At 40.0% G+C, this 60,948-nt stretch overlaps 6 protein-coding genes across 7 annotated transcripts; 1 reads left to right on the forward strand and 5 right to left on the reverse strand.

The window, feature by feature from the left end:
• Window positions 1–7,907: 7,907 nt before the first annotated feature.
• Window positions 7,908–8,813, reverse strand: LOC129720376 (uncharacterized protein K02A2.6-like). Its single transcript, XM_055671839.1, has one exon. The coding sequence runs from the start codon at window positions 8,811–8,813 to the stop codon at window positions 7,908–7,910; it is 906 nt and encodes a 301-aa protein (XP_055527814.1).
• Window positions 8,814–12,172: 3,359 nt separating this feature from the next.
• Window positions 12,173–14,293, reverse strand: LOC129720377 (uncharacterized protein K02A2.6-like). Its single transcript, XM_055671840.1, has one exon. The coding sequence runs from the start codon at window positions 14,291–14,293 to the stop codon at window positions 12,173–12,175; it is 2,121 nt and encodes a 706-aa protein (XP_055527815.1).
• A 12-nt stretch (window positions 14,294–14,305) lies between these two features.
• LOC129720378 (uncharacterized protein K02A2.6-like) lies at window positions 14,306–16,448 on the reverse strand. Its single transcript, XM_055671841.1, has 3 exons — window positions 16,267–16,448; window positions 15,683–16,196; window positions 14,306–15,631 (listed from the first exon to the last, which is right to left on the reverse strand). The coding sequence occupies exons 1-3, from the start codon at window positions 16,446–16,448 to the stop codon at window positions 14,306–14,308; spliced, it is 2,022 nt and encodes a 673-aa protein (XP_055527816.1).
• A 1,020-nt stretch (window positions 16,449–17,468) lies between these two features.
• Window positions 17,469–20,380, reverse strand: LOC129721801 (sorting nexin-14-like). The gene is made up of 7 exons (XM_055674800.1): window positions 20,048–20,380; window positions 19,848–19,980; window positions 18,951–19,788; window positions 18,512–18,782; window positions 18,197–18,442; window positions 17,956–18,137; window positions 17,469–17,890 (listed from the first exon to the last, which is right to left on the reverse strand). Exons 1-7 carry the CDS (start codon window positions 20,158–20,160, stop codon window positions 17,502–17,504), a joined length of 2,172 nt encoding a protein of 723 aa, XP_055530775.1. The 5' UTR covers window positions 20,161–20,380; the 3' UTR covers window positions 17,469–17,501.
• An 8,942-nt stretch (window positions 20,381–29,322) lies between these two features.
• LOC129722839 (peptidyl-prolyl cis-trans isomerase-like 1) lies at window positions 29,323–30,158 on the reverse strand. Its single transcript, XM_055676624.1, has 2 exons — window positions 29,891–30,158; window positions 29,323–29,836 (listed from the first exon to the last, which is right to left on the reverse strand). Exons 1-2 carry the CDS (start codon window positions 29,968–29,970, stop codon window positions 29,389–29,391), a joined length of 528 nt encoding a protein of 175 aa, XP_055532599.1. The 5' UTR covers window positions 29,971–30,158; the 3' UTR covers window positions 29,323–29,388.
• Window positions 30,159–31,062: 904 nt separating this feature from the next.
• On the forward strand, window positions 31,063–60,566 carry LOC129722013 (heat shock 70 kDa protein 4). Of its 2 annotated transcripts, XM_055675184.1 has the most exons (6): window positions 31,063–31,545; window positions 55,682–56,353; window positions 56,419–57,241; window positions 57,588–57,692; window positions 58,628–58,729; window positions 58,795–60,566. In XM_055675184.1, exons 1-6 carry the CDS (start codon window positions 31,439–31,441, stop codon window positions 59,509–59,511), a joined length of 2,526 nt encoding a protein of 841 aa, XP_055531159.1. In that variant the 5' UTR covers window positions 31,063–31,438; the 3' UTR covers window positions 59,512–60,566. The 2 variants fall into 2 exon arrangements, with proteins under 2 accessions (XP_055531159.1, XP_055531160.1); XM_055675185.1 differs by lacking the exon at window positions 57,588–57,692 and having other exon boundaries at window positions 31,064–31,545.
• The last annotated feature ends 382 nt before the right edge of the window (window positions 60,567–60,948 follow it).

A 60,948-nucleotide genomic window follows, 5' to 3' on the forward strand; every position in this document is an offset into this window, starting at 1 on the left:
CCGTAAGCAGCATTCTCGCAGAATTTATTGAAACTTTGTGGGTGCGTGCTACCCTGAGCAACCGGACCGGACATCATCTGTGCAAAATCGACACGCACGATGAGAATTATAAGCAATAAACTTGAAAACACCATTAACAGTTGATAGACTCCAATTGCTTGAGGCCCGAGTTGGTACTTCTCATTAAGCATACAAACGCATTTCCGTTTTCGTCAAATTGCCCACTATAATTATCGAAATAAATTGTTAATATACTTTTTCGCCATTAATCCACTGTCAACCGGGATAAGCTGGTCGGTGACATTGCAAAATGCAAACTCCCCGTCGTTTTGAGTGTGCACCGACTGGTGCCTGGTTATTTACGCTCCTTCCGGCAGGTGTTCCCGCAATCAAACTCATTTCGTGTCTACATTGCGCAACATGCTTTCGCCAGAAACACGCGGTACATAAATACAAGTAAATTCTATTTTGATAAATCTAAACCTCACCTCCAGCTTTTACCCCTGTGGTGTGCATGTCCACACGCATTTGCTATAAATATGCGGTTAACGAATCAATGCGGAGAGCGCTTGTCAGCGACTCCCGGAAAAGCCTCTCCGGTGCACATGCAGCCAACGGCTTTTGGATACATACTTTTGTACAGTTATTGCCGAGTGCAAAAATAACACTTCTATTGCTGTAGGACTTCTCTGCGTTTGTGGACGCAAGAGGTTTTCCTTATTTTCATTCATAAAACTACGTCAACATTCGCACTTCGGTAACGTTTCATCCATCCAGCATTGGAAGATAGACGAGAGGAAACGTGGACCCACGACGGCACCAAACCGTAATCCAGTTCATTCATTAAAGCATCCGCCAAGCAGCTAAGCGCATCTAGCGGATTACCATTTGCATAGTACGTACGTGAATGCAACTGCAACTGCATTTCTTGGCACACGAAGGACTGTACGTTAGCAGAATCGCTGCATGAACCGATTAATTTCAGCAGTCGTTAAGCGGACCGTGCTGGGATTCATGAGCTAAGGAATTTTCCTGCTGAAGAACGGACAAAAACGTTTCAAATTTTTTTACACAGGCAGAGTTTCAACAATTTTTTCTAAAATTTAGAAAAATCAATCAGCACTTCTTCAATTCTTGACATTGATAATATTATTTCCAAAATTTTAAAATAATACAAAACGGAATAAAAAGTGTGAATAAACAGGGTGAAAATTTAATTTCTCTGTACTATTTAGCTTAGCAGAAAATTTGCTTTATTTCCCACACCATATTCATGCAGACCAACAAAGGTAGTTGAACACAATAATTTCTACAAATAAACTCAAACCAAAATGAATTTATGTCTATTGAATCGAATACCAATGATTTTTGTTTTTAAAATATTTACTCGAACAAGTTTATTTTTATATCCATATTAACGTTGTTGGGCTTAAAGTTTGTTAATATTTTGTCTCTAATTCAAAAATACCAGTACATACAGTATAATTAATACTTTTTATTTCAAAATTTGGATTACCTGAATAAAGATTTCTTATTAGTAGATGAAAAAGTAAGTGAATGAATCATGTTGAAAAGTGAACTGAAAAGAGAATTTGCTTATGAGTTATTAAATAGACAAAACATCTCCAAACAAATATATAAGACAATTTTGAAACACAAATGGCAGATATAGCAAATTATTTATGATTAATAATTATTACAAATTAAATTTTTTTTAAATATAATAAATCTAATTTGAAATGCAAACTTATCATCTGTTTTCAGGAGATCCTTAGGATTCCAATGGGACGCGAATGTTACGTAGTGAGGGATTAATATATCCTATGTTATCAGCCGATGTTATTATTAATGCAGGTAACTATCATACGCGGTTTTCTGTTTCTGCTTAATTCGACCCAGTTATTCTTTTCTAGGTGTTCCATTACAAGCTCAAACACACTCAATCATACTCCAGATCACCTGCTGTTTTTGACCCAATTCGCTACCAGATCGTTAGTCAGTTAATAAAATTTACTCTTATACCCACCAGATTTCCCTAGTGCACAGAAGATAGGTATGCAGCATCAAATCAAAACACATCAAAATCAAACTAGATTACTGCCTTCCTTATCGTTTCATTTTTAGATTGTAACGCGGTTGTAACCACACAATCTGGTAGGTATACGTTCCGCGGAAATGTTTACTCTTCGCCCCCGAGAGGGAACCACTGCGGTGCCAAAAAGCTTCCCAACGCGTTTGCGTTTTGATTGATTTGTCTTTTTCCGCTTACTGCCGGTGGCATTCGAAATTCTCGACAGCAAACAGAAAAAGACGCCTCAATCATTTGTTGGCAACACCAGTGGACAAAGGCGTTGATCACGACGACGCCACGAACGGTGATGGTCTTTGGGATAAAAGGTACAAAGAGCTTAAGCGACCAATTCACGCGGCACTGTTGGCTGAATCCATGGCTTATCTAGGAGAAAACATAATGCCTGAATATATTCAATGGTGATAAACTGCCTACATCTTCCGTAAAGATCCACTAAACGAAAAAAAAGTGTTACGAGTGTTTCGCTCTGTGGGTAACTGAAAAATTGTCAACATAAAAATAATTCTTCATGGGAAACAGCCTTCTGGGAGCAGGTATACTCCTAAAGTCTAAAGTTGTTCAATGTCGTTTTCGTTTTCGCGGTGTAGCTACACTTTTCCGGACTACTCTTTGCTGCTTCAAATAAATCATTTTTAGTGTAGCTGCATTGGTATGCGTAATAATGGGATAGCTGTCAATTTGTTTTGTTTTGGTCATTATCGCCAGCGTAATTTTATCTCGTTTCCATTTCATAGGTCTATCTCGCAAATGTGCCAAAAAAAATTCTGACACTTCACCACGTGGAACGAGAACCAAAACAAGCCAGTTTTGACACATACGTGTGAATGTGTTGGTAACTTCGCAGAGTACACTCTGCTTTTTTCGGATGTAGTCCGGGACAAAAAAGGGCAGTCAGAGACAGAAAAAGTGTAGTCCAGAAAGTGAAATAAAACATTTACGGTGTCAAAAGTGTAGTCCGAGTGTAGCTACACCGCGAAAACGAAAACGACATAAATTTCAAGAACTCGACCAGCTTGAAGGTGTTTGGTTAGGGAACATACTTAAATGACGTAGCATTTTTTTCATGATTTTCAAACCCCCCCCATCCCCCCTCGTAGCATTTGGTCACAAAACTTTAACCCCCTCCTGAAAAAAACATAGCGTTCGATTAACCCCCCCCCCCCCTCCACCTTCGGTTCTAAGAAAAACGTACAAAGTAGTAACTAAATACACAAAAAATACCTGAAAAAAACGTCCATGTCCAATTTAGTTTATTTATCACTCATACACTTGTGACAGCGTTTATTATGATGTTAACTTCGCTCTGGATTAATGTCTTTAGCTTCGAAAGGTTTGTGTTTTGGTACAAGAAGGAAAGATGTTCATACAACTTCGCGTGGTCTATGTCTGACACTAACACAAATTCGCAACAAAAACTAATCCCTGCACTTACCAGCTTTGAACGAGTATCTTGTAATTTTCACTACTAAAAGCCACAAAGAAACAACGATTGTTGCAATGTTTTAGTGTAGTAGTATGTGCAATGTTTTAGTGTAGTAGTATACATTTTTCCTGTAAAAAAAGCAATCTTTCAAAATAAATGCTACGTTCATTTTAATCCACCCCCCCCCCCCTCCCCCTTGGCACAGCTTGTCACAAAACGATGATATCCCCCCTCCCCCATGAATGCTACGTCATTTAAGTATGGTCCCTTATAGAAAGGATTGTTGCGCCAAGCCCCACGTTTGTCGCTTATATTTAGAATGAAATTTGTGATGAAATCTGTATCAAATAAACAGAAACCATTTTTTGAGTTTTCCTATGGGTTTATGTGGTTTCTGAAAATACGGCGCTCTTGAGTTAAATCTCGGAACCAAGGTAAAATATATATTTTTGCTGGTAATAAACAAAAGTTTTGTTTTTACGCAGGGGATACATAGCGCGTAAAAACGCATAAAAACTAGTGAATTCCGAGGTCCACATACAAAAATCCTTTGCTAAAGGTTTTTTAATCAATTCTGCTAATACGTTCGAAAAAGAATCAATAGCAGTGTTTTTTCCACCCGCGAATCGAGTTGAGAATTAAGAAAAAATATAAAAAGGTTAGGTCAAATCAGTGATTATTCAGTAATTGGATTAAGTAAACTCATCGGACCCTCTAAGCAAACGATTTGAAAATGGAAAACCACTAAAAACATGCCGCGTGAAAAAGTACTTTTTGGAAAATACGCGTAAGAAAATCGCGTAAATTTCGAAATCCGCGTAAATTTCGAAATCCACATAAAAAAAGCGCAGAAAACCTGCGTAAAAAAGACTTTAGTGTACTCGGAGAAAGATCGGATTACAGATGATAGATTTATTACTCTGTATCTTGAGGCACTTGAAAATTAACTAACGTGTTCTAAATAATGTCGAATTCGTTTTTACGGCAGGACTATCCCGTCCCGGACTACGCTTTGCAGCTGAAAAAAAAAACACTTTCCGAGCAGTTGCAATGGTGTGCGTAATACCAGAGGTAACTGTCACTTTTGTTTTGGTCATTATCGCCATTGTCTTTTATGGCATTTGTGCTACTGTACGAAAAATTTGCCAATTTACTGAAAAATGACAAAATAACAAAATAAAATAAATAAAATTCAACCTGATGTTTGACACGCGAAAAACGATAATCAAACCAAACCGATTTTGACACATCTTTTTTTTTATTTTGACACATACGTGTGAATGTGGTGGTGTCTTCAAAACTGCACTCTGTTTTTTGCGCGGACTGTCCGGGACAGAAAAAGGGTAGTCCGCCTGTCTGTCTGTCTGTCTGTCTGTCTGTCTGTCTGTCTGTCTGTCTGTCTGTCTGTCTGTCTGTCTGTCTGTCTGTCTGTCTGTCTGTCTGTCTGTCTGTCTGTCTGTCTGTCCTGTCTGTCTGTCCTGTCTGTCTGTCCTGTCTGTCTGTCCTGTCTGTCTGTCCTGTCTGTCTGTCCTGTCTGTCTGTCCTGTCTGTCTGTCCTGTCTGTCTGTCCTGTCTGTCTGTCCTGTCTGTCTGTCCTGTCTGTCTGTCTGTCTGTCTGTCTGTCTGTCTGTCTGTCTGTCTGTCTGTCTGTCTGTCTGTCTGTCTGTCTGTCTGTCTGTCTGTCTGTCTGTCTGTCTGTCTGTCTGTCTGTCTGTCTGTCTGTCTGTCTGTCTGTCTGTCTGTCTGTCTGTCTGTCTGTCTGTCTGTCTGTCTGTCTGTCTGTCTGTCTGTCTGTCTGTCTGTCTGTCTGTCTGTCTGTCTGTCTGTCTGTCTGTCTGTCTGTCTGTCTGTCTGTCTGTCTGTCTGTCTGTCTGTCTGTCTGTCTGTCTGTCTGTCTGTCTGTCTGTCTGTCTGTCTGTCTGTCTGTCTGTCTGTCTGTCTGTCTGTCTGTCTGTCTGTCTGTCTGTCTGTCTGTCTGTCTGTCTGTCTGTCTGTCTGTCTGTCTGTCTGTCTGTCTGTCTGTCTGTCTGTCTGTCTGTCTGTCTGTCTGTCTGTCTGTCTGTCTGTCTGTCTGTCTGTCTGTCTGTCTGTCTGTCTGTCTGTCTGTCTGTCTGTCTGTCTGTCTGTCTGTCTGTCTGTCTGTCTGTCTGTCTGTCTGTCTGTCTGTCTGTCTGTCTGTCTGTCTGTCTGTCTGTCTGTCTGTCTGTCTGTCTGTCTGTCTGTCTGTCTGTCTGTCTGTCTGTCTGTCTGTCTGTCTGTCTGTCTGTCTGTCTGTCTGTCTGTCTGTCTGTCTGTCTGTCTGTCTGTCTGTCTGTCTGTCTGTCTGTCTGTCTGTCTGTCTGTCTGTCTGTCTGTCTGTCTGTCTGTCTGTCTGTCTGTCTGTCTGTCTGTCTGTCTGTCTGTCTGTCTGTCTGTCTGTCTGTCTGTCTGTCTGTCTGTCTGTCTGTCTGTCTGTCTGTCTGTCTGTCTGTCTGTCTGTCTGTCTGTCTGTCTGTCTGTCTGTCTGTCTGTCTGTCTGTCTGTCTGTCTGTCTGTCTGTCTGTCTGTCTGTCTGTCTGTCTGTCTGTCTGTCTGCCACCGAAATGTTTACCTCTTGGGCAAGATGGACAGATGTTGTGTTAGCAAAATGGGCAGTCTGAGAAAACGACAATAGCATCATTTATTATTCTTTTTTCAGCATTCTTAGCATGCGATATGAGACCTGATGTCATTAACTCTCATATGAAACAAAAATAATCATTAAAAACATTGTTAAAAGCTGTAAATATACTACATGTAAATGATGTGAATGATTCCATCGGCTCAGCCGACGGTAAGCTTCAAACACGCGCTTTTTTGCGCAGCGCGTCGTCCCGTATAGAAAAGAAATTTGCTATAGTCTTTCATAGGTCTGTCTTACCAGCCCAGCCGGTCCGTTTCATATGCACGTTGTGAAATGGTGGTTTTTCGAGACTGTTTTTATTTTAGTGAAAACTAATATAAAATCACTCTAAAAAGGAAAAGTTCGCATTATTTTATGAAAAGCACTAGTCAGTGTCGAATGTTATGAATATCGTTTGTTGAAATGTTGTGTTTTGAGCAAAATAATGAATGATTTCCTTAGAATGACCGTCTTGTCCGTTGTTCCCCAATGTCATGCAGTATATCAGTGGGGCTTATTACGGGAGTCACTTCACGGTGAGAACGAAGTGAAAAAATCTCACGGTGGAAAAAGACGCGTGCAAATCAAATGGGCATCACTTTCACCGTGCCTATTACGGTTGTCACTTCACCGTGAAGTGACTCCCGTGATAAGCCCCAGTATCTTTAGAAAATATTTGTATTGGGGGAGGGGGGTGCAACCAGGCAATCCCCCACCGGGTACAGAAGACCCCAAGTATGATGACAGTTCTACAAGGTATGCTACATTTTTGTCTATCCACGCACACAAACAAATCTCGTTATGGAAAATTTCGCGTTTTGTATGGAATTCAGAACATTTTTGGAAATTTCTCGTTTTATGTTGTTTTATATCTGATTTTTTTGGTTGGAGAGTGAATCTCCAGTTGAAACACACTAGAAATTTATACTAATTTAGATTTAGTGTGAAAAATTGCGACAAAATGTCGAAATATATAAAAATGCTATATTTCTAATAGTTGGAGCATAATCTTAGTCATTGTCATAGCTCATGACTTTTGTTACTGTATGAAACATAAGCGACTCTATTTATAAGCGCTATTAGACTACAATAAAAAAACTAAAAGTGCAAAAAGGTTACCGGCAAATTGATGAAAAACAGCATATTTTACCTAAACCGCAGCATGTTTATGTATTCCTTACAAATAAAACATGTTTCAACATCATTTCTATAACTTTTCAGGGAAGTATGTTTTATAAGTTTAGTTTAAAATGCAAAATCATTTCAAATTTCATACAAAATTGGAAAAAGTTCATAACGATCACTAATACTAATGCATCGACGTGAATAGCATACCTTTTAGAACTGTCATCTATATATATATGGACTGAAGACCCACTCAATGCCACTGTGTAACTGAAACGTAATTTTATTTCTGACCTCTTCTTTTTTTGGAAAGATTCTTCAGACATGATGAGGACATGTTGCGAATATTCCAAAAATTTCGGGTATATTAGCGTTTTTAATGCGTTTTCTCTTGTTAGCAAAGGTACTTTTAAGTTTTTATAGGATAACTAGCTGTTATATCCAGCGTGATACACAAAGAAAACACGTGTTTACTCTTGGAACTTTCGTTTACTTCTGAGATCTTGTTCGGTGTATATATATCGGGGTGAATCCGAATATCACGGTTTATAAAGGCGAGGTGAATTGATACACTGAATCATAACAACTCTCCCCCTTTTTAATTAAAATTTACATTGCAAAAAAAATTAGAGATTCAGTCTACATGGTGGCTTCACTACCCTGTTCGAACGACGTACTGGTTGAACTGGCTCAACGTTCCCCATTCGTGCACCTTCCGATACTACAGCTTGCTGACCGCCGTTCGCCACGGGTTGAACAGGCGGGGGTGCTTGAGATTCTGATGTGAAGGATGTACCAACTACCGGTTGAACCTCGCAACTGCGGTTGTCGCCACTGGATGCTGTTGTTACAATAGGAGTCGCAAACTCTGGAGCCATCTCCTTCGAACCTGCTCTTGATGACGAATCCAAATTCGATCCAACGCCACACATGTGATCCACATGCCTTTCCCACAGCCTTCTGTCATCCAAGCGAATCGAATATCGCATTTTGCCCAGCTTTGAAACGACCTGTCCGAACTGCCACTTGTTTGCCGACAGAAAATCGCGGACACGCACTTTATCACCATCGAAGAACACTCGGTTAACGGGGTTAGCTGGTCTGCTCACTGAATTTGTAGGTAGCATTAGGTCCAATCGGGACTTAATCTGTCTCCCGAGCACCATAGAGGGTGATCGTCCGGTTGACGGATGAATCATCTTTCGGTATGTCATTAGAATATTGGCAATTTCGACATCTAGTTTCGATTTCGGACAACGTATTGCTTTGAGCTTCTGCTTAAACGTTTGTACGTACCTTTCGGCTTGACCGTTAGTCGCGGGGTGGTAAGGTGCACCCATCTTGTGTGTTATTCCGTTGAACTTCAAGAATCTTTGAAACGATTCCGCCGTAAACTGGGTTCCGTGATCACTCACGAACACGGCCGGAATTCCGAATCGGCCAAAAATCTCCCGACACATTCTCTCCGTATGCTCAGCTATGATTGATTTGCACACTCGAATCTCGGGCCATTTTGTATAAGCATCGACCATTATGAAGAAATAAGTATCCTGAAATGGTCCGGCAAAATCTGCATGCACCCTCTGGAACGGTTCAGTTGCTGGCTCCCAAGGGTGAGGTAAAACTTTCGTCGGCTCTGATCGAATGGATTGACACTCCGCACAGTTTGAGATCAGTTCCTCGATCTCCCGATCTATCCCCATCCACCAGCAGACACCTCGGGCAAGAGATTTGGTACGCGTTATACCGAAATGGGTAGAATGGAGCTCTGCAAGAACACGCTAACGAAGCTTAACCGGAACGTACACGCGAATTCCTCTCAACAAGCATCCATTTTGAATCGTAAATTCCGTTTGATCGATGCCAAACCGATCTTTCCCATCAACTGCTTGTCCATACCGCAGCCCTTGGAGCAACGTTTGAATATTTTTGTCCTCACTAGTAGCTTGCGACAACTGCTCTGCTGTCACTGGAAGGGTATCGATTTGGTTCATCTCTACCACGTCCGATTCCTCGATAATGTTTTCTGAACCACATAGCTTCACTGGGATTCTTGACATCGCATCGGCATTCGCGTGATCGGTAGACTTCCGGAACCGTATCTTGTAATCAAAAGATTGTAAATAAGTAGCATAATGCTGCATCCTCAATGCAGACATCACGGGAAGGCCCTTGTGTTCGCTAAAGATCTTCGTAACCGCATGATTGTCCGTAACCAGTATAAATCTCCGTCCGTACAAATATTGGAAGTACTTTTCGACACTGAATATAATTGCGTAAGCCTCCTTGTCTACTTGCATGTACTTTTGTTGTGTAGCATTAAGCGTCTGTGACGCGAATTGTATTGGGCGTTCGGAACCATCCGGATAGACATGACTTAGAACAGCCCCTACGCCGTAAGGTGAAGCATCTGTAGCCAGGAGTAGGGGTAACTCTGGCGAATAATGCACCAAGCATCTGTCCGACTGCATTTGTTGTTTGACCGTGTAAAACGAATGCTCACATTCTTTTGTCCATTTGAACTCGACCGTATCTTTGAGCAAATTGTTCAGCGGGTAAAGCATGGTACTCAAATTTTCGAAAAAGCGACCGTAGCAATTGATGAAGCCGACAAACGACCGCACCTAATCTTTTTTCTTTGGTCGCGGCATAAACTGAATGGCATCCATCTTTTTCTGTACCTTATTAATACCTTCTCGATCGATCAGATATCCGCAATATTCAATTTCGTTCGTCAAAAATTCGCACTTCGCTCTATTAACCCGAATGTTGTACAGATCCAGCCTACGCAAGCTTCTTCAAGCCGACTCAAATGAACCGCGTCATTGGGGCCCGTTATTTTAATATCATCCAAAAACACACTTACACCGTCAATTCCTTGTAAAATGATTTCAATCTGGCGTTGCCAAATCGCAGGAGCGGATGCGATACTGTACATAAGACGATTCGGTCGGTACAACCCACGGTGTGTATTTAACGTCAGTATCTCTCTATCTTCTGGGGCCACTTCAAGTTGGAGATACGCTTGTACCAGATCAATTTTAGAGAACTTATCACCTCCTGCCAACGACGCGAACAACTCATCTACTGTTGGCAGTGGATGCTGATCCTCTTTTAAGTTGGGAATGACCGTTTGTTAGTACCCCTTCAGTAACTAACTTATCTAACTCATTGTCAATCGCATTTTTAAAATTGAACGGAACTTTTCGAGCTCGCAAGAAAACCGGAGTTGCATTTGGTTTCAATGTAAGGCGCGCTTGCACTGAAGAAATCTTTCCAATCGAATCGTCGAGCACTCTTGTATACGTTGCGAAAAGCTCATTCAAGGCGTTGGAAATGTTGAGTGGATTAATCGCGTGAACTGTCCCTGAAGTTTGCAAAATAGAACTCCAGTCCACCGCTAATACTTTAAGCCACTCTCGGCCAAGCAGGGGATGTTTTCCCGAATTAACTACATACAAAGGCAAACGCTCTTTCGTTCCGTTACATTCCACGTCAGCATCCAACACTCCCTTGATTTGTATATCTGTGTTGCAGTAACTAACCAGATTCAAGTCACTGTTTCGCAATTTAATATTCCGGAAGTGTTTATCGTAGTATTGGGTATTAATTATGCTAACGGGACTACCTGTGTCGACTTCGAAGCGAAGACTCACACCGCAAACATTTACTGGCAACCACATTTTTGCATCTGATGGTCAAGAGTCAACCGTACATATTTCTCCCACTATAACGTCACCGCTACTGGCCTTTTTGGCATCACGACCTTCGCGTACGTCAATGTGACTGGCTTTCACCGTACTTAGTTTTGAACCCTGTCGGCTAGATTCACCTCTATTCGCAGCAGTTTTTTTCATGCACACTCGTTCTAGATGGCCTTTAATTTTTCAATAAGAACACACTGTGTTCAAATGCCGGCACTTTTTAGCTACGTGCGATTTGTCACCGCAACGGTAGCATTGTAAATCAGAAGCGGGTTTGCCACTAGACTGGCTTGATCCACCCACTTTCTTATTTTTAGCCTTACCTTGTTGGTTATGTAAAGCATGTACTTCCTGTTTGGCATAGGCTCCTTCTATTTCAGCTCCACCTTTGAGTGACAATTCCATACCTACTGCGACATCCCTTGCATCAGCCAGTGTCAACTGTCGTCGCTCTAGCAGTCGTGCTCGTATGTCGTTACTCTTCATTCCAAAAACGAGCTGATTTCTCAAAGCGATCTCTAAATAATTACCAAAATTGCATGTCACTGCAATTCTCCTCAGTGCAGTGAGGTATTCGTCGATGGTCTCATCCGGCGAGCTGGCTTCCTCTCGTTAGAATAATCTACTTTATTAATTGGAACCAAATTTAAGATCATTTTGATTATTGGTTTCAACTGGTTTTTAAAAGTAATTCTCTTTTATTTGATCTAAACTTAGAACTTTTTTTTTGTTCAGAAATGGTTTTAACCGGTTCGAGGAAAATTTATAATTCCTTTCATTTTAAATTTTTCTTGCCTTCGATGCATTTTTGGAATTTCAGATTTCTTTTTTCTTGACGTGTCACTTAAAGATCACTTTTTACTTTTCGACCTCTGCCGGATTTTAGGTAAGTTTTTATGCATAAGCTTCTGTTATCTTTTGTTACATCCGAATTACATTCAGGATAATTGAAAAGACTAACAAACTATTCCTAGGAGCTTCATTAAATATGAACTTGTTAGATTGGAAGGTAATTCAGGAATGAAATAGATTTTTCACATCCGCCCACTTGTCACCGCAGACGCGGTTACTTTGATGCTACCATTGGTTTGCTAGTGGTAACATCTCTCTCCTCTTATTTCCAGAACACCAGGTACGGCTCAAACCTTGAAGGCATTCTAATTAAGCGTTGTGGGCGGTTTTGGATTTCATTCCGATGTTGGGAGAACAGGTGTTACTGGTTGTTCTGGGTTTTTTGCTTCTACTTGTTGTTCATGACAATCATCTGGTTCATTTTCATGTCCAGCTGGTAACTCCGGGATGTCTTGTAGTATTGGGGTTTCGACTGGTGCCTCAACTGGATCTTTTTGAACGTCCGGAAGAACAGGTGGTGGTGCTGTCGTCTCATGTATGGTTGATGTTGGTACAGGATGGAGTCCAAACATGTCAACTAGAATGCTCAGTTCACTAGTTGAATCGGGCAGATTGCCATCTGCTTCACGGTGCTTGAGCTGGTTTGCATGCGATCGAATAAGCTTACGCCTTGTATGCTGAACTTCCAGCAACACGTTGTAGTTGACGTTACCAATAGCTTCGATAACTTCTCCTGCTGACCAGATCCACTTATTGGCAGTGTATACCTTGGCATAGACTTTGTCTCCAGTTTGAAACGAACGGGAAACTGTGCCATGTTTTCTGTTGAATTGCTCATTCTGTTTCTGGTTCACGGTGGCTGGCTGACGTTGTGTGGGTTTAAGTAGGCTGAGGATTGTCCGCATCTTCCGACCCAGCATCAGTTCTGTTGGCGATTTTCCTTGTAGTGTACGGCTTGGTGTTGAACGGTACGTCTGAAGGAATACTTGTAGCGTCTTGGCAATCTTCTCCCCCTCATTAATTTTCATCAGCGAACGTTTCAGCGTATCGACGAATCTTTCTGCTTGGCCGTTCGTTTGTGGGTGATACGGCGCTGTTCGTAAATGCTGGATTTCATGCTCCTTGCAGAATGCTGCAAAGTGATCCGAGGTAAACTGCGAACCGTTGTCTGATACTACAGTTTCTGGATCTCCAAATCGTGAAAACAGTTCATCCAGGAATTCAGTAACTGCTGGTGTGGTTGGAGATTGTACGATCTTTACTTCCGGCCATTTTGAATGCGCATCGACAACTACCAAGAAATATTGGTCGAAAAACGGCCCAGCGAAATCAATATGAATTCGTTCCCATGGTTTGGTTGGTTGCGGCCATGATTGCAGTGGAACCTTTGTTGGTTTCTTCGAGTGGGTGGCACAGTTGTTGCATTTCTTGACAAAATTTTCGATGGCGTGGTCGATTTTTGGCCAGAAAACATAACTGCGAGCGATAGCTTCCATCCTCTCGATTCCGGGATGACCTCGATGGAGTTGCTTCAGAATTCGTTGGCGAAAGTTAGACGGAATTACTAACCGATCCGACATCATTAAACAGCCTTTCAAAACAGCAACAGATTCACGGTAAGGATAGAATTGATGTACTGAATCGTCTTCGATGCTGCTTGCGGAGGAAGGCCAACCTTTCTGGTTGTACTGAATCACTAGCTGTAGGACTGGGCACTTCAGTGTAGCTTTCCGAATCATGTTGAATGTGACTGGTAACGAACTGACAGCTTCATTCAGTGAAACTTCGACGTCTTCCTCTAACTGGATAGTAGCGATGATGAAATCTTCATCCGATTTCGTATGACTGTCGATCAAGCGTGATAGTACATCCGCATAACCAAACTGGGTGGTGGAGATGTATTCGATTTCGAAGTCGTAGCACAGGAGAGTTAGCGCCCACTGTTGCAAGCGGTTTGCTGTATGCGGCGGAATACCCTTTTTCGAACCAAAGATTCGCATCAAGGGTTGGTTGTCGGTTTGCAGCGTGAATTTCCGGCCGAGGATCATGCGGTGGAACTTTGTGACTCCAAACACCAGCGCCAAACCTTCCTTTTCCACTTGGCTATATCCAACTTCAGCTTGAGTCAACGAACGAGATGCATGTGCGATTGCTTTCATGGAACCATCAGGAAACCGATGTAATGCGACTGCACCAATACCAGTCTTTGATGCGTCTGCCGCGATGATGATTTCCAGATTTGGGTCATAGTGCGTGAGCAGCAAGTCTGATTGTAGCATTTGCTTGATTTTTTCAAACGACAGTTGACATGTTGAGGACCAATGGAAACGGACGTCCTTCTTTAAGAGTGCATCTAATGGATGTCGAAGCTGATGCATTTGCAAAACAAACTTCGAGTAAAAGTTTACAGCGCCCAGAAAAGAACGAAGGCTGGTGACATCGGTTGGTGCAGGCATCTTGGAAATTGCTTAACTTTTGCTGGATCTGGGCGCAAGCCATTGGCGTCGACGATGTGCCCCAGATATGTGATTTGCCGTTGAAGAATGCTGCATTTCTCTTCCCGAAGATGGAACCCGTCTCTTGAAAAGTGCCGTAAGACGTCGATGATGCTCCAACTCAGTTCTGCTGTATACAATAATATCATCCAGGAATGATTCAATGCCATCGAGGTCAGCTATCATGCCGTTCATCAGCTGTTGGAAAGCTCCAGGGGCAGACTTTACACCTGGTGCCAATCTGTTGAAGCGGTAAAGTCCTCGATGGGTGTTGATTGTTAGCAGCTGCTTCGACTCGTCATCTACTTCAACTTGAAGGTACGCATCCAACAAGTCGATGATGCTGAAAAACTTGCAACCGTTGAGCTTGGTGAAAATATCATCCGGAACCGGTAACGGGTAATTGTTTGGCTCCAGAGCAGCGTTCAGTCCAGTGGAGTAGTCGGCGCAGATGCGTACTTTTCCGTTTGGCTTTTTCACAGTAAAGATTGGAGCGGCCCACTGAGAAAAATTCACCGGTGTGATTATTCCTAGTCGCTCCAGACGATCGATCTCGGCATCAACTTTCACTACAGATGTGAATGGAACTGGACGCTTCGGCTTGAACACGGGGCGTGCGTCTTGTTTAAGAAACAGCTTGACTCTCGTTTTCTTGCAAAGTCCGAGCGATTCCTTGAATACGTTCGGAAACGCCGCCTTGTACTGTTCAATCGGAGGTTGAATGGAGATGGAACGTACATGATTGCAGATCGCCGAAAGAGGATGTGACCACAGCTCGAAAAGTTCAATCCAGTCGAGACCGAACAAATTGAGATTTGGATGTGTGGTTACATAGCAGGTGCCATTTTTGATGATTTTTCCCAGAGTGATGGGGCAGCTTAGTTCTCCAATGAGATGCAAGGGTTTGCCAGACGCCGTTTTTGCCTGATTGGTGGTTGGTTGCAGCTTCGGTGATCCGAGGTTTTCCCATGTCTGTCTTGAAATGACGGTTATGTCGGATGCTGTGTCGAACTGCAGCCGAATCATTACTCCGCCGATTATGACATTCAGAAACTTCCTGCGGTCACTGCTCACCTGATTTACTGCAAAAACGCCGTTCACTGTGGACTTCTTCTTTTTTTTTTTGGTTCCTCCAACGTTGGGCTTCACAGAGTTGCAGTTGCAGTAACCTTCCTTGTGCCCTATTTTGTTGCAGGATTTACATGTATGATTCGCAAAAGAACATTCACGAACGTAGTGCATGCCACCGCACTGCCAGCATGGTGTCTTCGGAACGCTTGACAGCTTGTTATCCTTTGACTGTGGAACAGTTGGATTCTAAACTTGCTTTTTCTGTTTGATTGCACAGACTGATGCATTTATCGATGATTTCTGTTCTACCAAGGCGGTGTCATGTTTTAAATTCTGAACACGTTGACATTCGTTGATGAGTGTTTCCAATTTGCATTCACCTTCTCCTTCGGATTCTAGCTTGGCCAGTAGTCTGGTTCGAACGTCAGCTTCTTTAGGTGAACGCAGCCCACAGATGAAGATGAGAGACTTGAATTGATCGGCTGTGGTACGGTTCAACTCGAAATCCTCACATCGCTTGTTCACTGCCGCTGCATACGTTACGTAGTCCTCCTCAGTGCGTTTTGAAAGTTGGAAGCACTGGTACCGTTTGCTGAACAAGGTAGTCCTCATTCCAAACAGCTGCTTCAATTTTTTCACGGTATCCTCGAAAGAAAAATCCCGGGGATGCGTCGGCAAAACGAAATTTACGTACTTATCGTGCACGGTCACACTGAGGCTTCGTAGTAGGAGACGGACCTTAGCTGCATCGTCCAGCTTTGCGCCATCCTTGATAAAAAAGGTCTTCATATTTCTGGAACCATCGGTCGAACACATTGCCATTCTCGGGGTCGTAACAAAACTCACGGATATTGGACGCCAACGATTCGATGATGAATTCGGGGCTGCTCGATGGCCGGGCCGGTGCTTCTTGAATGTTGAAACGTTCCATCATGGCCATGAGACGAGCATTTTGTTCCGCCAACTGTTTGTTCTGCTTGAGAATAAGCTTAAGAATGCCTTGATTTTCAGCACCGCTTGAAGTTTTGTCCTCGCCAGATGACATTATTTCGAACTTGCAGGTTCCAAGGAGGTATAGGTTGGGTTCTTATATTCTCGTCGCCAAATTGTTACATCCGAATTACATTCAGGATAATTGAAAAGACTAACAAACTATTTCTAGGAGCTTTATTAAATATGAACTTGTTAGATTGGAAGGTAATTCAGGAATGAAATAGATTTTTCACATCTGCCCACTTGTCACCGCAGACGCGGTTACTTTGATGCTACCATTGGTTTGCTAGTGGTAACATCTTTCTTGCTACCATTTAGAAACGTAATGTTTTTGGGGTTTATTTGGGATAAATTTGTTAAGGCAGTTTTGGCTTTTTCCTGATGCTGCTAATTTCTTGGATGTTCCAGTTTTCCTGAGAACTTGTTAAACAGAAATTGAAAATATTTTTTTTACTAGGTTGTTTATAATGATTTCAGGGATTTCAGTCAGTTTGCTTGTCGACACGTTTTCATGTATTTTGATTTCGTAATTAAGCTTAGAAAATTTCAATTTGTTTACTAAAATATGCCTTTTTGTGAGTAATTTTTGGTTCTCCAGCTGCAAAGATAGATTCATTGGAATAAACGATCAATATAACAAAATTCATTCTTCGACAGGAAGTGGGTGATTTGTGAAGCAAGAATCTCTATCACCCCGGTACGACACCCAAGAAATCTTCGAATTTGATATTGAAAGTTTTCGAGCTAGGGTGGTTTGTATATTTGAATTGAATGAGTTTCAAATTTAAGATGGAACTATCAAATCACACATAAGGTTTTTCTACAGATGAGATAAAACAAGGGCTCTCACTAGGTTCTCACAGTCTCCTGGCCTAGTAAAAGTTAATTTTGCGATTAACACTCTAGTCACTGGGTGATAATAAAAATAAAGTTAGTCGCCAAATGACTGTGAAAATCGCCCCGATGAGTTGTGTGACTTGAGAATATGACCCCGAGGCACTGATGATAGATAAAATTAATAATTGCGCACAAACGGAAGTGATAATCACCACTGTAATGTAATCTTCTCATCTCATTCTCAGCACATCTGCATCGTTATTCAACTTTATTCTTTCCAAACAGCAGGACTTTCGAATTCCGGATACATCTCCCCCAGGATGATATCAAACAAGCAGTACGCCAGATGCTTATTCAAGGCGGGCGATTGTAATACGTCGGCCACAATCCCCAGACCGGATCGCAGCTCATCGAGGCGTTTTCGTGCATCCTGTTGCCGCCGGAGTAGCTCAGCCGGTGTCGGCTCCGGTAGCTTCTTGAGAAAAACAACCTCCCGAAGAAGATTGATAAGAACGGCCAGTCTGGTTTCCTTTAGTCCAGCTCGCAACAATCGAGCAATCGCGTTATGAATAAGCGTGTCAACGGTCCGCCGAGAAACACAGCAGAATGCTAACGCAAGTCGTACAATCATGAAGGGCGCATTAAGGATTTTTACCACTGAAATGAAAATATTTGAAGATACTGCATTTTCTTAGGCCAATTAAAAGTCGTAAGATACTCACGTATGTAAATTAAGCACTGAGAGGGACCACGCACGCTGTGCGACAGCAGGGTTGTGGTATGAGTATTCTTCGAACCCTTCTTCAGTTCGAATAAATCTCCGAAAACAAGACTTTGACCGGGAGTTTTGTGTTTCTTTTTCACTATCTCTTTGAACTGAATCACATCTTCTCCAATATCAGGACTGTAAAAAGAAAACAGACTGAAAACAACGACAACACCTGATCAAAGCTCAAAGTAAACCTTTGCTCAATTGAGTGCATGAAGGTAACCATAAAAGCGTCCAAACTTTGGCCCTTCTCTTTGCGCAGTTTTTGTGTCATCGAACTGTAAATGTTGTTACTAGGGATTGCCTGGGCATCATTCAGCGCATCCCAAACGGTCGGCGCTTCGGTTGCCTCAATCGGGGCTCCATCCACTGCTCCCCTGATGACTTCTTTGAATTTGGAGCTTAGCTTCGTACCCCCGCCACCCGCAGTATCATTCGATCTGCATCGAAAAGAGAGAAGGAAAAGCTGAATAGTGATAATCAAACTTTTAGTTCTGCAAGTTGTTTACTTCTTGTCCGAATTGTCCCTAATTTCCCGCGTACCGTAAACAAGTTCAAAGTATTCCGAAGTTTTACTGAAATGTGTGCGCCACTTTGCTTCTAGTTTTTCCTTTACCCGCTCGTGGGCTTCGTTCAGCGTGGTGGCAACAGACGTCTCTCGTTCAGATTTCATCATGCTTTGGTACATCTGCAGAAGCTTCTCTGACTGCTGGTGCAGCGAGGACAGTTTGGTCGGATCGGTTGTGATGTGTGGATCCTCAAGTTCTTTGTTTAGAATGTCTAAATAAATTATGCAGTAGCGATTAGAGGAAATATTAATAACATTAATAAGTTAATTTTGTTCACGATATGTTTCGAAGATATTATTTATTTCAACTAATCAGAAAGTGGCCCATTTACATTTATATTCGAAGTCAGACAACAACGAATAATGAAAGAAATACTTACCGACATCTAAATAGAAACGCAGCCATTCTACAGCTCCCTCTTTAATTAAAAACTGCATGAAATAGTAGAGCTTATTTTGATCATTTAAAATATCCTCATCTCCGGGGATTTCTTCGACATCGCAGTTCACCTTTTCACGACTGCGTTCTATGAAATCTTTCAAAATTTCAACTTTCGCCGTATTCTGCTTGGTAACTTTCCGAAGCTCTTTTGATCGCTTATCGGTGGCTGCGATGATCAGCAAATTGAATAAATTCGGATCAGAAATCACATCCAGCAATGGCAACAGTACCCAGAACGTCAGCAGCTCTTTGATTAAATTAAAAAATATTTTACAGCCTGCATTTTCCGGTGTAAACAGGCGTGGTATCATAACTTTAGCGACTCCTCGCAGGTAGTTGAGCTCAGCTTGGCGGTTTAGTACTGCCGGATGAATTGGATACTCATCAATGAGAAAAGTTTTGGCTAATCGATCCATCGGAACGCCATCTACTATCAACATTTTAGCGATAATCTCATAGTGTATAAAAAATGTTGGCAACAGGCGGTTACTAATTACGGTTGGGGCATCCAACTGTTTTGCACGGAGTAGCAACCTGCAAAGGGCATCTCGCATGTTAGTCTTAATGTTGAGGACAAATTCTTCGTCCGGTGCTATCTGCGAGTACCAACTGCTAATGAAATTATCTATGATGTGTGAGAAAAAACGGTCAATGCTTTCGTCTAGCGTTGGATCGATGAGAAATCCTCTCCATGGCTCATGGACCAACGCATTGCGATTGTGACGAGGACATTTTTCATGCCCACACACGTCGCATGGCAAAGCGGCATGCTGATCCTACCAATAAAAACATGACATCAATGAATACCTCCTTTCATAAGAGAACCTATCCTCACGTAATCTTTGTAACCAAAGAAGTCCTTCACTTTCTGTAGATAGCGACTGACTCGGTCCTTGTGGTTCAACGTGAATACTGCCACAACACAGCCATTGATGAAGAACAGAAAGATTGTGAAGCCTAGCAGAGAGCTGCAAAGATAAAAATCAATAAATCCAAGATGACCGACCGATGTGGTCTGTTTCTATTTTATTTTACCTCACATAGCATCCGACGACAACGGACAGTGCCAAGATTACCAGGGCTACGATTCTGGCCACATCATCTCGATAGAATTTGAACAGAACTTCTTTTACTTGGTACAATAACATACTGAAAGTTAAATTTTCCTATATCTTATCTAATTTCTTAGCATTAATCACTTAATTTATTTCTCACTGTCCTTTAAACACGTTTAGATCATTTACATTTAATTTACAGTAGTAAACATTAGCACATTATGGAAAATATGTCACGATAGCAGAATGCATTTTATTTGTTTACCTTCTACCTGGCCCTGCGCTGCAGCTGCACTTTGTAGAGATGGGCGATACTTGTATCGATACCAGCGGTATCGATACCTGGAAACGAAGTATCGAGTATTTCGGCATCGATTCTCGTTGCTAGCGTTGAGTAGTGGTATCGATACTTTGCCAACGATACTTTGAAACGATACCGATACCACCGATGCCTTATATTGGGGATGGACAATACCAGTATCGATACCAGCGGTATCGATACTTCGGCCAAAAGCATCGAGTATTTTGGCATCGATACTTTGTATACCGATATTTCTATACCGTATTGCGCACTTCCCACCAAAATGGACTGCACAGTTTGAAAGTGCAACAACAAAGAAGTGTGCATCAAAGTGCTCATTGACACTTATGAATTCGTTTTCGCGCAGGTCTACACTGTTCCCGGAGTTACAGGGTAAAAAGTGTAACACGAGTGTAGCTACACCGCAAAAACGAATTTACCATCACTCACCATACTTTTTGATAACTTGCTTTCATTTGTGTGCGGCAGTGCTGCCAAAATACATTATTTAAAAAAAAATTACAAAAATATTGGAAATTTAAAAAAAATTGTTCGTGGTTGTAATAATTTATTCATGTACGGCCATCTAATAAATGTTACGCAATACATTCAATAAATTCCACTTTTGATTGAACACTTAAAAAATTAGTAAGAGTTTGATTCAATCAGATTCCGAAGGAAGTATATTAGTGTTACTCAATCTTTTCTGGCAACAACAATGCACGGATTCAACTGTGCTTGGAGAAGTGAGCTGAAAATCCAGTAGTCAAAGCAATAAGCAATATTTATACCGTATTTATTTCTATACCGTATCGTTTTGTGCAAAAGTATTCGAGTACTCAGGTATCGATACTTCAGACAGTATCGCCCATCCCTAGCACTTTGTGACGTTTGTGACAATCATTTCTGAATCATTGCTGCACTACACCGAAAAGAATATCGAATACCAAACCGGCGCCAAGCTACGCACAAAAAAACCGTTTCGAGCCCGAAAAGCCGAGACACGAACCAGCATTTTTATTAAGCTTCATCTGGCAGATAGGCACTAAGAACCGATTTAAGCACCAAGAATCGGTTGAAGAGAAAAACCGATACGCGAACCAAAATATATTTTCGAAAGCGCCATCTGTTGGAAAATAGAGAAATGGAACTTACTTGAAATAATTTTGTAGAAAAACAACATTTTTAATAAAAAAAAATAATATAATAACGTAATTACTCAATTAACCGACACTCTAGAACATCAAGAACAATTAACCCTCTAGTGCCCAATGCCGCCATTTGGCGGGCTTCAGTCGAAGTTCCGAAAAGCTTCAATGAATACTTAAAAAGTGTTTATAATGGGTTATAGTGATTTTACCGAAGTCCGTTGAGAAACTAATTTGGGCACTAGAGGGTTAAAAAACGGCTCTTTCTATTTGGCAATGCACAAAAACCAAGTTGAATTGAAAGCTGGTATACGAACCGAAATTTTTGTGCATCGAAAGTAACCGCACAGACAAACAGACGTGCCATTCAATGTCAATTTCATCGACCTGAAAAATAACGATTACTTTGAAATTTTGCTTAGTGGGCAATAATGCCGCTAGTGTCGCTATAAGCAAGCGTGCACATTCATTATCAAAGACAAAAACCGTCAGTAATGTCGCTGGTATTGATTTAAGCAAGCTTGCACACCCACTAGCACAGACAAAAACCGTTTGACGAAAATAAGTTAGTAGGCAATAAGCTCACACGGTGGCGCATAAGTGTAAAATTTCGGATAAGGACGAAGATTTTTCAGGATTTTTCTTCGAAGAGGCACGTCGGTTTGTCTGTGGTGTCAGTATGAACTACAGGAACTGAATTTGGGCACAAAATTATTCTAATAAAAAGTAATTTAAAAAAAATAATATAAATCATGTAAAAATACATCAACGTCACCAAATTAGATATGATATGAACAAAGCCGAGCTATGGAAATTAAATCATGTCTTATTTTTACCGCAAAACTTAGAAAACTTATTTAAAACTTCAATATAAAACATGGAAAATTACATCAACGCCACTATGTCAGATACGTTCCATAGACCCTACCTCGTCACCATGCGAAATGGTTTCCTCCACTGGCGTGGCGTGAGGGGGGCGGAGGGGGCTGTCCTCCCTGGGTGTCACCCCCTAGAGATTAATTATCATTTAGGTGGAGGTCGAGCTGAAATTCTCGAAAGTTTATAAATTTTTCGAAAATGGGTAGATTTAGTGCATTTGAAAACGAGTGGGATAACTCTCGCCATTTTTGATAACAAGATGATTTAACTGCAATTTGGTGGGGGTGACACCCAGAGGGACAGGGGTGGCACCCAAACTTTCCGCCCCGGGTGTCATCCGGTCACGCTACGCCACTGGTTTCCTTCAAAACAGGGTCAGAGCAGAGCAGACCGATTCCATCGAAAAAAACGGATCACCGGCCAATTTTTTGGTGCTTGAAAATTTTCATATGAAACATGGAAAAACACATCAACGCCACTATATTAGATACGTTCCATACTGCCGCTCTTGGCATATTCGTCCCATATCTATTTTTGATGATTTTGACTTTTCTGTGGGAATCTGTTTAAAATAATGTCAAGCTTTAAAAACAAATGATAAAATAGTAAACTTCGTTCATGAAATATGAAAAATCAAAATCCGTTTGTATGTCCCATATCGAAAATATTGGCATAACAGTCACGTTCACGGGGGGCTAACTGATGTCCTAAAGTGTCCTTTTTTGAACCATACTATGCAATGGAAATGCTTATTATTCTGAATTAAACTCTAATCACAGACTAGCAGACGTAACACTGGAACCTAGCTTCATCGCCACAAAAAACGTTCATTTAAAATTTTCAATCGATTAACAGGCATCATGCGAAAACGCAGTCTGGTGCGCTGTCATGCAATCTCATACATATTTTATAGTTCCCCATTTGACACATGCAGTAACGCTGGCGCAGATATCAAAATACATGACGCAGCGCGAACACGACAGCAAATGGTGCTAGTGTTACTAACGTAAAGCAGAGTCTATGGTATATAGAGTCGCGCGAAGAGAAAATCTATCGTTTCGGCAACACAGTTTTTGTGCCGTTTGTTGCCAAGAACTATACAGTTCTGTTATTCACCATGCATAAGCGAATATTATTTTTTGAAATTCTTCACAAGGTACACAGTTTTGAAAGATTACACCGGTGATGTTTTGTTAAATTTAAGTGAACCAGTGTACAGGTTTAATGTTGGATTAAAATGTGTAAGTAATACTTCGGAAAAACACATATTCTTTATTACGCTCAATTACAACACTTTGCATCCACTCCTAACATTATCACCTTGTTTATTTACATTGCTCGATTGGTACCCTCGTTTGACACTGATTTGGTTCCTCTGGTTTCATCTTTGCGGGACTCTTAAACATAGACTCTGACGTAAAGTACTGATATCATCCAAACGATGATTTTATTGGAAATTTGTTCGACGTGTTATGTCTGTTAGTCTGTGCTCTAATCATACTCATTTTACACAATAAATATAATAATTTACTTGCATGTCGCGCTATTTGCATATTACTTACTCGTTTTATCACATATGTTTGAAACTTCTCCCTTCTCTTTATAATGTGTACGTTTTTACATTTTTCTTATAAACCATCTCCCCGCGGAGAAATCAGTTTTTACCTCGAAAAAAGACCCACAAACACTCATTACTCTCCAATTGTGATGCATATTGAAGATCGATCTGTTCTCTAACCCTATTTACCTAATAGTTTCTTCGTTCATAGTTTCAAGTATAGTTGATGAATTGTTATTAAAGTTTAGATGTCTGGTGATACAATATGGCATCACTCGCGGGGAAAGGGATAATAAACAGGGCCGGATTTAGACGGTGAGGGGCAAATTTGTTTGTGAGGTCCTCTTTTCTAAAAACATTTAGAGGGTAACGTTCTGAAAGGTGACAAGCAAAAAAAAAAAGGTCGCCCAAGGACTAGGGGGGCTCTTTGAATCGGGAGGCCCGGGGCATTTGCCCCCTTTGCCCCCCCTCAAACCCGGGCCTGGTAATAAATAATTAATAATTATGACAAAAAATGGGAAAAGTAGGGTATCGGACTATTTCAGTAGAAGTTTTCTTCGACGGGTTGTGCATTAGAATGCTGTAGAAAACCTGCCGGAGAGAACTGCTGCCGAAGTTATCGGATACCCCGAAACAACACTTTTCGTTTGGAGACGGTTATGCGAATATTTAGCTAATTAGATCGAAAATTATTCGCATGTCAGTCACATTGCTGTTATGTTAATAGAAAAATATAATTTATGTCATTTTTTTAAGTCAATTGACTTTAACATACTTAATTTAACCAATTGTTAACATTTTCTCACTAGGACAAGCTATGCGGACACGAAGTAACCGAAAATTGCTCAAATAAATCAATCGACGTTTTCTCCATTTGAGTATTTTTGCTATGGGACCGACATGCAAAGAGCGGCAGTATAGACCTTAACCCATCACCATACTAAATGGTAGTTTGGGAGTTTTGGAACTTTCAATATGAACCATTTAATACCGCCATACATGCAAAAACTAAGTCAACTAAGCCAAAAGCTTACTCAAAAGAGAAGTACATCAATATTGAACCGTTCTGCGGTTACCGGTTAAACAGCATGATCAGAGCCAGATAACTTTCGGATAGGGTTTTTGCAGAAAATTTACTTAGAGAAATATAACTTTTTTTGTTCTTTTTATTTTATATCGTAAATTTTTCGCTTGTTTCATTGCTGTTCCTCCGTCTGAAGCTGGTTTTCCTACTGCTCTTCTTCAAGCTGTTGTTGTTGCAGTTGCTGTTGCAGTTACTGTTGCTGTTGCCGCAGTCGTTGTTGTTGCATCCGCTGTTGTAGTTTCTGCAGCCGCTGTTGTTTTTGAATTTGTTTTTGGAGCTGCATCTGTTGTTGTTGCAGCTGTGTCATAGCATCATACCAGGGTTGCGGTTGTGGTAGCCAATTCATCTGTGGCCATTTCGTTCGTGGCCACGAAGCACCACCATGTCTTGGTGGTGCTGGCAACCGCTGCCGCCATGGCGCTGCTGACGAAGTGAAGCGAAATTGTAAACCAAAACCATTGTAATAAAATGCTGAAACGTGATAGAAGGTACCAAATCTCACTGGAATGAACCGCAGTAGTTATACGGCAGAAAACGGCGGTTTTTATGAAAAGCGATAGACTGTCCTAGTAGATGGGTTAAGGTTTTTCACTGGTTCGGGGTTTCGTGTAGTTTCGCTGTAGTTTCGCTGTATTTTTTGGTATTATTTTACTGGGGCGGCTGGCTTCGAAACCAGCCCGGAAAGCTCCCGAATCCACTCTGGTCAATTTTAGTTCTGCGAGACTGGATTGGGCCAGTGATGAAAATTAACCCTCTGCCGTTCTTTTTTTGCGAGGTCGAGTACCGCGGATAAAGGTACCAGGTGGCAGCGTAGGCAAAGTATCTGACGCATTTAGCGGAGTAGAGCAGGGCATTTAAGGTCAGCGGACAGCTTCCCTTCCCGTAACGGGATAAAAAAGAACCTCCCCTTGGAAGGTCTCAGGCTGGGCAATCACATCTCGGCGGGTGGTCTCTCTTAGGAGAGTGGCGCATTTAAGCCACCCGCTTATCATCGGGGAGCGATTCGGCCGACCAGTTACAACATGAAGCAAAATTAGCTTAGATGTCTGTTATCTGTGATTCAACTTAGGTTTCGTGCGTTGCAAAATAAAAACAGCAGTTTTCAAATGTTTGTGATGTTTTCATGTGCGTTACTTTATTTATTTTTTTATTTTTAACCCTTTATAAGGCAGTGGCAACTATATTGCCACCAACAACTTTCGTTTTTTTCTGCTTGATAATTGGGTCCCAAAGCTATACCAGTTTTTATATATCATTTGAAAAAGCCGCGTTTTCTGAACAAAACGTGATTTTCAAAAAATGTTTATCGTGTTCCTTTGATTTTTAAATAAAGAATAAAAAAACTGCTCGAAAGGTCTAAGATGACGTTTCACCCATGTACAGTATATGAGAGAACTGTCATTTAAGGCATTTCGAGCAGTTTTTCACTCTTCATTTAAAAATCGAAGGAAAACGATAAACATTTTTTTAAAATCACGTTTAGCTCAGAAAATTGCACTCTCCTAGCTGATATACAAAAATCAGAAAACCGTTTAAAACTTTAGGACCCCATTGCGAGCTATGATCACAGAGAACAGACATTCATGTTCAAATAAAGAAATTTGAAAATCGTGTGTAAAAATTTGAATCCAAGTACATTAATACCACATACATAAGACATACGTAACACTGGCGTTTTTTCTGGTACACGTTGCCCCATAGTACTCCGTACCTCGCCCTGTCAAACTGCTCGATAAATAATGAACAAAATGAATTTTCTTTTTCTCGGCCTTACCGAGTCCCAAAGAAAATCCCATAAGGAACTGTCAAAAAGTTATTTACAAAATCAATGCAGCATTTTTCGGGTAGGAACGAGACAAATGCAGGGCTGCGCAGGTACACTGCCTTCAAAAACAACTCAAACAGAGGTTTTTTTTACAGAGGTTGGTACTTTCGAGTAGTTCATTTTGTACCAACGTTTTTGGAAGTTTTCTTCCTGAGTGTTACGTATGTCTTATGTATGTGTTAATACACTAACGACATCTGTCTTGTGGTGCCCCAGTTGCACTGCATAAATATCGCTGTATCGATATTTTATCGATATATGTGCTTGTTTTTTAAGTGACACGAGCGCCACATAGCGGGAGCATTACCACTTACTGTTTAATGACGGTTGCATGTTTTTACACATCTTTTGAAAATAAGATGAACGTCTGTTCTCTGTGCTATGATCAGTGATCAGAAATAAACAATCAAAATTTAATGACATTTTTTTAGCCTCGGTCCGATACAGATATTCTACAAAATTATTTTGACATTTTTATTTTCCTATTTTTTTTCCTGTGTGGGCTCATCACTGCGACCAGAGATTAGATCTATTGTGATAATTTGATGATGAATGATGAATCAAGACTAATGAATGATGAATCAAGACTAATACGACTAATAAGAGAACATTTTATTTTCCTATTTTCTAGCAGATGGCGCTTTCGAAAAAAATGCTGGTTCGTGTATTGGTTCGCCTCTCCAATCGGTTTTTGTGCTTGAATCGGTTCTTAGTGCGTAGCTTGATGGAAACAAATACCAAATCAATGTAGGAACTTGAAGCTGAATAAGGCTGTGAGCGATTCGATGATTTTTTTTTGCGATTAAATTCTAACAGGTGGTTATTACAGACGGTGTTATGAACAGATACGCAAAGAGTAAGGTCGAAAACTCCAAGTGAACTGTCAAATCGAGGCTCCAAGTGTGCAAAGTAAACAAACCACGGGAATGGCATCGCTGTCAGCTACCATACATTTGACGCGTTACCAACATCACTGGCACTGGCACCCGAAAAATGGGCAGTTTACCCTTATCTTATGTTGATTCGGGCACACCGGCTAAATGTTGACTGCAAATATTAATAGCATATCAGACAGTTCTGAGCAATTTCTTAATGTTTTCATATGGTATGTGATATTCTGAGTGATATTTAGTACATTAATTGTGTCCCAAAGCAAAGTGAAGCAAACTGTGACAGCAGAAAAAATAGTTTTAGGACAAACGGTACAGAAATAGATGTTCGTAACGCTTGAAGGCTACCATAACATTCCCTTGAAACAAACTCAGGAGTGTTACTTTCCGTACAGAATGTGTATTGTAATCAGTATAATTGTTGTGAACCACGTGCAACTATGGTTTGAACGGAAAATGTGTTCGTTATGCTCGTATTATGAGTGATGCATTGAAAATTTGAAAAATGTATAAACAAGCTTTGAAACTCAGTTATACATCCTTACAAAGTTTCGGAATTTCATTACACTTTCTATAGTGCGTATGAAAAGTCATGCGAAATTAAATGTGGTTGCCAGATTTGTTTGGAATAGAATATTAGCAAAGGGTTGCCATATTTACTGCTTTTCTCTTTGCGTATCTCTTTATAACACAGTCTCTAGTGGTTATCAGAGTCTATGTTTATAAGAAGAGCCCCGCAAAGATGAAACCAAAGGAACCAAATCAGTGTCAAACGAGGGTACCAATCGAGCAATGTAAATAAACAAGGTGATAATGTTAGGCGTGGATGAAAAGTGTTGTAATTGAGCGTAATGAAAAATATGTGTTTTCCGAAGTTTTACTTACACATTTTAATCCAACATTAAACCTGTACGCCGGTTCACTTAAATTTAACAAAACATCACCGGTGTAATCTTGCAAAACTGTGTACCTTGTGAAGAATTTCAAAAAATGATATTCGCTTATGCATGGTGAAAAACAGAACTGAAAAGTTCTTGGCAACAAAGGGTACAAAAACTGTGTTGCCGAAACGATAGATTTTCTCTTCGCGCAACTCTATATACACATAGACTCTGGTGGTTATTTATTTCGGTTATCTCAACCACTTCATATAGAGAGAGGAGCGAACGGCTCACGAGCTGTTCATATGAACCGGTTTATAGAAAATAGCCAAAGAACGGAAATAAATCACGCTATTTTGAGCGCAATAAAAGTGATGGTTCGCAAACTGAAGAATTTGTCAACCTCGCAAGCATTTTATTTTCATTTATAATATGGAGCCGTTCATATCGTTTTTCTTATAATTTTCCTTTGAGGAAAATCTAAGCGGCAATCCACATTTTTGTATGTGAATAGTTTGATGATTTGGCGTTTCGAATGCCTGATTCTTAGGACCCTATTACAGAAGACTTTGTCATGTCATGTGTTTCAAATAAACATGACTCGGTCATGTGTTTCAAATAACACTAAATGCTCGTAGAAGTTTCTGTAAAAAATCTTTGGGATGTTGATATTTTATTAGGTTAGCAAATTTCCAAGGATGAGTTACTTAAACACACATTACTGTTTAAGCTAATTTTATTACATCTATCAAATTTCAATACTTTTCCACCTTTCCCTTGAGAATCTTCACTTGCTCCACGGGCCGATCGTTTTTATCCGTCTCGACCAGTCCTATCCGCTTGACGGTTTGCATTCCGGTGTGTACCCGGCCAAATATTGTGTGCTTTCCATCGAGCCACTGTGTCGGAGCCAACGTAATAAAAAACTGCGACCCATTCGTGTCCGGACCAGAGTTTGCCATCGACAGTATTCCGGCTCCGGTGTGCTTCAAATCGGGACTGATTTCATCGGAGAACGTTGATCCGTAAATTGACTGGCCTCCACGACCTGTGCCGGTGGGGTCACCTCCCTGGATCATGAAATCCCGTATGATTCGATGAAATATCGTTCCATTATAGTAGCCACGACGGCTTAGCTCTGCGAAATTCCGGCAGGTATTCGGGGCATGCTTCCAGTACAATTCGATGGAAATTTCACCCATCCTACAAATGATTGGAAATTAGAACGTATTATTAAAACAAATCGAGTGGACTTACGTTGTTTCGAATGTGACAAAGTGAGGTTGCCATAACTTGTCAGGAATGCCGGTTGTTGAACCCGCTTGCAGTGCTAGCATAATGTTTTATCCCCGTTTGGTTAGAGTACTCAATATTATAAAACGATTAAAATCTAGTTAAATACTAGCAGAGCGGTTTTTTAACGGCGACCACGGTATTTTTACTTCTAACGAACGGAAATGTTGACTTTGTGTTTGTTGTTTTATCGTCAACTATACGGCACTAAAAATAAGCAAACCAAAAAATACTAAATTTTCGAAAGCATTGAACGCGACATCTGTGCTCCGATAGAATAAACTATCGTCCGCAGTTTGGGAGAATCATTTACATTTTACGTAACACAATGTGATCAACCACAAAAAAATATATTTTATCATTCAACCGCCCATATGTTATTTGTCTACCTTGCTTCACCATTTATGTTGGATAGAAAAGGTAGTTGCTCCAACGCCATTATTTTACATGCAGGTTTTAATTTCTCACAAAGAAATGAAAAACTGACAGAGAAATCATAAGGCGATTTTTTGCAGCATGGATCTAGTTTTATTTCTGCTAGTCTGCACATGTTGAAGAAGAGTGAGTTAAAAAAAAACTTGGAAATCTATATTTATCGGGTTGATGTCCAAGGTGGCTAATTAATAGACTGTAATAGATAAACTTAGCCATGGTTTTAAGATCCAGTTCATTTTTACTTGTACTTTTTATACGAATTTGAAAAAGATCAATTTCATCTCACTGTTCAATATCACCGCAATGCACAGTACTAGCAAGTTTTATTTTTGGTGTAAATTTTATGGCAGAAATAAAACAGACGTTACAATTTGCAGAGAAACTGTAGACTGGAGGAATGAGAAAGAACTCAACGTTTAGGAATCTGTCATGTCAAAACAGCGCGTCTGTGCAAAATCATACAGCATTTCTGTTTTGATGTGAAACTTACACTCTTCAACACTTACGGTAAGCGCCTTATTATTTTTCTAGTCTACAGTTTCTCTACCAAACTGTACACACTTTTTTTTTGTTACATGCCCATTATTCGTTGCGTCTTTTTTGAACAACCCATACCACTGTGAACGTGCCTTTTTCGGAATGTCAACGAAATTTCGAGAACGAGCGAGAATTTCGAGAACACTGTCGTCCGTAAACCGAAAGAGTAGCGAAGAAGTGCGTAATCATCGGTTCGGCGCAGTTTCATTTTTTCATTCGCGAAGTGAAGTTAAGTGGTGCAGTGCGAAAGCTTTGCGCGTGTGAACAATTTCGACAAGAGCCACATTTTTCAGGTGTTTAGTAAAGTTAAGAGCGCTATTTAGAACTGGAAAAATATTAATCGAAAACTAATTCGATAGTGAGCAAGAAAAGCGTTCATAGTTAGAAGTGAATTGACGTTTTCAAAGATCATTTGGATCGGAAAAGAGTGACCACGATCAACGGACGGGTGTCTGGTGGTGGAGAGGTGTTCTCGTGTAACTAGTGAAGAAAGCTGGAATTTTTTTCTAACATCTGCAAAAGTCAATCGAATTTGGCACGATGTCTGTGATTGGTATAGATTTTGGTAATGAGTCCTGCTACGTGGCCGTAGCTAAGGCTGGCGGAATCGAAACGATAGCTAACGATTACAGCCTGCGAGCCACACCGTAAGTATCCACATGCCGTCATACTTTTTTTTTTTCTTTTACCATTTTGGTCACTTTTCACTTTGGATCTGCCATTGCGTGTGGCTTATGTAAAGAAGTGTTGATTCATTCTAAACTGGACTAGCTGTTGAGTGACGCAACAGTAATTTGCAATTGAAATGGGGTGGAAATGCTACGAACTGCGTTCCAGTCGTTTTGATTATCGATTTTGCGTGAAGGTTGCCTAGGTTGCCACCGTCGATCAAAGGAAACTTTACCAGAAGGGCTCAACATAACCTGCAAATGTTTCGAGAAAATTCTCGCATCTTATCGATTTTTTCCTGCTGTTTTCCGTGAAGGTGCCAGTTGTCAGCGGAACCGTTATGTGCAGTAACGGATCGTCAATCTGCTGGGAAGCAGCTGATTAACGTTTGATGATTTTTTATCTTTTAAAGATGGCTAGCTCATGCAGTGCTTGTGCTGCTACACTAATCGGCCGGCTGCTGTTGGCATGGTGGTGTTAGAATCGCAGGCGTATGTCGCACACAAGCACCGGACTGCCGTGTCGCGACTGAATTTGTTCTGGTCGGTTTTGTGTGCGTGTCGCGCTGTCAGTCGCGGAAATCGCGAGATTAGAGCCATTCGACCATGAGACATTGCTGGTACTGATTTTTTGCATTACGTGTGCGTTACGGAAAAGTGGGAATCAAACTAGGAGAAGGTTGGTTTCTTTCCGCGGTTCGCTACATCGCAGTAAAGGTTCGCTACATCGCAGTAACGCAGCAGCGATGAAGCGGTGCGGTGATGATGGGAGTAGCGAACCTATACAATGTATAGGTTCGCTAGATGGGAGGGAGAGTAAGTAGTTCGGAAGGTATTTTTTTCAGCAGGTTTTCGATAGCAGCCAAACAGATACCAAAATGTGCTATGTTTGTTACCGAGAAATCATACGTTTGTTGTATTGCGTTGCGATTTCGTCAATGACATTACTCACTAGTTTTTGTTATGATTAGTGAATGGAATATTTTCCTCATACTAATTTGGGTAGTAACGTTATGGAAGAGTGAGAGGGGATGGAGTTTTGAAAATCTTTGAATAATGCTTGACTTGCTTTTGAACTGGTTTTGGATGCATTATTGCAGATTTTGATACTGCATTTTCACGTTTCAGTGCTGCGATTTTCAGGTTTTAGTGCTGTATGCCAATTGTGTTGAACCGAATATATTTGTTCAGAAGTACAGAAATAACAGCGAGAGGTAAAATAAGGCTTCTTCAGCAAAATCTTTAGCAAAAATTTGTAGAGGTTTGTAGAATTATCATTCTTATTAAACATATGCTGGCAACGACATTTTTATTGACACTGGACTTGTTTATTCATACTAAATTCAACAAGGAACTTGGAATATAAGCATAACAACTCAGATCTTTTTTTCCCTTCCTTTTCAATTTTCTATATTTCTGAGTACAAATGACATAAAGTATTTACAGATCAAATTTGTAACGGCTAATTTAACAAACATATTTACCCTAGTAAAAATGTTATGCAACTTAAATCCAAACAAAATATGGCAAGTGTTTTTTACGTCTAATGCCTGATTAATACCTGATAAAATCTGCAATATTTTGCAAATCAATAAAACTTTTTCTATCTTTCACAACAGTTCGAAAAACATAGAGGAGAAACAATTGGTATGATAAAAAGCTCATCGAAGCTTTTTTCCTGATTGGTCTGATTTCAATTAGTCGAATGTTCGCGGAATACCAGTTCAAGAAACACTAGTTAGGGACAACAATAGTGGTCTTAAAAGGCTTCGCGCTCATTCCACAGCCCTCCGACCGAAAAGCATTGCCACAACGATTATAAGGTTAGTTTCAGAGCTATTTGCTTTGTACTGAAAACAGTTACAGTTTGAACCTTTGTTTTTATTTGTTTTGGAAATATTCGAACTGTTATTAAAATTTGTATACACTTGTAACAGTAAGGAAAAAATTCTTAATACATATTTAGAAGAAATTTGTTTTGTAAGTTCTCCGTACGTCACAATTGAATCAGTTGTAACACACCCTGTTGACACAGTGCGGTTCGATGGTTCGATTTTGGTAACATATTTATTTGCTTTCATTGACCACAGGGGGTTTGTTTCTGAAAAGTTGGTTGGGTTTGTAACGACAGATGTTGTTTGGCCATAATGGGTCAAGTAGGAGAAACATGCTGTTAGTGATAAATCAAACGGGCCCGTAACATCAAAATTGCACAAAAGCTTGAAAACTCCGAAATTCAAAGAGTAGTAAATCTAGAATTTGTTTATATTAAAATGTTGATCTGACTTAACACCAACTAATTATATGTAAGGAATTACCCATCGTGAAAAAGTTGAAGAGGTTGTTTATTAGACACGACCGCAGAGTTAACCTAGAATACGACAGCCTGTCTTAAGTCAATGTATTTCTTGCAATAGGTTTGGGAATACACTCAATGGGGTTAATCAATTTAATGGTCTCTCTGTTCCAGATGACGTTTACCTCTACAGACGGCACCGGTAACGACAAAGAACAACGGCAGAAGCTATGTGCAGCTAAGCAGTTTCACTTGACGCCATATCCAAAACAAGAATGAAATTGTATTGTTTTGTGGCTGTCTTTTGTATCAAGTTGCACTGAGAAAGCTTAATTTAGGCAGTGGCTACGATGAGGGCCAATAGTGCATTCCCGGTAACCTAGGTTTAATACGAACAATTTTCTGCAGTTTGCAGTAGCGTAGATAATTTTAAAACTGATCGCTGCAAATAGTAGGACTTGAGCGAAAAATTATGTGATTCAGGTTCACTGGCGCAAACATTCTTCAAATAAATGTTAAAATACACTCAGTAAACTTTGAGGCTTAGCTGAAGTCAAAAGAGGTTAATAATGTTTGTCAATGCCATTTATTGACAACTGAATATTGTTTTTTGACATGGCAAATTTTTGATTTAGTTCTGAATGATTTACTGTGTGAAATCAACATGAGATGATTTATTTGAAACTATATATGATAATTTTTATCGCTATACTGCTAGTCACGCACGCTATATAGCTAGCCACGCACGCTGTAGATATGCACACACGCTATATAGCTAGCCACGCACGCTATAAACATGCACAGACATACTATAGACATGCAAAGACACGCTATAGACAAGCACAGAAACTATATAACCATGCACACGCAAGCCACGCACGCTATAGACATGCACGCGCTATATAGCTAGCCACGCACGCTAGCGACACACGCTATAAATATTCACACACGTTATATATGTGCACACACCCTATATATACACCCTGGAAGATGGTGGCTTCTCAAACCACCTGGCGGTGCGAGTCTCATTTAATTTCTGGCTGTATTCACCCAACGATATCTGAATTGAATTACCACTGGTGGGGTCCAACTCAGATCGAAAGAGAGCCGAACTGAAAAAGTTAGGTTCTGCAGCTAACCACTACCGCCGCCGCTGTTGCCCGCTGCTGCTCCAAGCCGCCTTTGCCCACTGCCATCGCTGCTACTGTCCGCCGCTGCTGCCTGCTGCTAGTAAACTGAGATTGCTTGAGGAGAAGCAGTCTCTTATATAGCCCAACGAGTGCATTCCTGGCTAACTAGGTACTCCATTCTGTCGTCCTTTTTAGGGAAAGGCAGCAAGCAACCAATCAAAGGTCGACATTTACGTTTCGACAAGGTTCAACAATTTTCAATAGTACAATAGTTTGAACAGTCAGATTACAATTTTCTGCATTTGGACGGTTGCTTAAATGATTTTCCAATCGATTGCTGCAAAAATGACGGAAATCGGTTGAAAACTGACTGAGTTTAGAACGTTTGAAATTGGACAATTTTCGTGACGCTCTCCATGTTTTCGGTTTTCGAAATTGGATCCCTGTATTGAAGTTGAACCCCTATATATGTTGCCGTAAGACGTATTCTACGTCAAAAAAAATCAATTTTGTCAATGATCAAGGAACAACTTTATTTGAAATAAAAAAGTCTCTCTCTCTCCAGCTCGGAGAAAACTAATAGTGTCAGAAGGATCGTAGCTCTAGCCCCGCAATTGTCCTGTCCACTCAACAGTTGGCTGCGAAGTCTGTGTATAATAAACAGAAGTTCAAATTTAAAGACGGAATGTAGCACCAAGGCATTGCTTTACATTATCAATACACAAAATTTAATTGTTAAAAAAGTTGTTTAAGTTAGGGGCCATCCACATACCACGTGGACAGATTTTTAACGATTTTGACCCCCCCCCTCCCCCTCCGTGGACAACTGCCCATATAAATTCTAAAAAAATTGTATGGACCGTGGACATTAACCAACCCCCCCCCCCCCCCAAAGCTGTCCACGTGGTATGTGGATGGCCCCTTAATATTTCCGAAATCTCATTTATTGTTATGAAAACACTAAAAGGTTAGCTAAATATTTGTTGTCTGACATGGCAAACTGAGAGAGAAAAAGTTACGATGGCAGTTCGTAACGTTAATGACTTTTGGCCGATAGCTACAATTTTCCACCGCCGTGCACCGGAAATTGCCATTCTCCGCCACAAACATTTGCCGAACTTTTTCGGATACATTATTTTTTCTTAGCCCTTTGTCCATCTTGACGCCTTATACCGTCAAAAGCTTCTAACCAACTAGCAATTTGCACTTGCGCTTGCACCTACCAGCTACCACCAAAAAAAAAACCCCGTTGAGTTGAGTGAGAGTAGGAAAACACGAACTCTCTTTCTTGAAAAAAAAATCCCCATCATTGAGTAAATATTTACGATCCAATTTCTCTTATTCATTACTTGTTCATAACGCGACTAACTTTATATTCTCAGCTGTGCACATAGAGAATAACATATATTGCGTGCTCCCACGATGAAAAGTATCGTAAGAAGGAAGGCGGAGAGAGTGCACCAGTAACGATTTTTTTTATATGGTGCTCTTTTGTGATCTTCGTTATTCACCTACCATGGAGGTCTGTTTGCAAATGTGCGAAGAATAAGAATAACTCGCACACTGACGACGATGTCAACGCATCATAGGCTTGGTTTATACGTATTCATTAGTCGCTAGAAGCGATTTTTTCCATCGGTGGCTGCAAGTGTTCGACAAGAACAAGGAGGCAAGGCGTTGAGGATGGAAATCCCTGAAGATGTTGACCACATCTAAGTTGTTTTTTTTTGTTCCCATGTTTCTGCATACTTTTATTCAAATAAAACTCAGAAATGTTACAGAAAAGTTTCGCAAATCAAACAAAAATTAACTGTGTGTGTGTTTGAAGTGATGTATGTCAATCAGATCTTCTGAGGTTGCATTTGTTAGATCGAGCCTGCCTCCATGAATATAATGGCATTTTTTAAACAATTTAGCCAACGAACGAAGAAAATGAATTCATAATCTCTGCTACCAAAACTTTGAGATCCTGGTTATTATTCCCACAATTTTTTCATCGCAATGTATACGGATATACCATCGAGAATCCAAATTAAGTGATAACCGGGGTATATTCTACGTAATTGCTTCTTAAATCAAACTGCTCGCGATGTTGAAATTGTCTTCCATATATGAACATTCAAAAAATGCCCTGCTGACCTGACCTACAAAGACAAGAGATTTTAGGTTTTTAATGAATCAACTTTTTACCCTTAACTGCATACCCATGAGTACGCAACAAACTACGTTTATCGAATCAAACTTCGTCTAAACACATTAAATTTAAGAAATCTCAGTTTAAATTGTTTGGTTTGAAACAAAATTTGTGACTATCATCCTGTCGGATCTGGATAGCCCACCAGGCTCTTCCATGTGGAGACTTCACTATGGAGAATTCGGCAAACGGATGACACAGAACTAGTATTTTTGAAATGGTCCTTGGAAGCGGTTTTTGTTTCGTTTAAATATAAAAGTGGACGTTGTTTGTATGAACTCACTAGCAACAATCGTTGTTCATAGTTGAATTTTCGTTCAATACCTTCATGTTGCTTCCACTCCAATGTTCCGCATCGTTCATAGTTTCGAATCGCGTTGGATATCGTTGTCTTGTGCTTTTTCTATATATAAAAGAAAGCATGGCTCGGTTAATTCCCAAAAAAAAATACCCGTACAACACGAGGTACATAGTATTATCAGTTGTTTTTTACAGAGTTAATTATATCAGCCAATCTACAAAGATCATATAAACTTAAATACACGATGATTTATTACAAATATTTTTAATATACTTTTCTAATAGCAATCAGAGATCGGAGAAATATACATCCAAATGATCGTGGATTTAAAAAATTGAAAATATGAACATAAACTAGGGTATGGAACATGTTCTAAGCAGCTTTAGGAACCGCTTGTGTATTAAGACGAAATACTCGAAATGTGTTGGTTGAAATTCAAACAGAAGTATATCAATCTGTTCTCTATCATCATCTCTGTCCGAACTTGTTTTCAGATTGTAAAACAAAGTAAGCAAACTTTAACAATAATCAGTTGAATTTACCAATCGAGGGACACTATTCCAATCACCCTTAACCTATTTTAAGCAGTTTCCATCTATTTTGCAGGCGTTATTTTTTCAGCACCCGAAGTGGCTCCTGAATGGCTGCAATATAGGTCGATTTGTTTCTAATGCTGTTTGTTCACAGATTTCTTTGTGATTAACGGTATTTATTATATTCATAAGACAGCTAGACAATCTAAGTTTTCGTTTCCATCATTGGAATTGTCGATATTGATTGAAATTCGAATTCTTCGACTGATTAAAATAGGCGCTACTGCTTAAGTCGTTCCTTACCCTACTTTGCTGTTTGATTTGATTTTTTTATCAGCTCAACTTTAGGGTGCTGCATCAGCTGTCACTTTAGGGTGGTAGAATTTTTTTGACGTCTATGAATAAAAGTAGAATGTCTAGGGAGCAATAAAATAGACGTTATTTTCGCTACTTTTTGCAAGAAAAAAGCGTTGAAAAACGTTCAATTTTTAGTTGAAAAATTGGTGAAAGTTGTTGCGCTTTTTTGAATTATTTTTTCAATGAATGTAATTTGTATAAATAGTTTAAGTAGTTTTTATAATCCTGCACTACAATCCAGCTAGCTGGTGTGGGAGATTACTAGTGAGTCCGCCATTTAATTTTTTATCAAAAGATATTTTTTTTGCTTGTCCAAATTTACCTTCAAATAAATACAACCTCCCAGCTGGTCTCGAGGTACGATGCTGGCCTAACAAGCCAGTCATCGTAGGTTCGAGTCTCGGCTCCGGAGAGACTGTTAGTGTCAGTAGGATCGTAGCGCTAGCCCCGCAATTGTCCTGTACACTAAACAGTTGGCTGCGAAGTCTGTGTATAATAAACAGAAGGTCGAGTTCCGAATCGGAATGTAGCACCAAGGCTTTGCTTCAACCCTTTATAAGGCAGTGGCAACTATATTGCTACCAAAAATTTTCGTTTTTTTCTGCTTCATAATTACGAGCTATGATCAGTGATTAGAAATAAACAATAAAATTTATTTTAATGCAAATTACATGATATGTGGAAGACATGTCGGTAACAGTTCTACTTTTACACGGTTTTGTTATACACAGATGAAAGACTTCAAACGGGAATTACGATGGATTACAATATTGAATAAGCCGTGGAAAAAAATTATGGACAATTTTGTGGCCTGTTAGTTATCATTTTCGTTTCATTTTTCAGCCATTAAGATTGATGAAAAAATTCAAGGTCCAAAAGGGCCAATTCCCGTGAACAATGAACAAATCACATGAGTAGACAAATCGTTTGCCGTGATATTCTCTACATTAATTCAAAAAAAAAATCACAGGAGGGTTGTGTGCAAGGCCACGACCGCAAGGTTGAAGTAGAATACTTTTACAAGAGAGTTAACCCGGCTGCTTGCGTGTCAGTCATTTTTTCTAGTAAATAAATGTTGACCGCTCATTGGCAGTATTGAAAATTCTGTGCAAATGAAGTTGAAGTACTACTCAATTTCAGTTTGTTGTAAATACGACCTCACTGAACAGGAAAAGTACAAATTCTTTGCGGCGCAAACAAGTTTCAACAGTCAGAGTATATGTACATGTGAATTCAAATTAAGATAATTAACTTTTGGTTAAAGCTCAGAGCAAGAAAATTTTAAATCTTCAATTCATTTGTTTGGTTGTCCTAAAAAGGACAGTTTGTTGTTGAAAAAAAAATCGGATATGACGCTGATTGCATCTTTGGGTTACGCCGATAGCGGGAGTGGTGAACTTCCGTATGACGAAGGCATCGTATTACCTGTTTTATTAAATGGGAGAAAGAGGAGTATTGTAAAATTTTGTAAACATTTAATTCAAACAATATCACCAAATCGTAATCAGGCACTCTGATAACAAAGTTAAAGGCTGTTTTCACACTGAAAATTAGACAGCCAGCAGAAGTTTTGATTGCCAAAATCCAGAATGCTTGTGTAGTTGCCGAAATAAGGCAGAGCTTCACCGGAGGAAGGCCGAAACCCTCAACCGGCAAGGATGCTCCGATAGCAGGAAAATAGTGGTTTCGCATTCAGGAACGGCATCGTAGTTAGGAATTCTATTCTATTTACCCGGCCGTAGGTTAATGTACAGCTCTACTTACGGCTGTACATTAACGTACGGCCGGGCGAATCGGTTCGCACCGCTTTTCGCGTTTAGCCTGGCAGATGCCTAATGCGCACGGCCAACCCAATAGAAAGGTGTTTTCACATTGAAAATTAGACACGGCTTTACTGGAGTAAGTGTTGGCAAATGCATCCACCGCTAATACCGCCGCTATCGTACGAAAGCGCATCGTTTCATGTGGGGAATAATATCAACAACGAAAAATGACGCGCGTCTAAGCACACCCGAACTGTTTCGCCGTGCCGCTTCCATTTACTTCCTTATAACGTTGGCCAAATGGAAGTACCGGCTGCACCTACCGCTGAGGCTGTTACCATACTGCTACTGGTACCCAAAGTTATCAACTCTTCAAATTAAGTGTTTTATTTGTCCTCAAAAGAACAATTATTCAATTCCATATCGGATATAATTCAATCTCATCTCTGTAATATTACCGACAGTAAAATTCTTCTGAACAAAATGATCCAACTTTTCCATTAGAGGAAGTGCCGGCTGATGTACGGCAAAAATTTCGCCCGATCGCTCGCGTTGGTGTTTAGCCTGGTAGAGGCCTGAGACGTGGTGACCAACCACAGGGCAAGTGATTTGTTTCATTTGAAGGTAGCCACAAGCGCAACCCACTGCTATCCTCTGTTACTACTGAGTGCTGATATCTGCTGCGGTTCAAAATCGGTTGCTGATCGCAACCTTTGAGCTGCTCTAACAGTGGGGGAATTAAGATACACGGACAACATGCACTGTGGAAGCTATTTCACATTCAGTAAATTAGACGGGCGCGACAGATTTAAATTGCTAGGATCCAACACAGAACGCTTGCTTGCGTTGTCAAAAATTATTAACTTTCAATGACTTGTTTATTTGCCTTGATAAAGGCATTTTGATGTTCAAAATTTGATTTCCTAATGGCAATCTTCATGCTGCCCCAACACGGTGGGAATAATGGCAGTCTGGCGACACACGCTGAGAACTTCAGTGAGAAGAACCGCGCTGCTCCTGAGACGTGGTGACCAACCACAGGGCTAGTGCTGCTGCTAAGGAAGGACGACTGCTGTTGTCGCTGTCTAGAACTATTATGAGCGGCTTCGGCTGAAACAGGCTCTTATATAAGCCAAACAGCATGTTTTCAATTGCAAGGTATATGTTTCTGTCGACCGTGCTTGGGAAGCAATTATATAACGACCAATCAGAGGTCGAATTTTTCGTTTTGACAAGGCTTGACTATTTTCAATAGTACAATAGTGTGAATAATAAAATTACAATTATCTTCTTTTGGGAAGAATCTTAGAAGATTTTCCAATCTATTGCTGCAAAAACAAAGGAAATCCATCGAATAATAACCGATTCATCAGCATTTGAAATTGTACATATTTTTCACTTTTTTCGGTTTTAGATTTTCATTTCACATCCCTATGTAGTCGAACTTCCGGAGAGAAGTATTCTACTTCAAAAAAGCATTTCGCGGTTCAAAATCGGTTGCTGATTACAACTTTTGAGCTGCCATAACATTGGGGGAATTAAGATACACGGACAACATGCACTGTGGAAGCTATTTCACATTCAGTAAATTCGACGGGTGCGACAGATTTAAATTGCTAGGATGCAACACAGAATGCTTGCTTGCGTTGACAAAAATTATTAACTTTCAATGACTTGTTTATTTGCCTTGAAAAAGGCATTTTGATTTCCAAAATTGGATTTCCTGATGGCAATCTTCATGTTGCCCCAACAGTGGGGGAATAATGGCAGTCTGGCGACACACACTGAGAAGAACCGCGCTGCTTCTGAGACGTGGTGACCAACCACAGGACAAGTGTTTAATTTGAAGGCAGCCACAGGCGCGACCCGCTGCTATGGTCTGTTACTACTGAGTGCGGATATCTGCTGCTACTGCTGTCAACGTTGTGGACGGTCCATCCAGCTCACCATCCGACTGATGAATGTAGCTAGTTTTCCCAGAAAAACTCTTTTATAGGCGAAGGGTGCTACGTAATAGGCCACGCCTTTCAGTTCAGGTTTACCATTTCCTTATGTTCTTTAGACGAATTATTCCACAATTCGCATTTGATTTTTGTATCCAGCGAATAAACACCGATGGTGCTCTCACACACGAAACGGTTTTAACCCGTATCTTATAACGGTTTGTAACATCAAGCGATTTCGTTTGCTCGCTGTTGCGTGTTGCATCATGTTGCAACTTGGCAGCTGGGAGACGACGAAATTCTGTTACTGCTGATTGATTGAATCGACTTCATATTAGCTCTGCATATTCGAATTAACTGCCTTTGTGAATGCGGTCTAACAGGGCAGTTTATTATTCAAAGTCGGTTATGCTGATCGCAGCCTTTGCGCTGCCCCTACAGTGGGGGGTTTACTGAATAAAGTGAAAATTAGACAACTACAACAGAATTTGATTGCATCCCGCACAGAATGTCTGCTTGTGTTGATGCCAGAAAATTATTAACCTTCAATTATTTTTTTATTTGCCTTGAAATAAGCATTTTGCGGTTCAAAATCGGTTGCTTATTATAACCTTTGAGCTGCCCTAACATTGGGGGAATTAAGATACACGGACAACATGCACTGTGGAAGCTATTTTACATTCAGTAAATTCGACGGGTGCGACAGATTTAAATTGCTAGGATGCAACACAGAATGCTTGCTTGCGTTGACAAAAATTATTAACTTTCAATGACTTGTTTATTTGCCTTGAAAAAGGCATTTTGATTTCCAAAATTGCATTTCCTGATGGCAATTTTCATGCTGCCACAACACGGGGGGAATCAGGGTTGCCAATGTTCCAGTTTAAACTGGATTCCTCCAGTTTTTTTCAAGTGATCCAGTCAAACAGTTCATTTCCAAAATCTTCCAGTTTTTTGAGATATTTTCCAGTTTAATCCAGTTTTTTATTCACTCAAGCCCCGATTGGTTTTCGGGATTTTATGAAAAAATTTTAAAACGGATATTTTGTAGATTGATTAATTATTTTGACAATTCTTAACACAGGGTGGCGAAAAATTTTTCAAAATAAAATTACCTGATATTCCCTGAAATTTAACATCAATTTCCCAGATATTTTTAAGCATTCGGCACAAAAAAGTAAAACGCAAATCCGAAATCACAATGAATAAAGTATTCAATCGGATATGAAACCCAACAGTAGATTTTTTTTTCTTCATCTATTGCCCAACAGTAGATGTCCCAAAGTAACCTTTTGCGCTGAAAAAACCAGCTTTTGCACTAAAGAGCCGCTTAAAAAAATCACTTCTTGGTTTGAAAAATTTTCCCCGAATATATGTCAGTTCCTTGATGGTAAAATGAATTCCCTGACATTCCTTGATTTTTCAGGTTTTTCCAGGTTTTCGACCGCATTTTCAGTACACCATCTTCTCGCACGAAACACGGTCAAATAAAAGACGGCATTACATGGTTGAGATAAAACCAAACAAATAGATTTTACCAGACCATAAAAAAATCTTCTATTTATTTTCTGTTGCGTAGCAGTTAAAAAATTTTTAGAGGACTTAAATACCAAAAGATAGCGAAGTCAGAAATAATTGAAATTTAAACTTTACTGATGTAACGGAAGGAAATGTTGCGTTAATACTTTTGTTAAATATAAAAGTAAATGGATAAGCTGTATATCCTAATTTTGAGATAGATTGATTGCGTAATTTTAAATTTTGCTGCTGTTAGAGGAAATTTTTCAGTCCATAATTTTAACAAAATGTAAGCCCATAACAAAATAGTACTGATTAAAATGAGTAATTTTTTGCGAATAGTTTTCGCTTTAGTTGCTGTATCCAAAACTGACTCTGGATTCAATCCCCGTAACAGAAAAGCTCTTTCACAATCCTTTTTTTTTCCTTTTTTCTGAATTTAGTTGGGATCCAGTTTTTTCCAGTTTTTTCTTCAGCCTTTTTCCAGTTAAATCGAAAATTTTATTGGCAACTCTGGGGGGAGTAATGGCTGTCTAGCGACACACGCTGTGAAAAACCGCGCTGCTTCTGAGACGTGGTGACCAACCACAGGGCTAGGGCTGCTGCTAAGGAAGGACGACTGCTGTTGTCGCTGTCTAGAACTATTATGAGCGGCTTCGGCTGAAACAGGCTCGTATATAAACCAAATAGCATGTTTTCAATTGCAAGGTATATGATCCTGTCAACCGTGCTTGGGAAGCAAGCATATAACGACCAATTAGAGGTCGAATTTTTCGTTTTGACAAGGCTTGACTATTTTCATCAGTACAATAGTGTGAATAATAAAATTACAATTATCTTATTTTGGAAAGAATCTTAGAAGATTTTCCAATCTATTGCTGCAAGAACGAAGGAAATCCATCGAATACTAACCGATTTATTAGCATTTGAAATTGTACATATTTTTCATTTTTTTCGGTTTTAGATTTTCATTTCACATCCCTATGTTGCCGAACTTCCTGAGAGAAGTATTCTACTTCAAAAAAATGAAAGAATCTCTCCGTTTCAACGGGTCAACTATTGTTTGCTTCCATGAGCCTAGACTGATTTGATGTCTCGAAGGTAAAATATTTTTGAAGTTTTTTGTAACTCCCATTCATAGACCATTATATGACCTACTGTGAAAATGTTATTGAAACTGATGTCTTGAAGGAAAACATGCGGGTTGGTAAAGCACGCACAGTACTGTGAACGGAGCCAAAAAGTAGCAGTTGCTTCCTATTTCACATGCACTCTGTGGTTGATGCTCGGGTTTGGATCGGCACACAATGAACGATGAACAGCACCACACAGCGAATATCATATTTTTGGGCCTTTTCTACGGCTGCATGGAGCGGCTCTAAAACATTGCTTGTTCGCCTTTCTTTGCTTTGTGCCGTCTTCTTGTAAATAGTGTGGTTTAATTCTGCAGTATAAACACCGACGACACATGTGACTATATCGTCAGTTCATGTCAAGACTGAATTCTTTTGTAAATTTTGAAATGGGTCTTCTTTATGAGATAAAACTATAGCCACGTTTGCATGAAACATGAAACTTTAAAAATCAACTGACAATATATATTTCGTGCTAGTTTTTATATTGATCGTCATGAGATTATTACATGAATTAAACTGCACAAACCTGGCTGTATACCTCGTATTTTCAAATAGGGTAGTTCGTGAAATTCATATTGAAAAATTTCAGAGTTCCATGCGACATGAAAACCACTAAATTTTTTTTGATACAATATGCGATTTGATTGCAAAAACTACGGGAATCCGTTTAATTACGGCACAGCTATCGAAGTACAAACACTAACATAAAACGTTTCATGAGATGTGAGGAAGCATTCCTTCTTTGAAGTTAGAATCAGTCTGATGTCAAAATCTGTCGTACCTGTCAACTAATAGGATACTATGGGATTTTAGTAATTACACGACTACCTTTATTTCAAAGCAATTAATTTTAAATTCTGACCGGTTGGCATTGAAATATTGTGATTCATTGACAGAACTGTCTTTGAAGCCAGTAGTTGCAATTCATACATGTATTAGGGATATCAAGGTGCGATGGGGATGCTGGGCTCGATATGAAGAATAGGGTGATAATTGCGTTATTTTTTCCCTTTAAACTGAGGAGATGAGTTTGCGGCTGGATATGTGTGAGTGTGTGTAAGCCCCAATCGAAACCAACTTCCATCACCAGTGAGTCTTCACTAATATGTTGTTCCACGTGCACTACAATAGAGTATCACTCTCGCATAACAGAAGGTAAGAAAAAGCTGGACACGAACGTAAGTTGTCACGGATGGCCTTTTAGGGACATTCTGGTGGAAGCACATCTTTCAGCAGAGACATCGCGGGGTCGAAATTCGTTGAAGGCTGTGACTTAAACATGGTGACAGTAACCAAAGCTTTTCAAACCAGTGTTTTGTGCAAATTTTATGGTACAGAGGGAGTTCAAAAATACAAAAAAAAAAATCTACCAGTAAGCAACAACATCCCAGTGCAGCATTATCGATCGTTCGCTGCCCTACTAGGGAGTACCCATTTTTCGTACCGTTCTGCTGCAATAAACACATATTTGCACTCCCTGTAGACTCGTCTGCCCTACCACCTGGATAACCACTTCATGCCGTCTGGTCTGGCTGCCACATAACGAAGAGTGAATCGCAATCGGACGGTTGGTTGATTCGCACCGTGCCACAGTGGGACGGATTCAAAAAATGGAGGACATTGAATATTTTGCTCCAGTCGAGTGTTGAGGATTAGATTAGGTGAAGGTAGCATGTTTGAACATTAACTTTTTCACTTTCCAACAGAAAATGAATAATTCTCATAAACAGTGAAATATCAAGTTATCCGAAGTTTTATATGGACCTACCATGCTACCTTAAAATCACTATTGTTTAAATTTTTACAAAAACAAAGATTCTAGTCGGATTCAGATTGTTGAAAAGTTGTTGAGTTCAAGCTCTTTTGGCAGGTGTTGTTAATTTTTTTTAAGTCAATTATGCAATAATCTAATGCAGCAAAAAAATACTCCAAGAAAAACGGAGTATTTGCCAGGAAAAAAAAACTTCATCGCAAAAGTTTTTCTTGTCCGTTTCTTAATCTGTCCCACAGTGTGTGTATGCAATCGAGCACACAAACTGACTCCATATTGTCACCTATACTCGCATAAATGTGGGCACTGCAATGTGAACATCTGTTCCTCGGGCTGTGATTCCCAAATGGTACCGGTTTTCTATCCTCTAGTCTTAAATTTATTGTGATCTATATAGTTTATATTGGGTGATAGGTTTTTCAGAGGCTCCTATACTGTGTTTTGATTATGTCATTCACGCGATATCACCAAAAAAATGAATCCACTTACGTACGTCTTTAAAATTTGCACAAGAAATGACTTACCAAAATTATTAAAATCAAAGTTCACGTCAAGACGTAACTGAACACTGTATTTTCCCAATAACAGTGAATAATCGTCATCATAAATGTGTCACTCGTCTCAGACGAATTAACATTGTTGTTCAACTGTTTAAGCTCGTTGCAAACCACCTTTACCGGTGCTACTCATCGCATCTCACTAATTCAGAGTGATTTGGTTCCTCGGGTGGGTGGATAAATAATTACAGTGGACCTCGAGATCGGCAGACCAGAGTCGATAAATCTGTCGTCTACTTGTCCCGTACGTGGAATCGTTCCTTTTTTACTCGGAGCCCAGACGTCTGAATGAAATAGGTACATGATGCCGCTGGAGACGGCTTTGTTTTGGATATTTCGAACGTGTTCTCTCCAAAAGCTTAGTCATTCTGCGGAAGTTAACCTGCTTCGCAGATCGCGAGCACGGGATTACTTTTGTGTGTCGTTTGCCGTGACCGTGCCGAGATCATCGTTGCATTGTTATTGCTGAACAGGTAATAGTTTTCACCCATAGGTCCATGTTAGTGTGCTAAATTATACAATAAACATTACTCATACAAAACGTGTTTTGTTGACATTAGAAAAATCGAAAAATACTAACATTTCAAGGCGACAATCAATCGTTATTAAAACTTATTTGGATAATCTCGTTTCGATCAAGTGTTCAACACATACCTTTATAGTCAGGTACCAGTTAATATAATTGATGGCAATTCTACATATATAGGAGGGTGTTTGCCAATAGACATTCATTGGCTTTTTATGGCGATGAGCAGTAAACCGTTGAGGTGCTGAGCGAACGATACGGCTGGTGATACCTGGTTTCTGTCGGTAGTGACTGTTAAACACTGTTGGCATGATCACTGGCATAAGTTGTTTTCGAAAAAAGCCGTTTTTCTGATTATGTATTACTTTTTCGGACACGTTAATTGTAGTGGAAAGTGATTTGCTTAGAGCATTCGAGTTTTTTGAAGTATAATAAGATGTATTTTTATTAGAATCTGTACATTAATTTATCTTTTCGAATGTGTTTGATTGCTACAGTCATGTTTTAGGAGCAAAATTGAATAACAAGCGAAGTATTATAAAGAAAAAAATGCTTTGGCCGCCATTGCTGATTTTTCTTTCACGTACCCCCTGAAGGCTTTTGACTACCCCCACGGGACGTGTACCACAGGTTGAGGAACCTTGTGTGCCTCAAAACTCGCCAGGAGGCTCATTCGATTACTTCAATGTTTCGATTACCTTAAATGTTTAGATTAAATATATAGTTTGAAATTTGTTCTTTGCGTGCGATTGATTTTATTTTACATTATCATACTAACTCGTGGAAAAGATAGGAAGGTAGTTCACATTGTTGAACAACGTAATTCTGTTTCCCAAGTCTCGTAACTACGTACACTCCCCTCACGAGGAAAGTTTGAACCATTTCACCCAGTTTGAAGTGCTTTGCAGCACTCCGAAAAGTTTAGAATCATGTGAAATGGGCAGGTTTATGTAACTCTGTCTCGTGATTCCGACAATCTAGAGAATTGGGTCTTCAGCAATGTTGTCGGAATTCGACCGTAACGCGGCGCTAGTGTGAATGTAGTTAGAAGTATTTTGAATTTAATTTATCTCGGGAATCCAACTACTTAGAGAGCTGCGGTCTTCAAGAAAGTTGTTCAGAAGGTCGAGTGCTTCTGGTTGGCTAAAAGTTCGGTTCGGAATTTCGCTCGACGACGTGATAGTGTGCACGAAGCTTGCCGCCTAAGGTCTTTTTTACGCGGGGGATGCGTTCCAAATTTGTATGGACCCGCGTAAAAAAAGACTTTTTTGAGTTGCAAATATAACGAAGAAAATCGTACTAAAATGTTTGAACCTCGTTTGAATATGATAGTGGTCAATTTAAAGACCAAAATGCAATATTTTAAAGTTTGAGTAATTACACTAAAAGTTGTGAATTTTTTAGAAAACATATGATCACTCGTGGCCTAAAACAAAAAACGTGATTAAATGAGGTCGATATCTTGTAGTGTTTTTAAATAATGGAGGAAAGCAATGCGCGTAAAAAAAGATCTTACTGTACGCAAAATTCCGTGCGGTGGAAAACACATTTTTGCATTCATTTCTGCTGGTTTAGTATTTATTTTTCTTGTGTGATTTTCTAATAAATAACACCGGGAAGAAAAAAGAAATATCTTCAAGAAAAATTTGTATACAAGTTACGACGCTTGTACTTGCATTCAAATGTATGTTGAAAAATATCACTTTATCATTATTATTAAGTACACTAAGGTCGCTTTTCACGCGGTTTTTTACGCGGGTTTTTTGACGTAGGACTACGTCTTTGTTTTCTATACTAGATTACACTTTGTGAAATTGAAAATGAAACTGGCAAATGTTGCGTCAGATTTCAAACGATTATAGCGAGCGAACGACTTAATGCATCTTAGTCATTTATATGTCGGTGGATAGATAAAATGTGTAACAATTTTTTGATATAATGTTCAACATTGTTGCTTTACTGCTTCATGGTAAAAAAGGTGAAAAGTTCCAAGGTCAAGCTTTCCCATATATTTCCCTCGTTATTGGCTTGCTTCCCGAGCACAGATAACAATAACATGTACGAAATAAATTCCACTGCCTACATATTTCGACTCAACAAAGTGTTTTGGTTTGTTTGTCTTTCTCTAAGCTGCGTGGCCACGCCCTAATGGCAAAAATCTACTCTGAACTCGATACAAAAGACTGCGTGTAGAAAATTCAGCTTCAGTTTGAAATTCAGCTTCACAGTCTACTTCCAGGCACTGCGGAGCATGTTACCTTTATTTTGCATACGGCAGCAACAGTTACCATCGTACGCTGCAGGATATTTTGCTGGCACAGCTGCTGGAGGGTACAGCGGAGAGCAATTTTTATGCGCGGCCATTTTTTTTTTGTTAGGGAATTAGAATTACGTTGTCCATTGATGTGAACTTTTGTAATATATCCCAGTCAATTCCGTGTCCCCTTGCAAAATACAATGACCACTATTGTTGAGTGATCAGGTACCTGCACCGGCACGCTCCCAGTCAGGTGAAATATGGTTTATGAAGCCAATCACCTTCCCAGGATTCAAAGACCAAATCTCTTTGGGCTGTAAACAGCCACTGCCAAGAAACCTTGATCTGCGTTTTACAAAAGCGACAGATATCATCCTGAACCCGGCCAATGTTCTTTAAATGATATCTACTCGCAATATTAATAGAGCAAAGGTTAGGCAGATACCTACCGCCGTATTGGGGAAAATGTTGCATGCTTCCTATATGTACACGCCTAACATGAAATTCGATCAAAGCGCTCGGGGATATTACGTCACAAAGCTTGTTTTGAAAATTGCAGTGCGTTCATTTATGTGAAGTTGACGGAGTGCATAGTTCTTGAAACGCCGTTTTGCTCAATAAAATCATGTGAAATTCCGGAAGGCTTCGAAATTCCGTCTGTAAGAAGTCTGCGATTTAAACATAAGGCACAGGCGGAATTAATAGCTAATAATTAATAGTTGGTTGAGAAATCCAGAGACAATTATGAGGAAGATCTCTTAAGAAGTGAGCAGGTGAAACCATCGCAAGAATGGTTCGATTCATCGAATTGCATGAACGCATCTTGTGACTGGATTTACAATGCGGCAGAGATACCTGTGTTTAGTCATGTTGAACATGTTAAAAAAGTCTATTTCAAATTTCAAAAAGCAATTTCCCGAAGTGTTTCAAGAAAGGATCGAAAAAATATGTTGTTACACGTATCAACATTGGATTAAAACACATGGAAAAAATATTCTAGAGGGAAATATTAACAAGTACAAAATAGTTGATGAGAGACCACGGTATTTTTAGAAATCGTTGTAGGTACTATTACAGGAAAAAATAAATTACAGGGAAAAATATTTGAGACCATCCGAAATCGTTTCGAGAAAATAGCAAGAAAACAAGGCACTTTGCAGAATAAAAATTGATTTTGATTCTTGATTTATTTATGTAATTTATTTTTATGGTGTGTTTTTAAGAAATCTTACCCGATCATTGCTATTATTGCTTAAAATCCTGTTTTATCTTGCTTAAAATCCTGTTTTATCAATATCTTCCAATGTGTTGTGATGGAACCTTCGACGTCGTGACGTAGAAGCTTTTAGCATCTGGTTTGTTTACTATGTTTTCGTTACCAAGACAATCAAACTCCTTCTTTCTCCTAACCTGTCAATCTATTATCGTTGATCTACTCGGACAGTGCCCCGTTACTAGGCCGACGTATGTACAAAGAGCTCTTTTGTTGAGCTCTAGGAGCTTTTTCGAATGATTCTCGTTTGGTGTGATAAATCTTTTAGATTGGGAACACTTTTTGACATCCAACCAATTGGTTATCACCTTTTGTTCCTCCCAGCGTTTAAGCTCCATTTTCACTGCACAGTTTGATATACCGCAGAAAGGTTCTGGGCCGATAAACTGTGAGTTAGATCCTTGTTTTGCAAGTGCGCGGCCAATAAAATATTCAATACTACCGGTGGTGGTGCGATCATCAGCGCTCTATAGCACACATTTCTAGCTGAAAATTATGGAATCGGTTCTTTTTAGAACTATAAATGCTTAAAGATACGAGTTATGAGAATTTTCGCAACTACTTCTAGTGTAAAATTTTCATGTTTTCATGCATCGTTAGTTTTACAATAACGACCATCAAATAAAAACGGTAATGTTGCCTATGAACAGTTTATCGCAGCATATAATGTATACATTTGGTCCTACGTCACCATTTCATACAACCTCTAGGGCTGTATACCTTGTAGTATATTAACCGGCTTTTTTACGCGAATTCCGGAACTTACGCGGTATTTTTTTTGCCCGGATTTCGGTTTCCCTTCACTCGGAATGCAAAACTAACGATGTTTTTTTTTACGCGGATTCCGGAATTTACGCGGTTTTTTTACGCGGATTCCGGAATTTACGTGTTTTTTTACGCGGTTTTTTTACGCGGCACGTATACCCCGCGTAAAAAGCGACTTTAGTGTATTTTTCTTGCTTTTTGACGACACTTCTACTGCCTTTAGACTTGTTTGTTGCTAAATTGATAATATACGCTGTCGAAAAACCAATAACATTAACAAAACGGCTTTAACTTTTTTCTTTCCCCTAAATTTTCAACAGTTTTGAATGGGAAGTGGGGGGTGCCTTCGACATAAAATGAAAATGAAATTCGTATCGGCCTAATTTAACGAGAAAGGTGGAAAACTTGGTACCGGTTTAGACCAAATAACAGTAAGAATGCTGTTGGAGCCACGCACAAGTGTGTGTGGTATAATTCAATGAAATATGAAATACATTACACGTTGGGGCTACAAAAATATGTGCGTGGTTTATTTACAACGTATACAAAATTTATTATATACTTTTACGTCTTATTTACGCGAGTTGCTTTTTTCCATTACTCAAAAACTGTACAATCGACCTCATTTCAATCAAGGTTAAGGTTTTCGTTTGTTTTAAATTGCCAAGATATAGATAAGGGGCCATCCACATACCACGTGGACAGGTTTTAAACGATTTTAACCCCCCCCCTCCTCCGTGGACAACTGCTCATATAAATTCTTTTTCTTTCGTATGGACCGTGGACATTACACATACCCCCCCCCCCCCCCAAGCTGTCCACGTGGTATGTGGATGGCCCCTAATTGATATTGCCAAGTTACTTTCTCACATAGGAGATTGCCGAGATCAGAGTAGGAAAGACTAACAAAACAGGTATCTGACTCTCATCATCCCCCTTAGCTCCCATCCGCCACCCGGGAGCGCGCGCCCTTGGGCTGTCAAAACTCTTATGGAGCTTTGAGGCTCAATCTTAGGATTCCGTAAAGCTATAAGAACCCGAGATAGAAGCTCAACCACCAAACCCAGGGATTTGAAACCAGTTTAAGTTAATAGTAAAAAATTAAAAATAGGAGATTAAAAAATAATAGTGTTTATTGAAATCAAACATAGAGTAAAAAAATGCAGGTCGCAATCTCTTGATGAGCAGCTCTTCTATTCAGTCTGTCAATTCGAAGCCAGATAAAGCTTTAGGCACTCTTCGACGCCCGCAACATGCAATCTGAAAATTGATTTTTTCCGATATTTTTACAGTCGTTTAATACAATACAGTTCGTTTAATACAAACAAAAGACCTCGAAATGCTACTACGATGTTAGAACGATCTGCCGACTCCTTTCTCACCTTGCCGGGTAGCGGCAAAACCTAAACTTAGAAATTTCACCAATCACACTGATATTCTTCACAACAAAACGCTTTATTTCTACTAGAACATTACGTAAAACTAAAACGCACACAACTCTTACTTGGCAACTCGTTTCGGTAATTGCAAAAGGTTCAATAGCTCCGAAATATTTGAGCTAGCTATTGTAGAATCCAATTTTAATTGTATAGCCATTCCTAAATCTTCATTTGTTGTTTTGCTGTGTATTGAATTATTGGGGCTAGCACTATGAATGATAACAATAAATAATGTAAACTGAAAGTTGGCTGTAAATTTTTCCTAGAAGAAAAAGACACGCTCTGGAGGCAGAATGGATGCCAACAGTTGGCTGTTCTCTGGTGTTCTTTCTAAATGAACACCATCAATTCAATTAGTAATAGTCGTGTGACTACACCAAGGTCTTCATTGCTTATGGCATTGTTAACGAATGCGCCGCTTCTGAGGGTTAAGGTTTGTTTAATTCAGTGGTTTTCAACCTTCTTCAGTGTATGCACCCCCTTTTGATAATTTACACAAGCTTTTCCCCCCTATTGGCACCATGAAAGAAAAGTTGTAGTAATTAAAAAATATAAGACTTTTTAAACTTTAATTTTTATCAGATTTTAAGCAGGAACAGGAGAACATCAATACACGGGCATACAATTCAGCATCTCTTGTGAAGGTGTGCCCTTTTCACATGTTTGGCGAGAAATGTGCTTGTTGACGATGTTCACATGTTTGGCGAGATTTGACGTATGAATGCCTATACACGCTCACTCTGGATAACCCAAAACTGAGTCAAAACCTAATCAGTTTCGCTAAAACCGTATGTACTCAAAATTGAGTAGAAGTTGTTTTACTCATTTTTGAGTACCACCGAATGTTGTAAAAATTGAGTAAATATTACCCATATTATACCTGATGCGCGATGCGTAAATGTTACTCATTTTCGACTCAAAAATGAGTACTTTAAGCTTCAATGAGGGAATTTCGGAAAAATTATTATTGACTCGATATTATTATATTTTGCCTTTTTAATGAATTTTATTTTAAAAAAGGCTTATTTCAAGAAATTTACCTTTGTTCGCTGGGACACGGGAGATCTTTGAATTTATTCGCCGTATATCCAACCAACGAGTGCTGGTGAAAAAGAAAAATTGGCATTAGTTGCAGTCAATTATTTCAAATTATGAATTACCTACCGATAACAACTAACTTCAAACATTTCTATTTCTTCCTTTTTTCAGACGGTTTGCTTGGTTTTCTGTTTGCTTTTAATTGCAAAAAAATAACAAAAACAACACGCAAGCACCAGTTACCCAATTTTGAGGAAATTTGCCGCCATGATCAATTTAATTCTACTCATAATTTGACATCTTCGAACAACTGAAAAAAATGATTAAAATTCAACTCAGCCGCTGAGTAGCCCAGAGTGAGCGTGTAGAGCAAAATAATTCGCATAAAACTGCTGCATGGGTTTTTTGCGAGCTAATTCATTGGACACTGAAAAAAATGTCGCACCACCGTCAATCACAAAAGCGCATTACATGTGAAATTTTTCCACTCGCAATTCCCCCCTGCAACGGTCAAATTCCCCCCTAGGGGGGAATTCCCCCCCGGTTGAAAACCGCTGGTTTAATTGTTATACGATGTGATCTATGTGCGTTTTGTATAAGCTGACTTTTTTCTCTCCTAAAAACACGAAGCAAATGCTAAGTTTTAGTGCACTCTCGGTAATCAGCGAACAAATTCAGCTGCAAGTTCAAACCACATCCATGTCACGAACGTCATTCCCATACATTTTGCTTGAAGCCAATTTACTCTGGCTCTCTGGCTCGATTTTACGTCAAAAGGCTGTCAGTGCTTTCGAAACAGCCGATTAAGCTTCGTTCATGCGAGATCAGCTTTTGCTGCAAGTGGTGTGTAGAAATGTAAAAAGCGAAGAACGTTTTTTTTTTGTTTCGTTAGTTCTCTAGATGTTGTGCAGGACATAAATGAATATGTCCAGACATGTTTCAACACGTTCTGGACCATAAATTCAATATTCATATTGATATGTATTCATTAGAACTTTTCACGCAAAAAAAAAACGTGCAACAGCCTATGCGGCACAATGAACGGAGCTTAAGACCATATCATTAACAGTAGCGCCAGGAAACAGTGGCTTCAGGAAACAGTCGCCGTGACATGGGTCTGGTTCAAACCCAACTACTCACTCAACGGCTGCCCTGCTTTGAATCATACTTCAATCCATAACGCGTCTCTGTAACCGTAAACACGTTCACCAGTACGCTCACGCTTTTCGTCATCGGCTAAAAACAGCCCGTTCTAATAAACTTTTTTTTCTCTCGTTCTGTTTCTATCCTCCCACCTGGGTGTGCTATTTTTACACAGATCATGCGTTGCATTCGCCGGTCGAAATCGTGTGCTTGGCGTGGCCGCCAAGAACCAGCAGGTGACGAACATGAACAACACAATCAGCGGATTCAAACGGTTACTCGGTCGCAAGTACAACGATCCGCACGTGCAGAATGAGTTGCGCAAAATACCGTACAAGGTGGAACCTCGGCCAGACGGTGGAGTCGGTATAAAGGTTCAATATCAGGACGAGGAATGCGTATTTAGTCCGGAACAGATAACGGCCATGCTTTTCACCAAGTTGAAGGAGGATGCTTTTAAGGAGCTGAAAACACAAATCAACGATTGTGTGATTACGGTGCCGTCATTCTACACCAACGCCGAGCGGCAGGCTCTGCTCGACGCGGCCGGTATTTGCGGGCTTAATGTGTTGCGGCTAATGAGTGAGACAACGGCGACGGCTTTAAGCTACGGTTTCTACAAGCAGGATCTACCGGCACCGGAGGAAAAGGCCCGTAACGTTATTTTCGTTGACTTTGGACATTCGGCTCTGCAGGTTTCGGCATGTGCCTTCCACAAAGGAAAACTAAAGATGCTGGCCAGTTGTGCCGATCATGTTGGTGGACGGGACTTCGACTACGCATTAGCAAATCACTTCAGCGACGAGTTCCAGAGCAAGTACAAAATAGATCCGCGAACGAATAAACGGTAAGTTTTTTGACTCTGCCTCGTATTGTATAAATGTATTGAATCTGTATTTTTTTTCTTTATAGAGCCTTCCTCCGTCTACTGACCGAGGTTGAAAAGATTAAGAAGCAAATGTCGGCCAACAGCACAAAGTTGCCGCTAAACATCGAGTGTTTCATGAACGAAATAGACGTCCACTCGACGATGCAGCGACCGATTATGGAAGAACTATGCGCTGGAGTTCTGCAGCGCATCGAAACTACCATGAGAAAGCTTCTGAAGGACTCCAACCTACCGCTGGAGGATATACATTCCGTCGAAATTGTCGGTGGCAGCACACGTATCCCGGCAATCAAGCATTTGATTGAACAGATCTTCTGCAAACCGGCTAGCACTACGCTGAATCAGGATGAAGCGGTATCTCGCGGGGCTGCGCTACAATGTGCTATCCTTTCTCCAGCGGTTCGTGTCCGAGAATTTAGCTGCAGTGACGTGCAGGCTTATCCGGTACTGATCTCCTGGGAAGATGGAACCCAGCGCAATGAAATGAAGGTTTTCGAGCAGTATCACACTGCTCCTTTCTCGCGACTATTGACAGTACACAGACGGGAACCATTAACCATCAATGTGCACTATGAGCCGAACAGTGTTCCATACCCAGATCCTTTCATTGGTTCGTTCCACATCAAGGATATCAAACCGAATGCTAACGGTGATCCGCAGGAAGTTAAGATCAAAGTTCGCATTAACCAGAACGGCATTGTGTTGGTTTCGAGTGCTACCATGGTTGAAAAACGTGAAAGCGAAGAACCCGTCACGCCACCAGCTACAGCCAATGGTGAGCAGCAGCCTGCTTCGCCCCAGGGAGAAGAAGCTCCCAAAACTGGTGAACCTATGGACATTCAAGAGGTAACTGTCAAACCGGACTGCTAGTTTTTTGTGTGTTGTTTTATTTCACAACTATTTTGAATTGTCTTGTTCTAACCAAATGCACTGAAAGTTGTAATGAAAACAGGCTCGCTGCCATCTGTTCGAATCCTAGCGCCTAACCATGAAACCCTTTTGGATTTTTCTCCTTCCCTAAGAAATGTTTGTTTCTTCTGTTTTGTGGTACTTGTTTTCCATAGATCGAATCTGATCAGTTGTTTGGTCCATTTTTCGTGTCAGACGTTTTTCTAAAATAGTCGTCCACGTTTGGAAGTAGAGCCTCCTTCTGATTCTCTGTTCTCTATTCCTTCTCCACACCTTCTTCTAGGGTAGCGATGATGAGCAAGCTAGAAAAGATACTAAAACAGACAGCGAGAACAGTGGAGGTGGAGGGAGTTGGACGCAAAGAGTCAGCAGATGGTTTACCTCCTCGGTACGTCTAACAAATTACACAAACAGAGTATAACACTAATGCAAACAAATGGGCGAAATCAAAAGCTTGCAATGTAACACCCTAGTTTACACTATGTTTTTTTCTGCTCCAACACACTTTTCGTACTGTTTTTTCTTGTTTATACCGGTTCATTTCTCTAATATTGGCTTGCTGCAGTGGCTTCTTTCTTTCGAACCGTCTGTATCAAATCCAGAGAGTTGAAAGCCAGCGTCAAAAAAAAATATCGTTCCATATGAATTTAACAATTTCTCCGAAAAAAAGTGTTTTCGTATGTTAGGACGATTATAACATTTAATAGAGGGATGATACCATCGTTTAACTCTAGCGTTCAGTTTAACCCTAAGCTCCCTCCATCACACTTAGACAAAAACACAGCAAATTTAAAAAAATGCCTAGAAGCAGAAGTTCTTTGTTAGATCTTCCATAGAGATATATTCATAAAATTCGTGAAGTTTAACCTAAATGTTGTTTGCAACCTTAGTCTCATAATACTATATCAAATTTACCTGTAGGATACAGCCACTTTAATTATATTGCCGTTTGTGTCCAAATTAGGCACAATAACAAAAACAACAGTAATAACTTTAACACGCGGTGGGGTTAAAGTGACCTAAAGCAATAAGTCAGCAATCGATTATCAAGTCAAATCTACAATTTATTGTGGATTGCACGTCCTAAATTTCCCAGTTTTCATTGATCATTTCTGATGATGTTTCAATTAAAGACATCGAACCTTTTTGCTGGCCGGACTTGTATTTTCATTCACGAAACAATTTTACGACATTTTTCTAAATTCAGAAGAAATCTATGCTTGTCTTTCTATAATGCTACTGTATAGTCTGTCCCAAACGACACTACAGCTTAGTTATCCCCGGTGAATCACAGTTGTCTAACGAAACGCAATTTCTTTACAGGACAAAAAGAAGAAAGTGGTCACGAAGTCCGTTGATCTTACAATCGATTGCAAAACGCATGGTTTCATCAGTAATGAATTGTCTAATTATCACGAATTAGAGGTAAGTCGTAGGCTCTTTTACGTCAGTAAGCATTCCTGCCAAGTAACCCCCATTGTTATCCACAGATGAAGATGATCGCTAATGATCGGCAGGAAAAGGAACGCATTGATGCACGCAACGCACTGGAGGAGTTCGTTTACGAAATACGCAGCAAGATTCAAGAAGATGGCGAGCTTAGCGCATACGTCGATCCGGATGATGCGTCGAAAATCACCCTCCAGCTGGAGGACATCGAAAACTGGCTGTACGAAGATGGAGAAAACTGCGAGAGGGCAGTTTACAAGGACAAGTTGGCCACGTTGCGCCAACAAACCGATCCGATTCGAGTGCGCTGCGAGGAATACAACGGACACGAGCAAGCATTTAACGAACTTGGCCAGACGATTCAGTTAACCTATAAGGCAGTTGAGCAGTATCGCGCGCAGGACCCGAAATATGACCATTTGACCGAGACGGAAATTCTGAATATCAGCGAAGCCGCCCAGAAGGCGCAGAAATGGTACGAGGAGGCCCGTTCCCGGCTAGTAAATGTTCGCAAAACACAGGATCCTCCCGTTAAAGTATCGGACATCCGTCACGAAAATCAAACCCTGGCAACCTGCACGTCTTCGGTGTTAAACAGACCGAAGCCTAAGCCGCCAACCCCGCCTGCGGACAACAACGCTGCCAAGGATCAACCGCAGAACGGCGCAGATCACAGCAAAGATCAGCAGCAGCAACAGAACCAGCAACCGGACGGGAATCAGCCTAAAGATATAGAGGATAAAATGGACGTCGAGTAAGATAGCGAATAACTTTTTGCGTTTGCCTACATTATACACCCATAATATCACACAAACACAAACAAACAAAAGTAAGCTTTTTATTTAACGGTCATTTGTGTTGGATGAGAGGAAATTTAAACTGCTTTGGCAGATCTGTATAAATTCAAGATGTTCGAGTTGTTTCATTATTTTCTCAAAATTTAATGACAAACACATTTACGGTAAGGCAGCGACAGGCAGGGGATAACAATGAAGTTGATCCACTGTTCTTTACTAAATTTCGTGTCTTTTAATTTCTACGAATCAGTAACGGCAAGGAGAGAAGATGCGTATTTATCGTTATTCATTCTATAATTTTGTCTTTTTCTTCTTCAAATAGTAGTTTTACAAATCCGGCAAACCATCGTTATTTCCGCGAGCTTGAAAGTATGTTCCTTGACTTGGCTTATTTATTTCTAAGAAATTGAGTCCTAATTTATGAGAAATTGAATCGAGCTTTTGTAAGAATTTGTTGGTTAGAAATTGTATTCGATTGTTTGGTTGCGATCAGAATCCAGCCACTCTAGGCCTTTTTTTTACTAACTTCACTGAATAAAACATTATTTTTTGATCAAAAAGTTCGTAGAATATGAGTGAACACGTTGAAATTCGCAATGCTGCTCAAGCTTGAAGCACATCTTGTATTTTTTTTCTGATGCAAAAACCAGACTATGTGTGTAAGCGTTTCCAATAAATGTATGGTTGTTTGGTGCGAAAGTAAAATCATTAGATTGAATGAAGGCAAAATCTGCTAACTCTTAGGTCGAGGTAGAAAGTAACAGCATTAAATGAAACACGGAACAAATAGAATCTTATTGAAAATGTTTGTGCTACACAAATTGTAGCATTGATAATGATGATGGTAGTTCAGGTATGGTAGTAAGAAAAGATACATATTTTCCCTCTAAGGAAATGCGAACCGTTTCGTGTAACATGTGTTTAACGGAAAATTAACTCAAAAAGAATTCCTATACCCCATTTCCTGCCCATGTAACAACACTGCAAGAAAGTAAAAACCATTGAACCAATTCCGCTGAGCATTCGATACTGTTTAATTTGATGCCGAAATTTGTCCAAATCGATTCTAAACATGCCATGCCAATAGCAAAGTAAAGCCTTGGTGCTACATTCCAATTCGGAACTGGGGGCTTATTACGGATGTCAACTCACGGTGAGAACGAAGTGAAAGAATCTCACGGTGAAAAAAGACGCGTGCAAATCAAATGGGAATCACTATCACCGTGCCTATTACGGTTGTTATCTCACCGTGAAGTGACTCCCGTAATAAGCCCCCTTCGCAGCTGTCTGCTCAGTGTATAGGACGAATGCGGGGATAGCGCTACGATCCTACTGACACTAACAGTCTCTCCCGAGCCGATATTCGAACCTACGACGACTGGCTCTGCGACCTTTAAA

Source organism: Wyeomyia smithii, chromosome 2 (assembly GCF_029784165.1).
Source record: "Wyeomyia smithii strain HCP4-BCI-WySm-NY-G18 chromosome 2, ASM2978416v1, whole genome shotgun sequence".
Taxonomy (NCBI): domain Eukaryota; kingdom Metazoa; phylum Arthropoda; class Insecta; order Diptera; family Culicidae; genus Wyeomyia; species Wyeomyia smithii.

What these genes read in the sequence shown, in the direction of transcription:
- LOC129720376 (XM_055671839.1), bottom strand. Translation starts at nt 8,813, where the DNA reads ATGGTCGATGCTTATACAAAATGGCCCGAGATTCGAGTGTGCAAATCA.
- LOC129720377 (XM_055671840.1), bottom strand. Translation starts at nt 14,293, where the DNA reads ATGCCTGCACCAACCGATGTCACCAGCCTTCGTTCTTTTCTGGGCGCT.
- LOC129720378 (XM_055671841.1), bottom strand. Translation starts at nt 16,448, where the DNA reads ATGTCATCTGGCGAGGACAAAACTTCAAGCGGTGCTGAAAATCAAGGC. An exon ending in CCCGAATTCATCATCGAATC is followed by an intron (nt 16,197 to 16,266) that starts GTTGGCGTCCAA and finishes CGATGGTTCCAG; the next exon opens with AAATATGAAGACCTTTTTTA. An exon ending in AATCATCGATAAATGCATCA is followed by an intron (nt 15,632 to 15,682) that starts GTCTGTGCAATC and finishes ACTGTTCCACAG; the next exon opens with TCAAAGGATAACAAGCTGTC.
- LOC129721801 (XM_055674800.1), bottom strand. Translation starts at nt 20,160, where the DNA reads ATGTTATTGTACCAAGTAAAAGAAGTTCTGTTCAAATTCTATCGAGAT. An exon ending in AGGGACAATTCGGACAAGAA is followed by an intron (nt 18,443 to 18,511) that starts GTAAACAACTTG and finishes TTTTCGATGCAG; the next exon opens with ATCGAATGATACTGCGGGTG. An exon ending in TCAGTGCTTAATTTACATAC is followed by an intron (nt 17,891 to 17,955) that starts GTGAGTATCTTA and finishes TTTTCATTTCAG; the next exon opens with TGGTAAAAATCCTTAATGCG.
- LOC129722839 (XM_055676624.1), bottom strand. Translation starts at nt 29,970, where the DNA reads ATGCTAGCACTGCAAGCGGGTTCAACAACCGGCATTCCTGACAAGTTA. An exon ending in TTTGTCACATTCGAAACAAC is followed by an intron (nt 29,837 to 29,890) that starts GTAAGTCCACTC and finishes AATCATTTGTAG; the next exon opens with GATGGGTGAAATTTCCATCG.
- LOC129722013 (XM_055675184.1), top strand. Translation starts at nt 31,439, where the DNA reads ATGTCTGTGATTGGTATAGATTTTGGTAATGAGTCCTGCTACGTGGCC. An exon ending in TACAGCCTGCGAGCCACACC is followed by an intron (nt 31,546 to 55,681) that starts GTAAGTATCCAC and finishes ATTTTTACACAG; the next exon opens with ATCATGCGTTGCATTCGCCG. An exon ending in GATCCGCGAACGAATAAACG is followed by an intron (nt 56,354 to 56,418) that starts GTAAGTTTTTTG and finishes TTTTCTTTATAG; the next exon opens with AGCCTTCCTCCGTCTACTGA.